The sequence below is a fragment of the Notothenia rossii genome (assembly GCF_949606895.1).
Source record: "Notothenia rossii genome assembly, chromosome: 10".
Taxonomy (NCBI): Eukaryota; Metazoa; Chordata; class Actinopteri; order Perciformes; family Nototheniidae; genus Notothenia; species Notothenia rossii.
Window position 1 is genome coordinate 54,373,084 of NC_136908.1, and position 72,089 is coordinate 54,445,172.

The 72,089-nt window shown below is 40.2% G+C and overlaps 1 protein-coding gene across 2 annotated transcripts; it reads right to left on the reverse strand.

The window, feature by feature from the left end:
• Positions 1–788: 788 nt before the first annotated feature.
• arhgef39 (Rho guanine nucleotide exchange factor (GEF) 39) lies at positions 789–47,368 on the reverse strand. 2 transcript variants are annotated; one of them, XM_079656376.1, is made up of 12 exons: positions 47,241–47,368; positions 44,249–44,420; positions 42,515–42,609; positions 36,342–36,462; positions 34,003–34,121; positions 25,148–25,218; positions 20,090–20,218; positions 11,332–11,561; positions 6,402–6,490; positions 3,128–3,263; positions 2,342–2,439; positions 789–2,170 (listed from the first exon to the last, which is right to left on the reverse strand). In XM_079656376.1, the coding sequence occupies exons 2-12, from the start codon at positions 44,396–44,398 to the stop codon at positions 2,134–2,136; spliced, it is 1,275 nt and encodes a 424-aa protein (XP_079512502.1). In that variant the 5' UTR covers positions 44,399–44,420; positions 47,241–47,368; the 3' UTR covers positions 789–2,133. The 2 variants fall into 2 exon arrangements, with proteins under 2 accessions (XP_079512502.1, XP_079512501.1); XM_079656375.1 differs by having other exon boundaries at positions 789–2,173.
• Positions 47,369–72,089: the final 24,721 nt, after the last annotated feature.

A 72,089-nucleotide genomic window follows, 5' to 3' on the forward strand; every position in this document is an offset into this window, starting at 1 on the left:
TATGTTTTAGTTTGTCTGTCTCTTGTTTCATTTTGAAAAGTGTTCCCCGTCTTGTCTGTTACTGGTGATTGTGGCCACCTGGTGCCCTGTGTTGTCTCCTCCCCCCTCACCTGTGTCTTAGTCTGTGTGTATTTAGGTTATGTTTGCTTGTTAGTGTGCGTGTGCGCGCGTGTGCGTGCGTGTGTGTGTGTGTGATCCTTGTGGCTGCTGACTGTGTTCAGGTGGACAGCAATATTGAGTCTGTGAATCATGTGTCAATGATGAATAAATGCCCACACCGGGTCGTATTTGGACGTTCTACCTCCTTGCTTGGTCGGGCCGCTCAATTGTCAGCTTCACAGGGAAAAACAAAAGAAGGGAATTTATTGTTAATAAACCATTGATTTGATTAATTCAACCTGAAGAACACTGATAGTTATTTTGGCCCAGGTATTGACTGCTTCACTTTTGTTGTTGGATATAAACAGGGGAATTATTACAGCTAATAGAAAACTGTATTAGTAGTTATTGGTATCTATTGTTTAGGGATTGACTCAAAGTGTACAAATACCTTTTTATCACTTAATTTCTGATGAAGTTCTAGGAACCAAGTTGTCATACTTAGCAGGAAAAGATGACTTGCAATGTTGGTTGTCCTTTGGGTCTGTCAATAAGACGTACAGGTTGGAAAAACGTGTAGCAAAATGTTAAATAAAACACCCTTAAGAACCAGTCAAATGAATAATGTTGCTGTTCTTTGTCGCCATCTAGTGGTTATTTGGTCAATCCAAGAGACAAAAACAATATGACTTGTTTTAGAGTTTTATTGGGAAGTTCAAATGATTTCTTCATTCATGATTTGTAACCAGTGTAACAGCTTTTAAAAGTGTGAATAAAATATATGAAGAACTTTGTAGTAGAGATGCAAATATATGTTGATTCGTTTATAAAGGATGTGATAAAATAAAAATATATAAAAGGATAAATGTAAATAAAGGACATCATGATAGTAGCATATAGAATCTGTAAGCTAGGTTTTCTCGCCTGCACAGACACATAAATCAGTCATCTTTAGAAAACAGTGGAGCTGATTAAAGGCACTGATTCCATTTGAAAATAATTACAATAATCCCCGCATGCAAACAAACAATCAAAAAAGACACCAGTGATTCTACATTTGAACCGATGATCAGATCATTAATCATTTAGGATCTGTATTAAGATGGACAAAAACATTCCCAGTCTTAATCCTGGATGTCATATGACGCTATTAAATAAAAGAGATTAAGACAATATAAAAAAATGTACACTAAATTAAAAGAGTGAATCACATATTATTGGGAATTTTTATATTATCAGAATCTTTGGTATCTTATTTTTTTTTACAGTTTTACCTTTTCCAAATATCTAATTTTTCTAATTTTCTCACCAACAATTTCTAACTCAAAGGTGAGAGGGCATTGAATATATTATATTAAAACTATCCTGACAAGAGACATGATATGTAAGAGTAACAATAAAAAGGAAAATAAAATTATATGTGAGAAACAAAAATGGATTAATTGTTTATCTTTAAAAAAGTTGGTCATCCATTTTACTTGATTGATTTTATAATGTTTGTATTCATTTTTTTATATTGTCAGTTTCCCACGTACGAACTGTTTATTTGTTCCTCAATCTAAATCAAATCAAATAATAAATACACATTTTCATCCTAAAGTCTGTATCTAGTGTAAAATGCAAACAGACTGAGATAAAGACTGGGGGAGTGGTGCATTCAGGGACTGCCCGGAAACATGACATCCAGAAGAGAAATCATGACTAGTTATCTGCAGTGTGGTTTTTGACATTGTACGTTTAGACAAGCAGCAGCAACACAACGCTCCCAGTTAAACATTCATGATATTTGGTCTTTAAAGCAGCTTAGGATTGATATAATAAGTATATCATAAAAAGTGTATATTGCACAGGATGAGCAGAAGCGGACGCTGCTGTTAGTAATAATCAGAATTTCCTGACCTGCACAGTTTAAACATAATGTTAACAACACAGACATATAGCTTTGTGTGCGTTATGTTTGGCATTAAATCAGTCTGCAGTGAAACTCTCAGACAGCCTGAGTGGGACCCACCCTCATCTGAGACTGAAGACCCCTCAGAGGATCACACAGCTGGAAGGGGACGCCTCTTCACTGCTGGACACAGAATAACATGTTTCAAATCCTATTTACTCAAACCATTTCAATGTCAGACAGTCACCATTTTGAAATGTAATAGTTCAATATCTGCTCATATGTCTCATTTAAGTCTTAAGTCTCATTTAGCAGGAACCATGGATCAAAAGACAACTGAAAACCCCCCACCTGTGCTCTGGAGTGTCAGCCGGCTTCAGCCTCTTGGGGGCGCTGCCCTCAGACTCAGACGGGGGTCTCTGACTCTGCTCACTGGTCTCAGAGCCCACCTGAGGAGAGGGACAGAGGTAAACCTCAATATGATGGAAACTGCCTGGGAATTAAAATCTCAGAAAACTTGGTTTTAAATCTAAATATTTCTCTGGAAAATTAAAAATATTTATGACTGAATAAGAAGACACAAAAAGTTGAAAATCACTCTGTTTAGTTATTGATTAAGAGTCAAACACACAAAAAACGAATTTATATCAAGACTATAAAAGCCCAAATAGGCAAATAAGGGTGTTTGCTGTTGTAATACATGTGTGGACCACAAGAGGCTGAAACACACCACTACCCAATGTTCTAAATGTGGCATTCATGTTTTACATTCTCCATGTACTCTGATAACAGAAACATATTTTCAGTTTTTTAACATGTGGTAGTACTGTGATGTTTTTATTATACTTATGTACTCTTATATACCTACAGGGGCCATTTTTGGACGAGGTATCTGTGTCATTCTGTGTGTAGGTGACAACATTTAGAAACATGGATGTTATCAGAGCAAGTGCTGGAACTAAGGATGTAGGCTGGATTTGGTGTGATCCCATTGCAAAAAGGTCTCTAGCTTTAATCTGTACTGTATTTACCTGTAAAACAGACATCTTTGCATGTGTTTCAATCTTTTTGTGTGTGTGTGTGTGTGTGTGTGTGTGTGTGTGTGTGTGTGTGTGTGTGTGTGTGTGTGACACCCACCATGTTTCTCTTCCTGCCGGGAGTGCTGCTGCTGCTGCTGCTGCTCGGCGTGTTGTGGCTGTCGGTGGCTGATCGGAGGGGTCTCCGGCACAACTCATCCCTCTGATGGACCACTGTCTCCTTAGACTGCAGCTTCCTGTACAGAGAATACATTCAATTTATCAGTTTCGACAAAACTACTAATGAAACATACATTTCAAGGGAAAAACATATTTATACGTGTGCGGTAAGGCTTCTAAATGACCTCAAATATACAGTAACATATCTCTCCTGACAGGCCTTGTTGCAACTACTCTTTTTTGCCATCTATCTACTTATCGGTCTTACACCTGCATTCTTCCAAATGGCCAGCAGGGGTCGGCTCAACTGCTTGTAAAAAGAAGTCATAATGTATAGAAGTCTATGAGAAAATTACCCAACTTCTCGCTTAATCACTCACTTAATTTCCTCAGTAAATTTGTTCCTAGTGATTTTATGTTCTTATTTGCTAGATTCTTCAACACAACATGACGTTCATTTAGTAAACAATGGACAATTTAGGGTCAAATAGACAATAAAGCAGGGTAGAGTTAGGGGCGTGGCTACCCTGTGATTGACAAATAGCTACAGTACAGTAGCAACCTTTCAGAGGCGTATCAATCTGTATCCATTGAAATGGGTACATATTAATGGGTACAAGCTTGTTTTTGGGTGCTTTGGTTTGTCATCTTTGAACTTAACCCGTTCACACTTTTTTTAAGTTCATAAAATACTTTTTGGTTGGACTGAGAGACACACGGAGATGGTGCTTATATTTGCAAGCCAAAGTAAGCATGCCAACAAATATCCCCTAAAAAATACTCATCCTAAAAACAGAGGAACAAATATAGACGTCCTATTGCTGTTATGATTATATAAATGTAATCCATGATGTTGTTAGTTACTAGCTGCTAGACACCCTGTGACACAAATACCAATAATATACTTAGTTTGAGATTGTGTTAAAGGTTTCCTCGCTTGATCTGTGATTCACTATCGCCCATAACATAAACTCCAAAATAAAGAAAGTTCTTCAACACAATTTCCAGAATCAATTCACATACACCTGAACATGTTCCACATCTGACCAGAGGACACATTTGTTTCCAGGACTTCTCAAGAAACAATAACTTTAGCATCAGAATACCTAATGAACGACACTGGCTTCAACATGAACCTTTTTAAAACTCTAACATGATCTCGATGCATTTCCACTTAGTTAATAATGATAATATGTAAATGATTTCCAGCCATATATCATAAATGTATCTCGTAATGTCAGCTTGAGAAGGGGAGGGGGTCAGAGTTGTGCAGATCAACTGTCTTTAGCCTCCATGCATCCCTCGTGGACAGCCCCCAGCCTCACCTACTGTCACCGAGCATCGATCTGCACGCTAATTAAGTCCCTTGGCTATGATGACCTTTTTTTAGTGTGTCAATAACATTTTATTAACAAAAGGAAAAACTCTGCACTAACTAAAATCCGTGTCAAACTTTCTTTGGCTAACTGCAGTTTTGTGAAGAAGAGAAAACAATGTCTACCAATGTGATATGAGTCCAGCACAGATGATAATAAATGTTTTATAATCATTGAGAGCAACATTCGATAGATTCAGAGATGTCAGTCCAGGCAGTGTGTAGTCAAATCAATAATTTAGCGATGTATAGACCCCCCCCCCCCCTCTCAACCCTGCTCCCCTCCCCAGTGGTGTGAGCGCTGCTGACCCCCGGTCCTCTCGGCCTGTCCTCTCTTCAGTCCTAATTACGCTCCCTGGAGTTTAGAGCCGTCAGCCTGCAGCCACGGCCCCCCCCGTCTGCTGGGTGGTCCGAGCTCTTTGACAGCCCCCTCTGACAAAGTGATAAACTAATTAGCCTGGCCGGGCATTCTGGGGTCGGGGCCTTCAGCATAGCTGCCCCCCCCCCCCCCTCCACAACGCAGGGGCCTGACCCGGACTCTCCTTAGGGGAACCTGGGGCCAGGCGGGCTGGGGAGGGGAGGGGGGGAGACACTGAAGTCTGGCTGATCAATGATGAGAGGCTGCCTGAGAGACAGGCCCGAGGTGCAGCTCCAGCCTCCGTCAACGTTTTACTGAGAGACAACCACTGTCCACAAACTGCACACTGAGACCCCCACCATTATTTATGGAACTTCTGAGCTGCATGCTCTTCATCATGCTCTACAACCACGTACACACACCCTGCACTTTCAAAATACTCCTAAGGGCAACAAAGTGGATTAATCCGCACCTGAAAATAGTCCCTAACAGATGCACCTTTCCTACTGTTTGACTTACTTTTGTTAAAAACTACAATGCCTAAATCAGGGGTGTCCAGACTTTTTTCACAGAGGGCCGCATACAGAAAAATATACAAAGGTCTCGGCCACTAGAGGTGAGGTATATTGCCTCATAAGTTAAGTTATAAGTGATCAAAATCAATCAAATGTAGGTCAATTATGCTTGATACTTGAATATGCTTTAAGAAAACAAAGTGCCTACATCACAGCTCTCCATAGGGTTTCATTCTTTTAGTTACTAAAAGTGTTGGCAGCTCATTCCTTAAAACAGAAGCCTCAGATTGCTTATAATAAGGGGAAATATAAAGGGTTAAGGGTAAATGGGCTGCAGTTGGCCCCCGGGCTGTCATTTGGACCACCCCCATGGCCATAACAAAATACAGGTTTTTGTGAATGTAAATTGTCTGCAAAGGCTAACATCGTAAAGTTCCCTCCAGAAGGAGTTTCTCTCCCACACACTCCCATTGTTTAGAGGGGATTTAGGCATTTCAATTATTGTTCTAAACTTTGGGGAAATCACTGATACAAAAAAAAGAGGGCATGGCTGAAAGGTATATCTGTCATATGGTATATTATCTTTGTTGCACTGAATTGAGGTTTTAAACTGAATTTTTTTGTTTTATTTTGATTTTTTATTCAAGTGCAATGTCTTTTTTACATGCTGCTGCTAAAGTGCCCAATTCATTCAAGTATATCTAATTTAATGATTACATTTTACAGACTCAGAGTCATGATGAGGGTGACTTTTAGACCTTAGGAGTGAGCTTTAGGGTTGGGCTTATAGTTCAATTATAGGTGTGATGGTTAGGATTTAGGTCATTCATTCAAGAGGGTGCTTACCAATATTAAAGTGTGAGAGTGTGAGTGTGAGTGTGAGTGTGTGTGTGTGTGTGTGTGTGTGTGTGTGTGTGTGTGTGTGTGTGTGTGTGTGTGTGTGTGTGTGTGTGTGGTAGGAACATACCTGATGGCTGAGCTCAGGCTTTGGTACCAGTCATTGAGATCCTCCTGGTCGCAGGACATCAGCAGAAGACTGGCTTTAGGGAAGGTTAACTGGAAGAAGAGGAGGAACAGGATGTTTGTTGGCAGTACAGGTGTGAATGATGAGGTGTTATGGTTTCATGGTGGGTGTTCGGGTACAGTGTAATGTCAGCTTTTGGTTTTATTTTAGCAGAAACACCAAGTCATCCAAGGTCTCTCTACAGGAGTGCTTAAAACTGCAGTAACATAGTAAAAACAGAAGAGGGCAGAACAAATCAAGCAAAAACCTTCTTCCTGCCAACCAAGAGCTGCTTTTCACAAGCTTTAATCACCTTTAAACACTGACATCTGTAGGTAAAGAAAAAAGGGACAAAGTCTAGTACAGTAACAGAATCTGCCACATTTATAATGTCTACTCCATTGTGTCCTGCAGGCAGCTGGACAGAGACATATTCTCAGGTTTACAGAGAGACAGGGTCTTCTTCCTTTGAGTCAACAGTAATTACCAACTTGCCTCAGATTGTACAAGTCAAACAAACCAAAAGGAGTTGTCTGAAGCCCAGACAAAAGGGGCTTTTAGCCACGCGTAATTACACTGAGAAAGCTATTAAATACAGGGGATCAAAATCAGGCCTTCACCATATTAAATGACCTTTCACATTTACCTGCAGCTGCCGCCTGTAGACAGGAAGCTAGCTTGTTGAGAAGTGACATATCGATCATATGCGTTTGTATTTGGACAGAACTCGGTATAGACCATCAAACATAATGATGATTTCTATACAGGGAGGGGGGAGGGGAGCCTCTCATTATACATTAAATAGATTAAGATTTCAAATGTAATATCATCAGAAGTATTATCTAATTACGGAGTTCAGTGAATGGGGCCGAAATGAGTGCCGCATGACATTAGGCACTCGCCACTTGGGGGGACTGCGGTTTGATTTATGCACAAATAGATTCCACTTCTATTGCGATGCGGTAATTAGGGATTTGTCAGGAAATGTGACCCTGTTAGGTAGAAATTACTTTGTATAATAAGAACGGCGGAGCCTCATCGGCGCACATAATTTAGCTTGATTATTTATACATCAAAGAGAATGTGTCAGGGATGTGGGAAAAATATTCAAGCGGCAAGGGGATATTAGCGGGAGGAAGACGGCAGACGGGGAGAGAGGCGAGGAAGAGGAGGAAGGTCAACAGATGGAGAACGTAAAGAGGGAAACGTGGGGCGAGACAAATAAAAAGGTAGCTCTCTGCAAACAATGTGTGACCAAGAGAAATACAAAAAAAAAAAAACTGGAAATTTTAATAAAAGCTATTTTTTTCCACCCAAACTTTGCATATAGATTGCCATGGCATTTACAGCTGTCAAATTTAATTTGGCTTTAATTCTTCATGGCCCTGGATGAGGAGGGCCCTGGAGTGCTGACAGCCCTTTTCTTTGAGCTCAGGTAGGGGCCCGGGATCAATAATGTGTCCTTATGAGAAATTACGTGTAATGCTATTGAGTATGCATTTGGGCCTCGGTGGGATAAGGGGCTAATGAAATGCCATTTCAGCCATTAGATAACGTGTAGCGGGGGGCCGGCGGAGAGCGGCGACAGGCTTGAGGAAGATGTATTTACTGGAGGGCCGGAAGAGATGGATCTGCAGCCTAATCTGATCCAGCAACTGAGAGATTCTGTTACAGCAGGCAGCCATCTCACACACACACACACACACACACACACACACACACACACACACACACACACACACACACACACACACACACACACACACACACACACACACACACACACACACACACACACACACACACACACACACACACACACACACACACACACACACACACACACACACACACACACACACACACACACACACACACACACACACACACACACACACACACACACAATAATACAGCTCTGACTAATCTCCCCCATCTGCAGCCTTTTCATTAGTCCCTTAAAGGATGCTTTTAATTCACACTGCCTTCAACAAATGAAGTGACACAAGCTGGACGGACACTCTTATGGGGATAACTGGAATTCAACCTCTCGTGTGTGTTTTATGCAACACATTATCAAATACATTCTGTACTTAAACACATTTTAAATCAAGGCCTTTTTCGCTGCTTTGTTGAATGAAATAAATAACTCTTAATATCTTACATTCTGCTTTATTCTAGGATTTAATACCGGTGTTATTCCTTATTAGCTTGTTTTTAATCTTTTTGAATCAAATGTTATAATGTGTTTCTTTTGCTTGTCTTAATGTTTTTTTTTGAATTGCCTCGTAGTGGAGATGTGCTATAAATATAACTAGCCTTACCTCACTGTATGGTTGTCGATCCCAACGATTGATTGATCTGGCAGTTAAAACGGCTAACTAGCTCAGAGCTGTAGCACTGAACGCTGTCAATCATCAGAAACTGGCCTTTAATGTCTGATCCGATGTTAAAACTATATTTTATTAAGAGCTTAAACTGTGTGTCGATTAAGTGGTTAGTCAATCAAGAATGAAAAAATAAAATAACGTATCAATCCAAAATGTAATGCTTGCATAAACCTAGGCAAAATGTGAATGAAGACATTAAACTGTTGGTTTGAAAATAAATATTTGTCATGTTTTATACACAGAACGGTTCATGATGGTGGATTAAAACTGATTAATCAATAAATAATCATTCACACCTGAAATTAATTACACTTAAATGTTACTACTGCCTGTTTCCAGACAGTATTTACAATCAAATAATGTTGGGGTCTTGTTTTAAATGCATTTAGATTATTTCTTTACATATTTCTCAAATTATTGTACATTTCATTTAGACTGACATTACGATGATCTCCATGTTAAGTGAAATACAGAAGGTGAATTGTGATGCCATCAATTCTTAAGGGATTGAGATAACAAACCAGTGCCAAAAAACAATTTATGGATGTAACAATAGTTTGTTTACGTTATCTAATTATTATTATTTTAAAACCACTTAGATTCACACAACTTATCACATCTGTATTTAATTAATTATTTGGATGATTGCCAGAAAATTAATGGGGTTTAATTTGTTAATTAATACAGTTGTCAAACTAATTTGTCAAATATCTAGTCTTATCTCAAACGTGAGGATTTGCAGCTTTTCTCTGTTTTAAACTGAATAAATGTAGGTTAGACAAAACACAAAATGGTGTAGATGTCAAACTGAGGTTGGATGGATATTTTCCATTTTTGACATTTGATAGACTTAATGATTTTCAAGTTATTAATAAGGACATAATCATTTAGTGCAGTCATATTTGAAATGACTAACAGCTTAAACAACCATACAATATGAAAACGTTTCTGGTTACAGGTTCTTTAATGTGCTACAATTCATTATTTGGTATCCCTAATGTCCATGTCTTCTTGCTTATTACATAAAAAAAAAATCAGCTATTGGATGATTTATTAGTTCATTTCAGACCTACTGCACTTGTGCTATGTGAATCAAGCTTTAATGTCAAAAAGCATCAACATGCTGCCATTATTTTGGGCAGACAGCAGTGTGAACAGACAGTAGAGTAATGAAACCTCTGCATAGCCACTGTGCATCACAGGAAAACACATTAGCAGCACAACATAAAGAGCTCTTTGAGCGAGAGTGTATCTGCCGAAATGAATATTGATACCACGCAGCATTGGCACTAAACACTCGACTGCATAAACGCTTTCGTTACTCACTCAATGACGCGTGACTCCTTCCTTTGAATGTTTCATGACAGCAACTACATCATTTAGACACAATTTGTCAGCCGGCAGCTGTACTGAGACCTGGTACGCTGATCAGACTGAGAGGACAGGCGCCTTAAAAGTTCAGCTTCTGGGATACTTTAACAACAACCGTTTGAGGTGATTAGGAAGAAGAGGAGGCGAGGGGACACAAGTCTTCTCTGACATGCACAACTAAATGACATTTGTATTTAATAAGGCTGGAAAACACTCCTCGGTTTGGCAGATTGTAGAACAGCTACTGTCATGGCCATAACTAAGACAAATCAGAGCATCACAAGTGGAAATTAAATAATGCTTCTGTTAAGGACTCACTCATGTGTATATATTCATATCAATGAACAGATGTCTTCCCACCTGCTGCCCAACACTCACTGAGAATATTCAACTTTTCAACATTTTTATGTTTACACAGGAAATCCAAAATCCTCCATCGACTATTGTTAATGGTCTTAGTGGGGGAAACATTCGAAGAGTAGGATCTTTACAAAGAACTTTGGGATATATATTGGGAACATGTACAAAAGGCTCAGTGATAGCCAATGACTTTGCATCTGTGGCATGGTAATCTGAATCTAAATAAAACATGCATTTTGAGTATAAAGGGAAATACCTGATGAACTAACAGCACTAACATATCCTTGTAGATTTAACTACTGATTTTCTTTTTTATTGGATAGTCTTTATAGTTCGGAGACTTAACGATTTTTTGGCTTGTGTAACCATAAGCCAATAACCAACCCCCCCCCCCCCTTATCACCTGAATCTCCTCCTTGAGCACCATTGTGTTCTTTTTAACCAAATATCTCTCAGAAGGGCGTGGGGAGTGGCTCCTTATTTTCATCTAAAGTAACAGACAGAGAATCAGCACTTCTGAACCAGGGCTGAAACAGAGGGGATTATGGGATGCTACAATGCCTGATCTGTTTGGTGTTTGGAGCCAAACACTTCAGAGACATGTTTTGTACACATCTGAGAACTATAATATATTGATGAAAAACAGCATAATAGGGGACCTTTAAGTTAGAAATTGCTTCCTGATTTGTACAGTTTTAGGTTCTTCAGTCTCAACTAAATCTGCTACAATGCTCTAGAATCTCCCTGATATGTCTGGAAACATGAATACTCACGCTGAGCAGGCCTCCCTGGCTTCTGGTGTGGCCGAACACCTTCTCCACGATGCACTCCTGCAGGGGGAAGGCGTGCTTGCCGGCGAACTTGTCCCTGTTGGCGAGTTGCATCGGGCCGCAGCGAGTGGCCTGCAGCAGCATGTCGGAGAACAGGAAGAACATCTTGGGCTTGGCGACCGCACCTTTCCGAGGAACCACCTTCAGCCAGCCCTCACGGATGAACCACCTCCCTGTGAGAGAGGAAGAAACGGAAAGAGTCTGAGACACTGTGGTTTATGTCCATTGGCCTAAGAGTTTCCAAACCACCTTCTAGGGTTAGGATTCATTGTGTCAAACCAATCACAGAAGCTGTTGTTGCCTTGCTAACTTCCTTCTTACTACACTTCCTTAGTAGATAGTGCAAGCAAGAAACATTAAAAAAGGCAAGGAAAAATTGTTGAACATGTTGGCTTGTTTTACATTTAGTCCATCCCTTTATTTTCTTTTACCTTACCTTAGCACAATTGTTTTTGTTTTGCCAATCATAACGTTGTGTCGAAATCCATTGCCACAGTCGTATATCTACCAAGCATCCAACAACTTCTATGTCCATCCATCCATCTATTCATCGTCAATATCAACAATGCTATCCATCCAACTTATCCATATACCGTACAAAAACACTAATTCAAGATTGCCCCTTTTAACAACGTTTGTATGTTAGTTTGAGACCATTGGTTGTTTTGTCATTTGACATTACTAAGCGTTTCATAGCATTACTAGAACAGACATGCATTGGAACTGAACTAGTACTTCCTTTCCACAAACGGTATTAGAGGTATCAATGGTGCAGCACAATCCTATTCTCAAGGCTGAAACCCCGCTGCCTTTTGTAGAGTGCAAAGGGCATTATGTTACAATAGTCATTCTTTGCCACTGTCATATAGGAAACCCTTGTACGACAAGCTCCAGTGAACAAGCTGAAAAGCGACATTTGACCCATTCATTGAAGCCTGTTGTCACACAAGTTAATCCCTGCTCTCCACCTCTCACACACTGCAGACTACAGCTGTATATCCACACACACAATATGGTTCCTACCACAAAACGGCATTGTATTAACTATATAGCTCTTTCAGTTCCAATTCTCTTATATGGTGCGTCTTGAGTAGTTTGTTAAAGCTATTAAAATTCAATACCATAAAATATGTGACCCTCCTAAATACAAATTATTTATCCGATATCTGATTAGGTCAAAAAAAATGAAGGACCAATAATGCTTTGGGTTGGAGTTGGGTTCAGCATGTAAAATGCTATAGAACCCTACAAATAGCCAAAGGTCCCTTATTACAGTGGTTCCCAACCTGGGGGGGGGGGGGGGGGCGCGCCAAAGATCGCAGGGGGGGGTGCCAGGCCTCAGATGATTTGAGGCCAAATATCATATTTAGACTTTTTTTCTTTTCTTTTTTTTTGTATATAATTGTAACGCAATACATGATTGTCACTAAAAGCCATGTCTCTACATTACAATAACATATACAAAATAATTGATTAATTTGAATAAAAATTCAAGTTAGTAGCTATTAAAGGCATAAAAAGACAGCAATGTATAATTCTTTCTTTAATAGAAATGTTTCTTCTGCCCGTAAAGTTTCCAAACCAAGCTTGTCTGGATAAGTGCATTTTTAAAACATAGTCATTGTCCATGCCGGTTTCAGTTGGATTATTTCTCACAGTTGCTCTGATCAGATTGGTCTCCTCCATTTTGTAGATTTTTCACGACTTTTGAATCCACATAAACAAATCGGCAAAATCCGGCTTACTTTGAGCATGTGTTTTAAACAGTTTAATCCCTTCGTGAATTATTTCCACTTCCGCGCCGTCCTTTCATTTCTTTATACAGCGGAAATCCAAATGAATGAGTCCTGAGTCCAATAACCATCAAAGTCACTCCAATAGTGCTCCTTAATTAAGCTCTTATCCTCCTTTAACAAAATACTTCACATTCATCCAATTTGTGACAGTAGTTGTAGCATTTTTGAGACTTTGACACTTTAATTACCGCTCGATCCTTAAGAGTACTGTGTTACGGAGCCTTCTCTTCAATATTGTTTCCACATAACGAGCATGTTGCGCTGCTCTTTTCCAATGTGGAAGCAGAACGTGTGAAAGCATACAGCAGATGCAGGATGTGTCTCTAGACATCTTTAGACTCACTGGAATAGCGGGGTCCAGTACGTGAACTCGTCTCGCAGGTGCACACGCCAGGATAGAGGACATCAGACTCCAGAGAAAATTTGCTCGAGTCCGAGTCCAAGTCGGAGCGTCAACGTACAAGTCGAGTCCAAGTCATCATGCGCGAGAAATCACGAGTCCAAGTCCGAGTCGCGTCAATCAGTGCGCGAGTCCGAGTCGAGTCCGACTCCATCTCTGTAACAAGCAGTAGCGCTAGGGTGACCAGGTCCCAACAAACCAAATGTGGGACAAGGAGTATGTTTGTGTGGGACAATGTGGGACACCCTCAACAGCAGCCCCCCCCCCCCCGGGAAAAAAATCCAATAAACAATGACAGAAAGTGAAGTCAAAATGCAGTAACAATTTAGTATCTTAATAAAGAAAAGTAAAATAAGACTAACAAAGGCAGCATGCATTATTCACTTCAAGTGTTTAGAAATGCATCTTCCTAATTCAACTAGTGTATTGCCTGTGAAAGTAGGCAAGTACAAATCCAAACTGGCCAGGAGGGAACAAAAACATAATAATAAATTAAATAAAATAGCTTTCAGTCTTGTCCATCACAGCAACAACAGGTGGGCCCCCCCACAGTGTGTGGGCTATTTTGTCACCTAGAACCACTGGTGTCTTTAACTCTGTCAAACAAGTCTCCACAGAGGCAGGGGCAAGCACATCTGTTATTATGGACGCTGCTTTTGTACGACCACATGACTTTTTATTTACTATATCAGAGTCTGGAACAATGGTCGGCGCCAGCTTGTTACCACAGTCACTGTGGTAACAAGCTGGTTATTTCTGCTGCTGTTACCTTGTCTGAGTGGCCATCATTTTTTGGTTTGAGTAGGAATGTCTCCATAGAGTGGGATGTCTCTTTTTGAGCGACAGTTTTCTTGTGAGAATTGCATTCTCTGTGTCTTTTGACGTCGTATTCACCGCCATGTGAAATTGAAAAATTACTCTTGCAAAGATTTCAAAAGATTCTCTCTGAGAGTCGCCCTGCACTGGCTTCACCCACGGGTAATTGTCTTCCCAGTCTTTGTTGTATGTGCATCTTCTTAGCTGTAGTTTCAGTTTCCTCCATTTTCCATAACCTGCTGCGTGGCCTGCGTTATTGACTGACTTTCGTTGTTGTTGTTTGGCGGGTACGCGGGGGGGTGTGTGTGAGTGAGTTACTCTCATTGGTTAACACCGCTGGTTAACACTTGACCAGCACCCGCCGTGTGTTACAGTTTGATTGACAGCAAACACACCCCCGTGATGATAGCCTTCCCTGCTTTCTCAACAGCCATTGAATAAATCTGATTTTAGAAAAGCGTTTTAGCCTATCAAAATGAAATATGCAGTACATCGTCTCAATTTGCGGGACGCACAAAAAGTCGTGAAAATGTTGTGCAGTCCAGCGCAAAGCGGGACATCTGGTCACCCTAAGTAGCGCTGACAAGTGACTAGAACGCAACCAGACACTTATTTTAAAAAACACACTTTATAAAGTCAGGAAACACTAACCAGGCTTCTTGTGATTCTGTTTTTGCACCTTACTTTGACCATCCGTTGTCATTGATAATTGTGGAGAGCAGGCAGACGTTTTGTTTTGTATTATAGCATCGGATGGAATCAATACATGGGCTGCACAGGTTGTCGTGTCCGACTATCCCAACTAGAATCATAATGAAAAATACGCCGGTAAAATGTGCCGGCTTATGCCACAATAGGATAGCAACAAGTAGTCAAGAGTCAGTTTAGCTTCGGTTGCTATGCTAACTTCACCCATTGTATACCAGAGAAACATTCATAACAGCGCTGTGATGTCAAACAGGGGGCAGCACTGCAGCGGTCGGTAAATGCCGCTGAAACACATTAATAAACAATGAACCACGGCACTCGGGAGAGAAGTACAAGTAGTTATTTAATTTAATCTGGCTTCATATGATTAAAAGCAACACGATCATCGACCCGACACCATTGGGGAGAAAATAAGCGACGTAAACGGTGACGTCATGACGCAGCAGCACCAGTTGGGCTCTGGGCGGTGTGAACAAAACGGGGGCTGAAAAGAAAAAACAGTTCCGAACCAGAAAAGCTCTAGAACGGGAACCGCGTTGGTGTGAAAGGGGCATGAGAGATGTTTGGTTAAAAAGAACACAATGGTGCTCTAGAAGGAGATTCAGGTGATAAGGTGGGGGGGGTTACCTTGGTTGGTTATTGGCTAATGGTTACACAACCCAAAAAAATCGTTATGACATCATAAAGTGGCCAAAATCTGATCAGCTCATTTTCAGACAGGTTTTTATATAAATGGATCAGGACAAAAAGAGAGGGGGTCTTTTTTCCTGAAACTTTCAGAATCTCTTTACACAGAGGGGACACATGTTGATGTATAAAAGACATGGAAAAGTGGATTTTGCTAAATAGGTGACCTTTAAACCAACATCTGTCAATGTAACAACTACAACAACTAAGAATACAAATAATTAGACTAACTAAGCCATGCTGTATTTAAAAGATAAATGAGAAAGAAATATAATCTAAGGAGTACTAAGTAGTAGGTAGACATGTTGGGGTGTGGTTTGCGAGGAAGGCTCTCATCTCTCTCACCATGATTGGCAGCAGAATGATGATAGCTAATAAGTAAGAGGCTGACATTTGGATAGATAAGATGGAAATTCAGCCTGGGTCCAAGGTGTTTTTGTAATTGCCCCAGCCAGTAGCCTGTGATTGCAGCTAGCCTGAGTGGTCGGAGCTGTGCCTCTGGGGCTCAGAGAGGACATTTTCAGCTACAGACGAGCCCACTGAGATTAAGTGCCGGGGCCAGACGGGGGTCAAATTGCTTTTAAAATGCCATGGGTCTCAAACGGAACAGTCAAGAAACACGCCATGACTCTCTCAGGTGTTAAGCGGAGATTGGAGAAGTGGTTGTGATCGTTATATTAATTGTATAACTAAAATCCTGCTTGAGATTTATACAAGCCTTTCAAGAAACATGTAGGGAAGTAGGGATTTAAATGTGTCTTAAAGGAACCACCACTGGATAAAAGACGACTGTAGTAAGAAGTTTCCTGAGGAAACAGATCCTTTGCACCCTAACTGACCTGTTACTGGAGATGCCCGTGTAACAAATATGTGTTCTGGCCATGTTACTGCATAAAAATGCGCCCTATTGCGCTTTTCGGGGGTTTTCCCTTTCTTGTAGTGTTTTATATCGTTTTTTGTGAATGGTCTGCAAAAGCTAAAATCTCGGAGTTCACCTCAGGGGGTGCTTATCTTCTACACAATCCCCCCCCCCCCAAAATAAAGCACTTTTTGAACATTGATAGATGTAAATATGTCACAGTAGAGGCACACATACAAGTATGAACCTAAACATGAACAGAATAGGGCCCCTTTAATATAATACAATGCTTTAAGATTGCAGGTGCCTGGAAAAGGACTCTAATTGTATGCCATTGCATGACATTCTACATCTGAGAAGCTAATTAACATGCAAACTGTACTTTTCCCCAGTTAATGTTTGTGTGGTTCGAAAAGCAAAAGTGCAGGACGGGTTAGATGTGTTCACTGTTTCTAAGTTAGATAGAGAGTACAATTTATGTGTTTGTGTTTTAAAGTGTTTTACAGAGCAGGTAGAGTAACATACATAGAATCATTCTGTGATAGCAGAACACCACATTTAATTCATGCATGGGCAGTAATGTGTTACGTGTTTGCTCGAGCAACATATTGCTGCCAGTGTCCAGTGTTCTGAGACGGATTGTCAGTACACATCAAGTATAGCGATTTAATAAACATGCTTGGTTCTCCCTCTGCTACCATTACTTTTAAAACTATATCCGACTAGGAAACAAGTTCTTAAAGTTTTCACCTAGATAGCCAGTCATGTGTTTTCGGTTTAGGGGGTGAGTTTTGTACTATAGGAGAAACAATAACTAAGTGTAGAAACAACAGAAGTGAAGATGAATGAACGAACTTACAGGCTTGTTTTTAACAGATGAATACAAACCAAATTCAGCACAATCTGTTCCCTAACCTTTAAAGTCGTATCAGATATTCCCTATCAGACCCCCTAAGAGACGAAGTTGACAGTCATGTTGGAAATGCTCTTTGGTGGACCAGGTTCTCTTCAGACCCCCTGCTCACATCTGACCATCCGCAGAGCTTTGAGGCTGCAGCAGGTTCAAAGAGCAGGAAGTGCCAACACTCCTCTGTATGTCCAGGCCTTTCAGCTTCCCTTGTCAAAGAGCACCTCTGCTCTACTACAAGGACTTTGGGGTTGGCCCAGGTGCGGGGGCAGGAAATACAAAAAAAGATCTACAAAGGGTGCTGTTCCTCCTGGTGTGTCCGAGGCCAGAGGATGAACAGAGGCAAGCGCTGCGGCAGAATGATGGTCAGGTTGGGCATCGCTGAGTTTGGAGAGTCAACAGGCTTCTTTCACTTTGTTGGTGACTGCACTATACTGGAGGCAGGGACGAGGTGCAGTGGAAATGAGACTTTTTAGGGTATTGATGATTCAAACGAACAGGGGAACTCAGGAGTAGAGAATCAGACAAAAGCAGCAACAAATGATTATTTTAATTTTCTATCAAACCATCTATTGTAAGGGTGTTAAAATGACCTAACTTAGCATTGAGACAGACAAAGGCCATATACAACCCAAACTGAATTTAGCTAAATGTATGTTGCCTTGCCAATTCACACGTTCCTATTTATTAAACTTGTACCCACATTAAGAAACTAATTAAGAAATATCAGCCTGACATTTATAATGCATTTGCAGTCAGTTGAACGGGAAGCAGTATCATAAAATGTTCTGGCCAAAGAGTGAGCAAAATGTATATTAGTTCCATCTTTTTTGTATTAATTGATAAAAGCTGAAACTGAATCACCGATGTTCAAAAGTTTAACATTTAAATAGAATTTGTGCAGTTTTTGAAATATATTGCAATTCAGATATGATTTCCTTTATTACAGGGAATGATCATTTTGGAAATCTTATTCATAATTTAAAAGTTTTTAAATGATCTGTATCAAAAAAGGATTGATTAATAAGTCTGTAGAATACAGATTGTAGGTTGGGACTTCACCGCAGCTCTGACACACATCTCACATTTTGCCTTTAAAAAATATTGCGCTTACATTATTTGGATACAACACTAGTTCAAATTGTGATTTAGATATAATGAAGTATCGATCAAGTTTAAAAATATAACAATGATGATCATAGAAATCAAGACATCAAATATCATAACTTTAGGTCGAACAGTCAGGAACGTAAAGAGACAAATCGGGGGGAAAACCCATGTACAACAAGATAGAAAATGTGAGACGTCTTTGTTTTAAATTGAGGGAACAGGCAGGCAGACACAAATCTGCGGCCTCCCAGGGAAACAGGCTGACTGTCTGCTGTATCGATGTCCCATTGATTCAGGCTTTGTGTCTCACAATCGCCCCCCCCCTCATCTCCTACAGAGCTACTTAATATGTTTGAGGGGCTCCGGCGCTTCTCATCTGTAAAAGGCAGAGCGCTTTTTCTTTTACCCACATTAAAGGTGGTGTTGGGGGGGGGAAGGAGATTGGGTCGGTGTGGGGCGGGGTGGTGCTGCTCTGAAGTCTGCCTGGTGGGACCGGAGCTTTATTAGCTGGAAAGGAAGCCGGCGGAGTTGCGACGGGCCTGAGAACTTGGATGAGAGGAAGCTTTTGAAACTTCCCATATCGGCATTAGAGAGATGAGCTGCTATTCAGCGCTCGCTCCCAGCCGGCACGTCCGGAAGTACACACTTTGAAAAAAAAAAAAAACTTGAATATCCAAGTAAGAAAACACACACACACACTGGTGGATTTGCGTGCACATGCATTCGTGCATATATCACACACACACACACACACACACACACACACACACACACACACACACACACACACACACACACACACACACACACACACACACACACACACACACACACACACACACACACACACACACACACACACACACACACACACACACACACACACACACACACACACACACACACACACACACACACACACACACACACACACACACACACACACCCTTTTTATGTGCTGGTCGGCAAGATGAGGCTGGGCTCTAATTGGTCCTAGGGGAGATTGGCAGGGCGAGCGGAGCAACGAGGAGGCCAGACAAACAACGGGAGGGGGAGTGGCAGGAAGAAGAAGGGCCACCGCTCCACAAGTAGAGAGGGAACCACAATGAGGGGGGATATAAATGAGCAGGGAAGTAGGCAGGATGAAGGAGGAAAGCACATTTACTCGCTTACAGTTAGCAGTAATGCGCTTTTAATAAAGTGGTGGGATGCGCTACATACTTTAGTTTCCTGCAGGAAGTCGGATTGAGTAAATTGATTAAACACAATGTCTCAATACTTAGCTAATTTCCCTTTAGTTGATTTCTCCCTTCCCCATCCACCCCTGTGAGTCCCAAAGGACATAGAACAATAGATGCAGAAGGAGGGGAGATGGAGGTGTAGGGGGATGAAAGGAATACGTGATCAGAGGCTCTAACCTGCAGCCAACACCTTGGTCTTGCGCCCCTTCAGCAGCTTCTGCACCCGGCAGAGCTGCAGGTGGTTCTCATGGCGTCGGGTGTTGTCCTGGATGCGCTGGGACACGTCGCATATCGCAGTCACAGCACCTAGAGGAAGCACAAACACTTCTATTACCATACAAGTGGGGACATTCATCTGAGTCAGAATATAATATCTCTCTCCAAATACAGATATTCCTGTCTGCTTACATTTAAACTATTGAAATACATATTCTGGAAAACTAAGTGTATCACAATAGTTTTTCATACGGCAAGTAAGAAAAAAAGTTTAAAGAAAGATGTATGTCTTCCCCAAGAAAAAAACTGCCACCATTTATTCACGCTGGACAGCCATTGTTTAGATACTGGCTTTTATATTAAAAAAATATAGTCATTTGAGTCCTACATTTACTTAAAGGGGCATTATTCTGCTTTTTGTGTTTTACCTTCTCTGAAATGTGTTACAAAGGTTTTTAGTGCATGTAAATGGTCTGTAAAGGCCAAAATCCTAAACGTCACCCCAGAGGGGGTTTCTCTCTGACACTCTCCCCCTCTGCCTCAATTGGACTTCTTTGTTTACTTCTGTAACATAGTGACATCACTTTGTAACACTTGCCCTACACATTGTACGTGATAAGCTAAGGGGCGGGACTCTTAGCAGTTGACCAATCCCAACAGAGCCTGCCAGCTAACCAATCAGAGCAGACTGGGTTCTGGTTTCAGACAGAGGGTGAGAAGAGGTGCTGCAGCACAGGCAGTATGAGAAAAATAAAGAGCTTGTTGAACATTAGAGCATGTTGAGAAGTTACAGAGGCAGAAAATATGAACCTTAAAATGAGCATAATATGTCCTCTTTAATTTACTAAGAAATATATGTCAATACACCAAAGTATAAAGCCTCCCACTAAATGCTACAGACACACACATCTGTCAACCAGTTGAAATCTTTGTTGTAGGGACTCTTTCAGCATGGCCGCCTGTTTGATTTCATCTGCAAGAAATTAAAGAGAATGTAGCTGTGCATATTAAAACATTCAAACAGTGCTGATTGGGCCTCATGGTGCCGAGGGGCTCCGGCGGGGTCATGCACTGTGTTTAAATGTGTGCATAGGGGACGCCTAACCCTGGTCATATTCATTAAGAGGGATGCTGGTCTCCACCACAGCGGCCCTTGTATCCCATAATCCATTGCTTCTTCGCAAATCAGCTGAGCTGTCAGAATGTAATTGTTGGCAAACAACAAGCAGCCCCACATTAGCACAGCACATTTGGTTGAATAAACCTATTCCTACAAAGTGTTTACCACAACATCGAACCATTCCCACTCCTGTACAACATTGCTCAGAGCACGTTTCCACAAACCACATTTTGTTTAACATTGAACAGAAGCCAATGCACCTTGGTGTAATGTACTTAGCTTCCTCCTGGTTTTCAATACTGAATTTGTTCTTAATTTTAATACAACTGTTAATGGAATAAGAGTCTAGTCTCAAACTTTTTTTTGCACAAAGCTTTAAAATCTAACAAGAACAAATAAGCAAATCAGCAGAATAGACAGACGCATCCAATTACTGTGTGCCAGCCATAATAATGGCTGTAAACATTTAGAACTACATCATTAACGCTTCCAAAATAACAACAAACAGATGGATTCTAATTTCAGGCTCAACTTTTCCTCCTTTTGTTTCCGAGCAATGAAACTCAGCGGATGAACTTGATCCTCAGGGTGACTTGTCTACACTAGAATAATCACGGCCTAATTGGCTCGCTTAACTTCACAACAATTACAATGTAAACCAAACAAGGCATCCGTGTAGACTTTTTTCCCTTTGTTGTACGTGTTTGGAATACTTTCCATTGCCTGCTTTAGAAAAACAACAACTCCTAATTACAGCATTGTTGGGCTGAGTTCTGGCCGAGGCATTAATAATACATCTGGCGCATTAGACATTCTGAAGTCTCCTTCTCTCGGCACTTTATTCACTATTTAGACAATGTTTGACCACTGCAGGAGGACGGTTAACTTTTACCGTTAAAGAGAGTTTACGAGTTGCATCAAGTCGTGGTGGAGAGTATTAAAGCGAGGCTGATGAAAAACTCCTGAAGCAATGCAATTACAACAATTAAATCCAGCCTGAATGCACCGTGGGCTTGGGAAAAAAAAAAAAAAAGGAAACAAAGAGGAAGAGCAAACTGACACAGAGCAGCACAACAATAGAAAAGAACAACAACAAAGCCTCTTGTGATTCTATCTGCTAGTTTGCTTAATCATATACAATGTGATTTGTCGGGAATTTCTTTTTTTAAATAATTCCCTTTACAATACAACCGGGCTGAGTATAGGACACACACACACACACACACACACACACACACACACACACACACACACACACACACACACACACACACACACACACACACACACACACACACACACACACACACACACACACACACACACACACACACACACACACACACACACACACACACACACACACACACACACACACACACACACACACACACACACACACACACACACACACACACACACACACACACGTTATCAGCAGAGTTTAAAAAAAGAAGGATCTCTAATGAGAAGAGGAAGAGGCGATGTTGGAGCACATTTGGATATGTACCTTCATCTTAGAGTCAGGGGCTGTTTTAATTTGTAAGCAAAGGCAGCACACCAGCAATGAGATTTTAATTGATACACATAAATAATTCCTTGTGTACATTCGCACTTGAGTCAGATTCGCTGTTTATTTGACGATTGAAATTAGTCATTACCGGGCTCCGTGTTGATGCTGGAGATTTTATTTATTAATATAGCTCCCGCTTAATATCCTCTGATCCGCTCCCAATTAATTATGTCAAAATCCACATCAAAACTAGAACTTACACGCATATTGAGCTCTGCCTCGCTTTCATTCCTCTGCTAGCCAAGCGCTGCTGTAACAATAACAACAAGTGAGGAATGAAAGGGAAAGACAGCACTTGTTCTTTGTTCCTCAAATGAAGATAATGAGGGCTGTCTCTCCCTGTGACGGAGTCTGACTGCTGAGATGAAAGTCGCCGCAGGTTGGGTTTGTTTTCCAGCTGTTGGAGGAATGGCCTTACATTCTATAATTGTGCAGCTTTACTTAACTCCAAATGGTTTGTCACAGGCAGGAAGAGATTGCACTGTGAGTGAGCCCGAAGGCTTTGTGGCTACTGATGCAAAACACATCCCCCCACACTCATCACTTGTTGTTAGGTAACAAACCCCAACAATCCTGACAGATTGCAAGAGGAAGAGGTGACAACAACATCAACCGCATCTTCTCTTGTGTGCAAATGTGAGGAAGGAGTCTATTTGCTCCCGTCTTGAGGTGCATTCACTGCATCCCGTGATTGTGCCTCTACCGTGACATGTTTCCAAGCTTTAATGTTCAAAAAGCTCTTCATTGTTCTCATACTGCCTGTGCTGCAGACCCTCTTTTCGCCCTCTGTCTGAAACCAGAGCCCAGTCAGCTGGGATTGGCATCTCTGTTGCGGTTTGTCAACAGCAAAGAGATGTCCCGCCCCTCAGCCTATTATGTACAGTGTGTTGGAGTGCTAGCCAAAAGAAACGTGAGTGTTACGCAGTGATGTCACTATGTTACGGAGAAAAGGGACTCCGATGGAGGTGAGTCAGGAAGGGTGGGAAGGGTGGGAAACCTACATTACACACTACAGGAAAGGGGGAATCCCAAATAGCATAGTATGGCCACTTTAAGTTTTAAGGTAAGGTTCAAGGCTTTTAACCTGTTCGACCCCATCCCTGTTTTTCAGGTCTCAGGCTCGAAAATGACATTTCCAGAGCAAATGGCCATAACTAGACTTCTAAAAGGGGAAAATTAATAATCTTTTTTCTCAAAGTAATGATAAACCTGTGAGTTGGGTGTAGAAAAGTCAGAATCGATATAGATGTTTTTTATTTTAAAGAAAATTCAGATTGAACACAGTAAAAAACTGTAAATTATAGTGTCCGTCCAAAAATAATGTTTTACTTATAGTGAAAACCACCCTTGAATGATGGGATGCTAGACTAAAAGCTTTAAGAATCCAAAGTACAACATATAATAAGTACTCTGTAACAAGATTGATGCAAAACAAGTGACATTTGACCTTTTTAGAGAGGTTTAGCAAAAAAAACTCCACCTCTGGGGTGATTTGGGTGGAAATGGGCGTTTTTGCCGTTTCTCTGGAACCCATTGGTCGATTTTGGTGATTGACATCTCTTTTTAACCGTTAGAGCCAATAGAATCGAAGAGGAAATTCCACATACACGTTACCAAAAAAAAGTGGGGGCTTCGCGCATGCAGTTTTGCCCAAAGCGAACCTGTCTCACGCTCTGAAATCTGAAAACGGAAAAGTAGGGTTTATTGCTTATGGATTATCAGAAATCATTTCAAAGGGACACAGACACATTGGATTAACCTATGGATTGACCTTCAGCAGCGATTTTATTGTTTTAATGCCATTGAAGACAACTTTTGATCAGACAGAGGTAAGACCTATTGCCCTTTTGGCTACCTAGCGCCACGTGCTTTGATGTCTGTTTTTGTTAATATTGTCGCAAGTTCTTATCATGGAGTGATGATATATATATACCCATCGATTCTGTGTCTTCTCACGATGCTAATCGATGGGTTGGATGTGCAGTTACGATAAGTAATAAGGGTTTTATGAGTGAGTTTCTTTGCAAAAAAAAAGGAAAGTTTTGTTTCTATAGCTACGTTTGCTTCTAGCTTGCGGCACTTCATACAGCTGTCCTCTGATTGGTTGTTTGTCAAAATGTCAGCGCTAAAACAGGTCAAAGTTGAAATAATTTGAACGTCAATAGTAGCTCCCTCCATAGAAACACAACGGCAATGTCAGCACGAAGCCGTTTGTCATGTGAATGCAGCTTTGAAGCATGAATCTGCAGATAATTTTTCCTTGAAATACAAAAGAATTATAATGGCATCAGCAGAAGATGCAAGGTCAGAAGAAGAGGAAACCTACTTGAAAGCTGCTGAAACTCCGGGTTGTCTGGACTTGTGTTTGCAGTCAGGTCCTGTAGGAAGTGTTTATACCTGTTCGAAAAATAGAAAACAAAAATGGTCACTGTACGCTCAACAGCTACACATATCACTGGAAAAAAAGGTGAGCGAGACGTGCTCGTGTATATGGATGCAGGAGAATAAATGTGGTGCTTGTGAAAAACACACGGGCTGATTTAAATTCCTGAGTGATACAGATGGAGAGAGCAGGTTTTGCTTTGCAGAAGTGTTGATGCTGACAACATCTGACAGAAACAGCTGTAACACATCTGCAGTGGATTTACTTGAGCCCTCCTCAGACACATTGCTTCGAAGAGAACTAAAGTAACACAACAGATTTTTTGCATCTGGAGTAACAGTTTAAGCTTCCTTAGAAATCTTTACCCTTTTAACCAGGATGATGTGACCTTGAAGTGCATTGACAATCGCCATTGATTTCCACTGTGTCTGTCTGCCTGTGCAGCACCTCTCTCTGTGCAGTCTGGGCTTGTTTGAGAGACATAGTGGTGCCACTGAGAGAGGCTATTAGTGATACTGAAAGACTGTACACCACAGCTACTGGTCCATGTGGTGGCATGAGACATGTTGGAGAGTGTGATATGGAGTGTGTGTAGAGAATATAACAAGACAATGACCATTTTTTAAGCTGCACTCGGACATGTTCTTGCTTGACTGAATGCTTATGATTTCACTGCTTAGTAATTGTGTCTGTAACTCAGCCGATTTCTTAGTTTTCGGATAATCAACTTCCCAGGACACTGGGACTCAACACCATTATTTCAATTTCATTAGGTCATAAAAGTTTCAATGAGATAAATCCAGAGTTGTCCCTTCATTTGATTGAGCCTAATCGGACGTGACACTGCTGTGATGCAGCAGCTATGAGGCATGGTTTTTAGGAAAAAGCAAATGAGCATGCTTTCGGCCCAATGATGAACCAGGGAGCATCTCAGGCTATTTTGGCTTTATGTGCCACCAAGCAAGGAATGAATGGAGTCGCCTCCACTGTGTATCCTTTAAAACATCAATGCTCCAGACCAATAGATACAAGAGGTGGTTGGTCAGAAACCCAACCCGACTTTAAAAAAAAAAAACCTCTACAGAAGCCAGTTTTCTAAATCTGTCTGTCCATAGACCAAGATATCTGTGGTTCAAACCTTGCAACAGGAGCTGCCCTGAGTGGAAGACTGAAGTGGTTTTTAACATCACTAAAACAACAGGACGATTCAATTCAGAAACAGACAACAGCAGCTGCTTGTGAACACCAAAATCATTTACTGCATATCAACTTGGAAGAGGTCAAAGGTCAGCGAGTTAAGGGCAGCCAGACACAGATCAAGGAGGAAATTCATATCCGACACCTGAGATGACAAAGTGGCTATTCCCCCCCACCTTTACACGAGGCAGAGGTTTCATATTTTGCTCCTTTGAAATTAACTAACCCAGTAGCTCCTTGAAAACTGAGAAACACCATCCACTCAAGATATTCTTGGGGTATCACTAAAAACTTGAACTGAAGCTAACCTGGTCAGGTGGGCTTGTGAAGCACTACCAATCATTTATAGAGCGGAAGTACAGAACGGCAGGTTAGCAGAGCGGTGGGTCTGTGGGAGGAGGAGGAGGAGGAGGAGGAGGGCTTGTAGTCGATTACTCATTGGAAAGAAAACGAAAGCCAAACAAGATCCAATTAAGCCTCCTCCAATTAAGAGACGCTTAAAGAGAGAAATAATTTCACTCCTTTCCCTTCTTGTCTCCTCTTGTACTAACAAATACATTACAGGCATTATTAGCGATGGATGCCCTCGTTCTTATTAAGGAGTGGAGACGAACATCTAATTAAAGCAACTGCGCAACAAAAAGGGAACACTCTAATGAGCATTATCACAGCACATTTCAAATAATGTAAACGGAACTCTCTCATTTAGCTGCCCTGTCCCGCTCATTAGCAGCAAAGCAAAGAGAAGATAATGAGACAATAGCGTAATCTGAAGCATATTTATGACAGTTCAGATATTCTAATGAAGAATGCAGCTTTAGAGAAGCATGCGCTGGTGGAGGGATGTGTTTGCGGCTGCTAATTCCTTTATAATATGCAGATGATATGCAAGGCTTTTCTCTCACTCTCCTGGCACACACGTCAGGTCATCTGGGCATTTACACACACGTCAGTAAAGGAAAAGAGACGGAGGAAATATCTGTCTAATTATTTGTACTTACCATACGTGCATTAAGGATTCAAATGTGTAATTAAGAGACAAGATGCACTGGCAGGCTTCTGCATGGGTTACTGAACATGGCGGCATGGGCTTGTGGGTAATTACTCAACTTTAATAGCTTAAAAGGAAAGGAATGCACATCCGTGGTAAATGCAGGAGACTAGAGATACTCCACTGTCCAAAATTGAGCAATTAAAATGTAATATGAAGTGATTGTTGAGAGCGTCCTATCTTTCACTGTACGGAATTTACTCAAAGAGAAAAGGAAGTAGACATTAGGAAACACTTTTCAGTCGAACTTCAGAAGGACAAGAGCTTTTATTACCCATTGCTGCTGCATAAGTCAAGCTAAATCGGTGAGAAAATTAGAGTCGGGCAGTTTTAAGTTAATACAAGCCGGGAAATAATTAGGGCTGCCTCATGAACTTTGATGATTACTATCATCAGTAAAGAATCCTGTCAGTCGAGGCATCAGACTTGTTTTTCTTCACTTTATCATTAGTCGCTTTTCAGCTAAATGTCCCTTCCAAAATATGCCTCCCACCCTTTTCTTACACTGAACCAACGCAGGACTACTTTTCACAAACACAGTCTTGACTAAAATCTGGTTTTTGGTAAGTGGGCTGAGTGATATTCTCTGTTGGGAAATGTACAGCGGTTTTTTTTTTTAAAAGGCTCAAACCTATGACTCAGTGTCATCCTTTTGAAATCAGTCTTTCAATAGTGCTCTATGGACTCTGTGAATAAGACAAAGGAAGCATCTTTGAACACAGTATCTACTTCGTATGTAATCTACTTTAAGTGTATTTTGTGTAAGTATGCTGCTTTCACATGACAGGTAATTAAAAGGTACCAACACAAACTGGTATATTTGACATGTTTTAACTTAAAACAGAGTTGGCAGACAAAGCAATTATTCAATGAATTAATTGCATTTCAACTTTCAAACACTGGAACAATTTGACATGCTTTTATTTTTAGTTTTTTTTTCTTTGATTAGGGAAAGTAGCATGGAACAAAGTTGGTGAGTGAGACTGATGCCTATTAAGTTGATCTGTTCTCCGCTTGTCATCATAACTTTATAAGAGCCAACGTTTATATTTAAATTTGTTCTAGGTAGTTCAATATTCGGACAAAAAACAAATACTGTACCAGACTGATTGTGATAGAGCATGTCAAACCCAGGGGTTTTTCTAGAAAAATATAGTATGAGGACGCTAATGTCACCTCCGGACTGACGGCCCCGCCCACTTCCCGGTGAAGAAAATGCATAGAGCGCAGCAGAAAATTATAGTTTCTTCAGGTCTTGAAGCGGCTGAGTCATATATTGCACCTCAAACAACAAATAAATCCAGAGTAACCGTTTCTTCACTTCCTCTACAGAAAAAAGGAAGAAACTATCTACCGTAATTTTCGGACTATAAGCCGCACCTGAATATAAGCCGCAGCAGCTAAATTGAATGATGTGTACATATATAAGCCGCACTGGACTATAAGCTGCAGGTGTTTTAATGTTTAATTACCATATGTAAGGGTTCGTGCACAGAGGGGATTGTCGGGAAAGAGATGGCTGTTTGAGGAAGCTCCCATTTATTAACATTTCAACAAACAAGTTGCATATTTGCATAACGTATTCAAGTGTTAGCATTTAGTGCAATAGTAGCTACAGAACATGTACTGTGCTGTGTAAACTGTACTGTATCACATAGCGTTTCAGACTCACAAAATTTTCAACTTTCAAACTTAAACGGTGCGCTCCCAGCGCACGTACCGGCAGTGATCGACAGCAGTGGTTTTCAACCAGTGGTACGGGGACAAACTGTCTCGCTCTCGTAATGTCTGTCTGTCTTGCTCTTGTTCTGTCTCTCGTACCACTCTCGGTTCCACTTTTACTTTTGCGCGCTACCTGTCTCTCACTCTTTTCCGGCCTCCAGCTTTTCCTGCTGGAGCCCGCCGCTTAAAGGTGGGGGTCCGCGGACCGGCCATAGAGCCCATAGAGTTAAAGGTGGTGGACTGTAACCTGTAAAATCCATAGATTTAGGAGGTCCCCTAGTGGCCGTTAGCTGTAAAAATCAATAGATTAGCCGCACCGTTATATAAGCCGCAGCGTCGAAAAATGGGAAAAAAGGCGCGGCTTATAGTCCGAAAATTACGGTACTTCAGAAATCACATTTTTGGAGTAATTATACAGTCTTTGACGAACATAAATATTGTTTTCTGGCATCACTTTAACATTTTTGCCTAGATAATCGGCGTTTTGGTATGAGGGCGCAGCGCTCCTGTTACCCGGTTTAGACAAAACCCTGATAATCCCAATATTAAACCTTATCTTGAGCTATGAAATACTGTTTCTACATTCAGGGTGATTTAAATCAATGGATGATTCACAACAGAACAATGTGTCACACCATAATTGAGACACAGCTTCTTTGCAAGCCTCACTTCAAACTTGGCAATGAACTACTGGGCGAATTAACAGACAAAGTAACGCAATTATTGAAAAGGAAACACAACCTGAAGATGAACCATTGAGAGGAACTACTCAAGAAAAAAAACTCCATGCTATATTCAGAGTTCTTTCAAAAGAAATTAATCAATGCTCTGACCTTGTGTAGGAGAACCTCATTGTGTTCAGCTGTTTGGAGGGGATGGAACTACCCGAGCACATAAAGTAGTCAATTTTAAATCCCATCTTGACAATTGAAAGACAAAATCAAGCATGGCTAGCGCAGCTCCACAACGCTCAGCAAGTATGACAATGACCCCGAGACCTTTACATAGAGCCTGCTCACTCTCTACAGTGAGACGACCATTGGGCCGTTCCCTTGTTATACTAAATGGTGCTCAGCTTAGAGCAAATACATCCCAAGGCCTCCAAGTGCTGCCATCTTTATGAGAGCTGAATCTCTATTATCGACACAACACGGCCAACACAGGCGTTAAGAGCTGCTATTCACCGCAACAATCAACTCGAGACCCCATCGCTGTCATAATTGTGATCTCAGCGGGGAGGAGGCCGATCACTGCTCCAGCCGGCTCTAGTGAATGCCACTTAATAAAAGGCAATGATTTTATTCCTCCCCCAGCAGCAACATAAGTATCCACACTCTGGGCTCCTGCTCGCCATCCATCATCCTTGAATGGCGATAAGTGACAACAATTTCCTGCTATTCCCGTCCACGGAGCCGGAGCAAGGTGAGGCGCCAGACGCAGATGATTATCTAGCCTTGCCACTTAAAATCATCCGACAATTAGACACTTCCCTCGAGTCTCCTGAGTTTCACCGAGAACGACAGACAAATCAATGATGATGATGGGTAGTGCAGGGAGGAAAAGGCGGAGGGAGAGAAGAGCAGGAGAGAATGAGGCCGAGTGATTATGTGTCAGAGTCAAATACAACAGTGGTCAGCATACTCATTGGAGAGTACTGTCATTTCCCCTATTGGTAACAAGCAAACAGGCCTCCCACACTGGTAGAGAAAATATTGAAAGATATTTTCAAAGGCATTAAGACTTGTATATAGCAGACGTAGGGCCGTCAACAAATTTGATAATCATGACAAAAATACATAGGATAACAATATTACGATATTATCGCGATGGGGCCGACACCGTACAAATTTAAGTACTCTTCAAATTGGGCTACGGGTGATTTTTGTTTGTTAAGGAAATTGTGCAATCCAAATGTGTTCAACATTGCTAACCTTAGTTTCTCTGATTAGGTAATCTCTCTGGGAGTGAACCTTAAATGTATGTGTGGTCAACAGACGTGTTTAGGGGGTGAGGTTTTGCACACTGTGTCTGAGGGGTATCTGTATATCCCACTGTCTTGTAGGGTGTGATGGTTTTGCATACAGTGCCAGAAGGGGTATCCGCTGGCCTCCCAGAATGATGTTGTAATGTAAATTTGCTTTGATGTCTCTCTTATAAATAGAGCCTGTTTTACTCAGAACAGGACGTCCTCCGTTGGAGGGGACGTCATGCTTGCAAGTATAAAGTTCCTTATTGCTTTTAATATGAATATTGTGTTGCTGTACGTTTGTTACCTTACTGATGATTCTCTCTAGACCACAGCTGATTTTAAAGCTGCTACGGCATGTTAAAGGGACATTATGAGTCCTGTATATACCAGCTAAGGGAAATACTGATACATAGGTAATCTTTGGTTATTTTCCTTTGAAATATAATATGGTTGACAATATAGTTCCTTTATTGTTTCTTTCAAATTGTACTGTTCTATATTTTAAAATCGATTTTAATTCAAAATATTTGACTTACTTATCCCCAATGGAGATTAATTTTGCCTTGGGGATTAATAAAGGGTCATCTTTTTCTTCTTCATTTGTGTGTAGTATAGAGGGGGCTAAAACTGTGTTTCATTGCATAAACTCTGTCAGTATTGGACAAAATGTCTCAGAAATGTCTCAGAATACTCGACTGATTTAAATGTGGCATAGTGGCCATCACGCTGATGGCAAATCATTTGTATATCATCAGCATGGAGAGTTTCATTCATCAGGACACACATCACTGTGTCTAAAATTTATGTGCACCAAGGCTCCAGTAAAAACACATTTTTATCACATGTGCTTCCAGGATCAGCACATTGTAGCGAACAGGAAGTCTAATCCTGGCATCTCTGATCCTATCACTGTTACAGAGACACATTAATTGCCTAATGTTGCTCTGTTTCCAGTTGCAGCCCTTCACAACTAACAGTGGTCTGATCAAATTACCCAAAAAGGAACAGTGGAGTTGATAAAGTTAAAATACCAGCCAGCAGTTTTAGTTGACCAATGATTTGACAACACAACTGAAGTGTACAATTACATAAAATTCCTTCTGATAATGGTTTAAAGAAAAACAGAGGACTGGTATTGGGTTAGTTCTCCATATTGGCGACACTATTTGTTTTGTAACATGGGATAAAGGTTTGATTGGTTCTAGGGCTGCTCGATTATGGCAAAAATCATAATCTTGATTATTTGGGTCAATAATTGATATCACAATTATCAAAAACGATTATCCATTTACTTTGAAAACTGTTTAATACCCTGAACTTTAAGTATAATTCCAAAAAAAAAAAAAAAATAATAATAATAATAATTCGATTACTTGTTTTCGTAATTGTTGTAAGCCATAATCGTAAATGCGATTAAAATACAATTAATTGCGCAGCCCTAATTGGTTCATCCCTATAACATTTTATAAGGACTGGAATCAAGCATTCCATAGTCCCTCATTCTCCCAGAAGCGTGGGAGCAGTGAGAAAAGGAATGGACGGTGATTGATTGTCGGGGAGAAAGTAAACGTAAATTAAATACATAGCTAAGTGTCCAGTTGTTAAAGTGAAGGGGGATCTCAGGAAAAACTTCCCTCTTGCAAGATGGATGGATGTAACATTTAGAGTGCTCAACTGTACATCTGTAGAGATGTGAACACGAGAAGAGCCTAATTAAGATAAAAACAAACAGCTTGACAATCCATTGTCAGATATCCGCTGCATTGGTACGCACGTTTCAGCCCATTTCTCCCCGTTCCACTAATTAACAAGCGAAATCAAGACCGCATGAAATTACAGCCAACAGAAACTTATGCTTAACAAAAGAGATTTTTGACAGTTTGTGAACAGTTGGAGTACTTAAATGGCTGCTACATCAAATAATAATAATTGCGTCTGTCACAAAGACTATAGATTGTGCGGTGCGGCGGGTGACTAGTGATAGGAAAACATGTAGCAGAAGTCAAGCATGGAATCTGTGAGCCATCTCCTCCACGGTGGAACAACAACACGATAACTCCTCCGCAAACACTTAAATAGTGTTTAAGTAAAACAAAGAGATATTTTATATCACTTCAGCTGAGATAATTGAAAACGTGCAGTAAACATTTCCCTTTAGCTATTATATATATATATAGATCATCAAGTTGTTGATTTAAAAGACATTACACCATGGGAACACTGATGAATATGATGTTATATTCATGTATCATAACATAGGAGGCTAGGATAGAATTCGCCCACACTTTGTTTTATGGGGTTTTATATTATATGTTATATATTGTTGCATCGACTCAGTTGTCTTGTGTCTTATCTGTCAGAGAGAAACCATTAATTATTTTATTTTTATTATCCTACATTTTACCTCCTTATGTCTATTAGCCTGATAACTTTTTATATTTTGCTACCTGTAAAGTTCTTAACAAATAATCTGAGGGGAATTTCTTGTTGGTTGTTTTTAACTTGTGATGTGTCATTTTGTAAAGCACTTTGAGTGTGTCGTCTGAAAAGTGCTATATAAATAAAGCTTTATTATTATACTTATTTCTTATACTGACGTGTGTGCGTGTGCGTGTGCGTGTGTGTGGCAACATCAGTCATGTTGAAGTGGTTGATAACATGAATCTTTAAAGGGGCCCTGTTATGATTTTTGAGGTTTTCCCTTTCCCATGTGTTGTATAGGTTTTAGTGCATGTAAATGGTCTGCAAAGGCTAAAATCCCAAAGTTCAAATTTCTCTCCCACACACTCTGCCTGAAACGCCTCCATTGGACTACTTCATTCGGGTCGTCTAATTCAAAGAAAAAACCAAAAATCTTACTGATCAATCCTCAGAACCGGAAGTTGAAGCAACTCCTCCAGTGTTTGGTTTCTGAACTCTTCTCGGGCTTCCTGCAGTTTCTTAAAGCGTCTGAAGGCCTTGTTTTTCTTCAGCTGGATCTAAAACAAAAAAAAGTTGTGAAGTTATTCTCCGATAGGTACAAAGTAGTGACATTTTCTAGGGATTTCTTGAGCTGTTCCATATTTTTGGATTTCTGATTAGCACATATCAATAAAACAACCATTCCTATCCAAGATAAATCACATCTAAACAAAGGCTCTCAAAGGTCACTTATTATGCAAAATCTACTTTTTCAAGTCTTTTCTACATCAACATGTGTCCCCTCTGTGTTAAGAGATTCTGAAAGTTTCAGGAAAAAAGATTCTCTCTCTTTTTGTCCTGATCCATTTATATAAAAACCTGTCTGAAATGAGCTGATCAGATTTTGGCCACTTTATGATGTCATAACGATTTTTTTGGCTTATGTAACCATTAGCCAATCACCAGCACCATTGTGTTCTTTTTAACCAAATACCAAAACCAATGCATGATCTGTTTGGCATTTCGAACAAAACACTTCACAGACATGTTTGTATATATCTGAGACCTATAATATATTGATGAAAAACTGCATAATAGGGGACCTTTAAAATAACATTTGTAAGATTGCACTTCATGTAACTACACCTTTTTTATGAGACTGTGCCTAGCATTTAATCAAAAACACAGAATCTCATCTGTACTTTCTGCATGTTTTTGGCTCACAGCATCTGCATGCAGCTTGCTGACGAGTAATGTCACATGTCACAACCAGTGACGACCCCTGAATCTCATGTCACTTTGTGGATGCGTTCTCTCCCTGACAAGACCCCACAATCGTCTCGTTGTCACTCAATATTCTAGATTTCCAGCTGAGGAATGAGGAGGTGAAGGGGAAGGGGAAGGGAGGCTGTGGGCATTATTAAATATGCATTTATACATCATGTCAGCACGAGTGTATGTCAACATTTGCACGACAAAAGCCTTATCTTGTCATCCCCGTAAATCATCAAAATAAACATGGCTGCTGAATTTAAATAGACCAGAGGATAGCTAATTCATAACTCGGGAAACATCAGTGTATGCCACTTGACTTTAGATGCCATCTGTGGTATGCAGACAGGTGGTGTGTAGCTAGAGTGATGTGGACAATGTGAGAGGAATCCCTTATTAGGTTGAGGAGGTGTAGTAGTGACAGAGGGAAGTCAGGGTGTAAATCTGTTTGAATTTAGTGTTGAAGGTTTCCAACTTTGACTATAAAAACAAATGTTACAGCACTGCATTAGACACACACAGCATCAATCACATTAGATTTCTTTAGCCCATTATTTTATTACAGGCCTAACATGATCAGACTGATGTGGGTCATAGATTAATTTTCTTAAGACACTGAGTGGTTTCTACTAGAAGCTTGCTCATTGGTCACCTGAGTAAACGAGCACACCTGTCACTACAACACGCTTCCCTGTTCAGTCAATTACAATGGATGTCGATCTGCAGAAGGATCAATGCAAACTTACAGGGCTTGGTACGTAATCGATGCAATTAGTCAACGTTCCGCTGACACATCTCGTCTCATAATTAAGACAATATTATCTTTTCAGCTTTGATGCGAAGCTAGCAAGACGTCGGCATGGCTAATCCACAAACAAAGCAGAAAGTTGTAAATGTGCTGGGGTAAAGTTTAAAGGAATATTACAACAGTTTGGGAAATATGCTCGTTTGTTTTCTTCGGAGATTAAGATGTGTGACATCAATCAATCGTGTCTTGTGACAAGTATGTAGATCGAGTCAGGACGTGCTTGCATAAGAACTGGAAGCCCGGGAAACTTTGTATGGAGTTTAAAAGTACACCTACTGACACCTTGTAAGCTCACTGACAATGAATTCAGCAGGCGTTACATGCGGAAACGATTTCTCGACAAACAACAAATGCATCCGCCCATTACTTCTAAAGTAAAGTCCATAAAGACTAAAGTTACTACACCCATAAGTTGTTCACCAAGAAATAGTTCCAGCATGCAATTTCTAGTAAAACTATTTAGAGTTCATAATAGAACCATATAACCAATTTATTTGGAAAGTGGATTGCAAACTAGTTCAGCAATGCTATACATGAAAGTGTTGCCATTGCATCAGCTATGGAGTTGATTGTCAGCAACAAAGAATCAAGTGAACGCTGTGAATTTGAAATATTAACTAAGAATCATTGGTCAGTATGCCAACAGAGATACATCGAATCTAATGTAATGTGTGGGAGAGCAGTGTGACACTCTGAAGTGTGTTTACTGTGTTCCTACCGTGAGCGCTTTTCTGGCTTTGTAGATGTTGTCCGCATACGTGTTGTATTGGGAAAGGTGGGGACAGAATTGTTCGAAACCTCGACCAAAGTAGCTGTTCTCCAAATGGACCAGCAGAGATCTGAAAAAAACCGAATAACAGTTTACACATAATCAAATACAAAATAATCATACTAGGGCTGAATGACTGCAAAATAAGGGAAATAAATAGCTGAGATTATATTATAAATCGGTCAAGTGCTTCTGGAGATAAAAGGTTTACACCAGCTATTGAAGCATCTGGAAACATAGCATCTACTTCATAAAGGAACCACAAGTCCTATAGTTTATTTTACCAAAAGTGTTGCCAGCATTGGTCAGAAACATTAGATTTCTTTACTCCTCAAAGTCCAATAGGATTAAATAAAAAACGTTATACATTTGTACAACATGCTGACCATGGCATGCAAACAGGCAGCCCTCATTACTGAATCAGAAAACACACCTATGACATGGCGGAGGTAAGTATCTCAATATGTGCGGCATATTTTTGTGCATCACAGATCTTTGCCGCGTTCATTTTCAAAGTGCCCCCCAGTGAGCACTTAGCCTGCAGTCAAACCGCATTGGACTTTGAGTTAGTGCACATTACTGCCTGACAATGTACTGCTGCTCCGCATCAGTGGGAAAAAGGGAGCTCAAATAAGGCGAGATCATATCTGAGGCGTCGTTTTTCGGCGAAGACACACTTGTTTAGAAAGAGTGCGGAGGTTGAGCAAAGTTCAGAGGATTGCTTCCCCGTTAATGGGAGGTTTAGCGGGCGAGGCTCCGCGGTTTTCATTTGAAGGCCTCTCCCTGTGGGTGTCGTATTTACTTGGGACCAAGACGGTGGGTCTACCTTCAGGGCCACTTTGTAGTGAGAACACGCCACGCTGAACTCAGGAACAAAACAACTGGATCAAGGCGGAGGCATGGCAGTCGTTCAGCCTGTCAGGCACATTACAGTAACACGGACGCAATTGGTTGGGGGTGTTGACACTTGTGAAGGAGCTTGTTATCCAAACTTAGAGGAAGTACCACACACACAAACACAATCCTACCCTCTAATGATGTTCCCAGAGACTTCCATTCGTACATACAGAAAGAAGGAGCACTTTGCCGTTGAAGTTGATTTAAATAGATTTTAATGAAGTTGTGCACCAAGGTAGCCTCTGTTCATAATCAGGAGATGCAGGAGCAGCCGAGAGAGTTCTAACGAGGGCAAAGGGCGGGAAAAACTGTATTTCCGTTTTTTTTTCTCCCTCTCACTGCCAGAGGCTATTACGATGAATATGAAATTATGGATTACATTTTTTATGCTTTTTTTCTGCAGCAATTAAATTGTCTGGCCATCAGCAGCAGGATGGAGATAGCATTAGCATTCTGCGCGTGTCGCTTTAATCCACATTAATTCCGAGCGGTGGCGACATCTGGGGCGGATGCAACCTCGACCAAACAATTCAGGACAAGGCGCCTTGGTTTTGGGGGATGTCTTCAACAGAGGAATACTAATTGTTAGGACACAGTGTCACATCAACGGCTACTTAATGAAATAACGGTTGCCATGTGACACTGAGAAGAAACAAAGCAGTATAAAAGCGTTTTGTTGCTTCGCTTTAAATGTAAGATGAGATTCTTGAGACATATTGACACATGTCACTCTTATGTCGTCTCAACACGACCCTATTTTCATTGCCCCCCCCCCCCCCCCTCCTCCCCTTTTCACATTTATTGCCGATTGTTTTTCCTCCTTACTGGATCCACTGACAGCTATTTCAAGTAGCTGACTCCTGTATGTCCTGTTAGTAGCTGGGGATAATTGGATTGCTCTCCATAAACAGTCAGAAGCAGAATGAATGGCGTGGCATATCAATATATTCACAGCTCCTTTTTTCTTATGAAACTCAACAAAGCTTAATGAAGGCAGAATTCATTACTACGATTCCCACCGCACGCCAAATGGAGTTAAGTAAATAAAGAGAGGAACATCCGATGAATACACCTCCACTGTGCGCACACTGACACACTTGTGTTCCTATCAGAGAACCATTAGGCTGTGCAGGGCTGACGCTCTCACTCTGCCATTCCAGTGGTTTCTTGCTGCTGAGGATCAACAGCTCACCTGAGGAATCAGTGCCCAGCTGCTGAAATCATCTTGTGAATATATTTCTCTCAGGGAGATGTCGATTCCCTTCACATCCGCAATATATTTCCCATTCAGCTGGAGTTTAAAGTGAGCTCCAACATAATGTGACCTGCTTGTTAAGCTTTCTGTTGGTTCTGATAACATTTCTTAGGGTTTTGATTTGTTTTACAACAGAATTAAGTTGTAAGAGAGTAGGTCATCGTAGCTGTATGTTTTATTTGTCTTTCCTGTACCATCCAACGTAAAATAAAAATAAATGACATCTAACAGGGCTTTGATTACTGGGTTTATGTGTTTAAACAAACTCATTTTGTTGTCACACAAGCCATAGAAAAAAGGTCGAAGTTAAACGGCATTTGAAACACGAGCGGTTAAACAAGAATGATTCGGAACAAATAAAATATTCAAATAAGAAACTGTTAAAACAATATAAAAATGGTTTCCAACCAGACAATACTTTTTTTGGCACATTTGGGTACACACAAGAATATATGTTGGTAGCAGGGCTGCAACATTTGGAAGAAATACGATTATTTTTGACTGATATTGCAATATGATCCAAAATATTAGAGGGATAGATCAGTTTTCATTATTCTCATTTGTATCTTGTCATCTTGTAGGTAGGGATGTCTCTGCAGCACCACAAGGTTAATATTTCAAAATAATATGAACACAAATATTACGCCTACTGTGATTAGAATACTGCACTAACCCATTTTGTGATAACATGTCAGTGAATTGTGTTGCCTAGTTGTACGGTTTGATTCCCAGCCCTTTGTTTTAAAGAGACAGTGCGCTTCCTGGCTGACACGATAGCAACATGCTACTTGGATACTGTTTATTGCATTAAGATGTACTTACTTGACGTGTCATGTTTTGACAGAGGATTGAGGAAGTCCCCCACATCCATCCATCTTTGATAACTAATTATCACCACGGTTATTATTCCTGGCTCTACCCTAAATATATTCAATGTATACTAAATGTCACAGTGAAGGAAGTGGGAGAATATGGGAAAATCCATAATCAATCACTGAGCAGTGGTAAATCAGTCTAGCACTAACACACTGTCTCTCCATGGACCGCTTTTTAAATGGGTGCTTGCCATTATGTTTCAACCATTGATTCAATAAGGGGCTCATAATGAAGATGTATGGGAACTGCAGAACCATTTATCCAATACATCAGACTGTGTAATGTATGCTTCAATCTTCATTGTAGCACTCTCAACAAGAAAGCCTGTCAGTCTGCAGAGGATGGGAGCCTGAGGGAACGGCACCGCTCATTATTTAGTCTGGAAATGGAACTCCCAATCAAAGGTATCCCAACCACTCGCTCCACTGTTTGTTAAACTGTGTATTTCTGATAGGGAATTGCATGTTTGTCAGTTAAGCTGTTCTCAGACAATAGAAGGCAAATACGGTGGGTTCCTCAAATTTAGAGGCCGACTGACCGTAATTGTGAAGCCTGGTACCAGCAGCAGCCCAATAGGGGTGATTATTAAAGGGGCCCTTTTATGCTTTTAGGGGTTTCAGTGTTTCCCCTAGGTTTACTGCCTTGGCAGGGTGCTGCTCGAAAAACTTTTCCGGCCACCCGAATTTTTTTTATCTTCTGGAGCAGAGAGAGGTGCTGTGGATTATTGTTATTGATATCGTATAGTAACAAAGTATCTGTACATTAAAAAGTAATAAAGTACAGTGTTACACTGTAGTGTACTTTTATTAAAACTGTATTCCCTTCTTATCATGTAGCCTACACTTCTTCCTTTCATTGATACATTTAAATCACCTGACTACAGCATAACATACCTGCTGCAACCCTGTGCTGCTGCTTCTTCTCTCTGCCTCATCCTCTATTGCTGGAGGCAGCTCCACCTCATCTGATCTCTCTGATATGAAAGCAATCGTGTCATGATCATATTGAGCTATTGGTGTGAGTCTAACATTAAACAAGCAGTCTGCTTGTCATACATTGCTGAAGATAAATTTTTAGAGGCAATTTGTTGAGTCACTGCCGCTAAATGCAGGTAGCATCAAGCTAGCAAGTCCTGCATTAGCCTCACATCAACAGGTGTAGACAGAACATCCAATCATCCTGAGCTAATTTACTGAATAAACCAACTCACATCTCAATACTGTAGTTCAAAACCGCGGAACCTGGTCACCATCTGTGAGCTATTTTTAGAATGCGCACGCTACGTTCGTTGTCGCGTTCGCGTGCGTCCACCTGGGAAAGCTGCGTGTGTCCTTCTCCCGTGACGATAACGGCTTGCGGTTAAAAAATAATAATAAACAAATTTGAACCTGGGGGGGGACACAAACGAGGAGACAGCAGAGCTCGGGGCAATAAAGCAGATTTGTTTGACTTTTTTACACTTTGTTGTTCTCCTCCTTTCCTCCGCTCTTGTCTCTGATTGTGAGTGTGTGCATTCATGTGTGTGTGTGTGTGGGGGGGGGGAGCGGTGCCCCGCCCTTCAGAAACAGTGCGAAGGGAGAATGTGAATACGCAAAGCAGTGGACACTGAAACATGCACACATTGGATAAATAACATGGCGTTTAGTTTATTTAATAAAAGAGCACATGTTCAATGTGAAAAGTGACCGTAGATAGATTACTTCAGTTGAAATTTGGTGCTATATATATTTCTTTTTTAAAAAAAAAAAAAATTTAAAAACCTTGAATTTCAGGCAGGGCGCGGGGCTCCGTTGGCAGGGCGCAGTGCCCCGCCAAGACAATGGTAGGGGAAACACTGGGTTTACAACTTCCTGTAATGTGATGTGTTTTTGTGCATGTAAATGGTCTGCAAAGGCTAAATCCCAAAGTGCCATCTGGAGGGAGTTTCTCCAATAAATTGTGTGTATCCATTCGTAAAATGCCTCAGAATCTTTTTTGGGAGATGGCAAGACTAAAATCCAACAAATATAATAAATATTTTTTTAAAAAGTAACACATTGAAAGAAAATAATTCAGTTTTGCAATCAGCTTTCAAAATCCCCAAATTGTTCTACTTCATTGATTTATATATAACATAGCCGAGTGCCCTAGTACAAACACATGTACTAACTTCAAACATAAACCTTTTATTTGTATATCCAAGTCTTTCAAGTGTTCTCGGAGATCTCTTTTTTACTGCACCTTGAGAGAAAGATCAATGTAAATTATGTGAGGTCATTTTAACAATTCAAACATTAGACTTTATACATATTTTGATATAAATAGCACTTTTTTCTCTGATGAACCGCTTTGAAGTCTGTCCGTCCTGGGAGAGGGGATCCCTCCTCTGTTGCTCTCCCTGAGGTTTCTCTCATGTTCCCCTTTAAACTGTGGGGTTTCCCTGGAAGTTTTTCCTTGTACGATGTGAGGGTCAAAGGACAGAGGGTGTCGTATTGTCATACTGATATTCTGTACACACTGTGAAGACCACTGAGACAAATGTAACATTTGTGATATTGGGCTGAATAAATAAACATTGATTGATTGATTGATTGATTGATTGATTGGAATGTAGACAAGCGGCAAATGTGTTTAAGACCAGTCTAAGAGTTTGATCGATGGTACTTTACTGAAATTGTTACATTTAAGTTTTCTTTTCAATCAACCTTCAGTATTGAAAGGCAGGTCTCTTTGTGTTTTCCAGTATTATTTCTCCAAAAATAACTTCAATGTAAAGAGATGGGCTTCTCTCAGTTCTGTCTACTTGCTCTCTGAGACGTTCATAAGCAGATCAGGTAGGCAACGAGAAGCCATGAACTGTCTATAAGAACAATAAAGCTCTTCACTTGTGATAGCACCTGGAGTGATTATACCTGATATGCATTTAATGCATCCACCGGGGAAAGAGAACATCTCAGCGCTGCAACACAATATCATTGACTCCACTAATGGCGAAGATAAGGAATATGCTTTGGTAAACTAAGAGCTTATCTAGATGGCGTTTCTTAAGAAAGAATGGCTAATCCTCGTGCCAATATCCCACAGATATTGTGTAAATTATTCAGAAGATACTTACTGGTTTACAGAATGAATGGCTTTAATTGAACTGAAGATGCTTTCTCTAATGTCCTGCCTCAGGGTTCCTTTGGCCTTCAAGATCTCCACAAAGAACTGTGGAAAAAAACAAGAGAGCAGAGATACACTTATGTTATTTATCTGAGTGAATATGCCTTTGATTCTTTTTTTTAATGAGGTGCAGACATCTCACTCTCCAAACTAAGCCAACAGATGAACAAAACACATACTAACTTAGAGGTTGGTTTGCCTTAAAGCTAAATCCATTATATGTTACCATTACACAGGACTCATCTGCATGGCTCATATGAAACACAGTACAGAGGGATATTGTTGTACATTAAGGCTCACAACACAGTGACAGCTGTGCCGGTCTCAAGTCATTTGAAGTGAAAATGGGATTAGCAAATTGAATGTGCATTAGGCCTAAAATGACTCCTAATTGGAGTGAACGGGTGGAGGGTGAGTAATTGTGTAGAAATGAGGTCGCAGTGGTGGGTGGGGAAGTCTGTTCTCTCCACAGGGAGGACCACTTCCACCACCTTTACTCTGTTAATGTGTTGTACAGAAAGTGCACTTCACGTGTTTAATGTTGCGGTGGCCTCTGAGAATGTTAAGAATTTCGTTTTTGGCTTTATTCGCTGTATTTACTTTACTGTATATTTCAGGGTTCATACACTTTTTCACAAATGATTTTCAATGACTTTTCCATGACCTTTACCTCATTTTTCAGTGACCAAAAATATTACTCTTTTTCAGCGGTACCACTGAAAATTGTTTATTTTAACATGGAACAGGAAAATAAGGTCTGCATATGAAACATGTCGTGCCTATCCAAAACAAATCAAATAGGCTTACTAGCTTCTAGTATTACTATTTCGGCGATTAGAAAAATATAAATTATATTTGATGCAACTTTGGTTACATTTCCATGACTTTTCCAAAACTTTGGGAAAAATATTGTTTTCCATAACTTTTCCAGGGCCTGGAATTTTCTGCCATGGCGAGAGTGCTCAGGGCTGTAAAAATGACATATATTCAAATGTAAAAACTATTTATTAAATAGTCCTTTTACGTCATTATTGGTAGTTGCTTTGGTTAAATGTAAATAGCAAGGAAAAACCTCCCTATCCTCAAACCCTGCTTAGTCTGCTGCCAACACATTCCTGCCCGCGATAAGGGGCAGAACATAGTTGGATAAAAGGGAGATAAGAGGTCATTTGGCTAAACTGGCCTTTTAGAGGAGGTAAACCTTGGTCAGATGTAACAGCAGTCATAGCATGCTAATATATTTCTACATTTTAGAAAATAAGGAGTCATAGATTAATAGTAAGACTGCAGTGAGGAGATTTGTTTTATGATGCTTTGTCTGCCTCCATAACAACATGTCCAAAAGAGTGTTGATGCAGATGTTACTTCACAGAGATTTGATCTCAGACTTCCTAAACTCAACTAGGTACCTTTTTGTAGCCATCATAAATGTGATTTGTTTATCTTATAACATAGAAGGTAATGGAAATATTATGTGGAAGAGGACAGGAGATCTAAGGGAGGGACAGAGGAGGAAAAAGAAGAGAGGATCCAAGGAGAGAAGAGGTCAGGCAAACTCAGGAAGGAATAGGACCTAATCATTTATAAATCAAACTTAAATAAACCCATCATCATTGCAAAAGGAGATGTTGGGTTTCTGTCACTGATACTTTAGATCAGGTGGCTCTGAGTGATCAGTACGTACGGTGGTGACCAGCTCCAGCTGCTGGCAGTAGCGTTGTTCCGTCTGCACCAACTCTTTGGCTGTTCGGCTGCGTTTGCGCTCCCAGCGGTCCCTCTGCTCCTGGATATCTGTTCCCCCGGGGGGGGCGACTGGATCAGGGGAGAAACTCATGCTGGTAGTGACGAGGAGGAAACTGTAAAGACAGAGACAGGGCTGAACGATTAATCGATTTTAAATTGAAATCGCAATTTTAAATAATGCGATTATCAAATCGCAAAGCCTGCGATTTTTTTAAACTTTATTTATTTTTTCTTCTTCTTGTGTGTCAGTCATCCACACCAATCAGAAGTGCTGTGCTCCACATGTACCAGCCATTGTTAACCAATCAGAAGTGGCCCATGATAGAAGGTGATAGACAGATTGATCCAATCACCTGCCAAGTCTTTTTGAAAGTGCCTGCCCTTTCCCAAATGGCTTCCAATGGAGCTCTCCTAGATGGTTTGGTGAAACAAACCATCTGAGTCAGGTTAGTAATGCTCCATCACATGTTTCTATTACAGGGTGAATCTTAAACTGAAGCTTGACTTTAAAGCAACCCAACGGAAGTTTCATGTAAGTTTAGCTCTTTCACTCGTAGCTCGGGCTGCAGGGGTGCTAGAGACGGGAGCATGTTGATACGACCTTCCTAGCCGGAGATATGGCCGCATTTTACAATAAACTTCCGTTGGGTCGCTTAAAAACAAATATCGCAAATCGAATCGCAATATCTGTCAGAAAAATCGCAATTCGATTATTCACCAAATCGTGCTGCCCTAGACAGAAACACATTGATTTTCTCACAAGTAGTCAGTTTACAGATGATAGCCAATCGGTTTAGAGACTGCATTACGGCCAATGTGTTCCCCTTCCTTTGCCCGCTGATACCTGTAGTCAAACAAAGTACGCTCGAACATGATCCTCAATACTATTTGGACCAAACAAACTCAAAGTAGAGCGCTTTTAATACCAACATCATGTCCCTTCATATTGACACAAGAACAGGGGAGAGTAACAGTTCAAAATGAAAACCTTTTGTTATTTATTCAAATCCACACCCTAACCAGCAGGTAACTTATAGATATGATCATTTGGACATTTAAACTGTTTTTCTTTTCTCCTATTTGATGCTGTGACACTGCACACTAGCTGACTAAGCCAAACAATGTATGCCCTGCTTTACAAAAACAACTCACGTAAACAAATGTTGTCTGTGATACATTATAATTATGGCATAACAGTAGAAGTGAGAATAGATAGAGAGATACTTTATTGATCCCAAATTGGGAAATGCTTGAATTCTTGAATCATTAACATAGAAAAAATGGATGACTTGATAAAACAAAGAAACATAAATGAGTCTGTTCATTTTAACCAGCTGTGGTGTAACCCCCCCCCAGCCGACTTACAGCAGTGTAGAAGCTTCTACCCCCGCCCCCCCTCCCATCCCCTCATTAGTGTCATCTCCTCTGTATTAGCAGAGCGAGGTGTGGGCAGAGAGCAGAGCTTTAACAGCAATTACCCCTGTTCTGTCCCTGAGGAGGATACACTGTAAACAAGAGGGCCTGATCAATGCTACCCAGGGTGCACCTGACCCACAGGGAGACACTCACATGGTGAGCCTCGCTGTGACTGGAGGACGAGCGAAACTACAGAGCCATCCAACAACACGTCTCTCCAGTTAACTATGCAGCTGTAGCCAGAGTCCAGAAATCATGTCCTCACTGTGACCCCATAGACTGACACAAGGACACTCAGCAGACACATCCTTATAAATGTGCATTTCAGCATTAAGAGCTTGTTAATAGTAATGCAGCACTGTATATATTGTGATGTGTGTTATATATTGATATATATACACATTTTTACTTATTTTCTTATGTGTTTATTATTCATGTTTTATTTTCTTTGCTTTTGAATGTTTCTAATGTGTTTTATGCTATTAATGTCTTTTATTTTTGTAAAGTACTTTGAATTGCCTTGTGTTGAAAAGTGCTATATAAATAAACTTGCCTTGCCTTGGATAACTTTATTTCATTTTATTATCTTTTTATTGCACATTTTTACTTTAACTGCTTATGTTTATATACATATTTTGTATCTATTTTATGTTATCTTATTGGACATTTTCCTGCAGCTTCTTTGTTAATATTAACAAAATTCATTGCAGCTTTTAGCTACATCTTCTTATGTTTACAATATGAATATTTGTATTCCTATTTTATTTTTATCTCATATTTTATTAACTGTTTCTTTTTTTCACTTTAAAATCCCGCAAATGTCCCAAAATGTCCCAATTCCCCCCCAGGATAAATAAAGTATCATGTTCTGGTTGATTTCAATGAATCCTCCTTTGATTGTTATTTTTATTTCGCACTGCTAAGACATCTTATACACTTTCTATTTTAACTTTTGTTGTTGTTTTGTTTTTGTAATTAACCTTGCTTGGATTAGGGATTCTTTGCATAACTGTGGATCAATGTAATTGCTTTTCCCTTCAAAGTTTAATTAAATCTAGCCAATAGACTTCACATTCAGGTGAGAAGATCAACATGTTTTAAATGGATTATATGCGTTGTGTTGTCTTTTGTCGTAGCCTTTTTTAATAACATTACTTCCGGAAAATCACCCCACAAATAAAATAGGCTACTTAAACAAATACTAGAAAGTTATTCTACTACCACGTGTTGGCAGTTATTGCATCTTTAAAGAGGAATATACGGCTTGACATATGCAAAGTAAAAAGATACAACACATGTTTCCTTTTTTGCAACGTCGATATCACTTTTTGACGAAAGTATGTTATCGCTTGAAACTGGGAAGAAGCATTATGAGCAACCAATGTATCACGTAAAACAAAACAATAACGTTATTTGTTACACTGACGCTGCTTCGTGTTAGGAACACGCTTCTGTATATAACATTAAATGTCTTTACATGGTTTATATATACCGTATGTTAAAAAGTATGGCCTTACCTTGAGGTAACGTCTACACTTTCAACCAAGGCGCTCTTTTTGGTTCGAGCTTCCCTCTTCCGGGTTGCGATGTTGACGTGAGCTCTGATTGGCTGCTCCACATCGGGACAATGACAGGAAATACCTCCCAGCAGCTTCACTCTGAACTTCCTTTCCTTTTTTTATTCAAGACAAATATGAACTTCACATCAGGAGAACACGTATACAGACGAAGTAACAAGAAAAAGCAAAGAAAGAAAGTTTCAGATACAAATATTTGTCAAATAAATTCACATTTAGTTTTTATTTACTTCTTATTTTTATTTTATAGTGGCGCCATAGTGCTGTAGTTAATTAAATGTGTCTAAAACTTAAAAAACCAAGCTCCACTATAACATTCTGACATATGAGTAATGGTAAATCAATTTTTTAACAAGAATTCAAAGATTTTTGGATAAAAAAATATAGAAGTTTTTGTGTAGAAGTAGTCAATGTAAGGTACAATTAAAAAAACGTATCTTTACGTCTTTCAAACATAAAAACATAAATAAATGCTTTAAGAATAATTACAAATGGTATATTATACCGGAAAATAGCATTTTGAGTCGTAACTAAACATAGCTTAAAAGTATTAAGTAATTTAATAGCTTTTTGTATACTTAAGAGTGGAACTGTTTGGTTTTATCTGTTTTTCTTCACCCTTCTCAGGACAAATTATTCTCAAACTTTCATTGGATTTCCCTTTGTAAGTGTGTACAGTTATCTTTCTATTTAAAGATACATGTGAACTGGCAACAAGTGGTGCTACTGTAGATGGTGTATTGGCTGATATGAGAGTGGCTCGTGAAGAAAGCGCAGCTCAGCAGTTTGCTGCTCATTATGAGATAAAAGTGATGCCCTCAGTAATCAGGTCATGACGCAGGAGGCTATAGAATGAAATCCATGAGGAGGACTTTCAAGGGAGAGAAATAGGATGCATTTTCCTCGAGCTGTAGTTCATATTGCCTGCAGTTCCACAGAGCAGCGAGAACACTGACATCTAGTGCCGGTAGAGGCCAAGTCCTGCTGTAAGTCAGTGGATATCCTGGTATGTCAGGAGTTGTACGTTGTTTCCACCTACGTATTGCACGTACAACAATATTGTTAAACCAGTTGATCAGTACATTTTAAAGTAGCTGGTAACTTAATTAAATTCACATCTAGTTTTAGTTTGACTGGTTATTACAAAAACATCTGTCTCTTTTTGTCTGGCTAAGGAATAATCAGGGGTTTACCTTTGTTACATTACATTATATTACATGTCACTTGTTAGACACTTCTATCCAAAGCCACTTACATACTCAATACTGAGGACAATCCCCACAGGAGCAATTTGGGGTGAACTGTCTTTCCCAGGGACACAACGACATGCTGACTGCAGTGGGGTTTGAACCTGTGACCTCCTGATCCGAACACCAAACGCACAACCCACTGCACCACACGCCTTATATAACGTCTACTTTTCAAAGTTTTTTATAAATGTGTTTCTTCTCTTTAACTTATTATAAGACTAGTACAAAGTGTAAAGCACGACACAAATACATGATCCAAATATCCACAAATAGCCTGCTACTGTACTTAAGTACGATTGTATCTTTTTTCTATTTTCAGCAACCTTACTACTCCAGCACTATTCAGAATAAACCATTTTACAATTTCCACTAATACAATTCTGGTTACTATACAAATTATAATTAACAAACAAATGAAGCAATAAGTAAATAATTTAAATCATCCTCACATTCATACGATTTAAGATTCAAGGCTTTATTGTCGGGTGCACATTAGCACAAGTGTAGATATGACAATGAAAAACTTAAGTCACAGGCTCCTCCAACAGTGCAACATGAATATAATAGGACATAAAACAAATGAAACAGATAAAATATCATTTTTAACCGTGCATAATGAACACTTTTTAGTTTTGACAATTCATTTTGATGCTTAAACCTCCATAATTTATTTCCGGACTTTCTGGGACCCAGGATTTCCCATGTAAAAATGCATTTGATCCGCCTTTCATCTTCATTCAGATGCGAGTATGTTGAGTCATGTCATGACTTATGATTGTAGTTTTTATTTGTTGTAATGTGAAAAAGCACTTCCCTTTCAGGTGTTGCTCTTGCTCAGGTGATTTTTTTCCACATGTGCCTTTTCTGTAAAGCAGAAGTGAAGTCCTCCCTGCAGCGCTCTGCACAACAGGAACAGGACGTCCATGTTCTGCAGGTAATGTGGCCGAATGTAAAGAGAGTAAGGCAAAACTCTGCAAATTGCTGAACAGATAAAATGCATTTTTAATGAGGATTATTAAAATGCATGATATCGGTAGGCTCACTCTTTATTGTTTTCAATTTGATTGTGTTTCCAGTACATTTGGTATTATAATAATTGGCCCCAAAACAGACCGGTGCAAATTAGGTCTCTTTTGCCTTCAGGCTATGAAGGCATGAACGTTACAGGAGACCACAGACAAAGGGTCCATTTTTTTTAAAACCTGAGGATAGAAAGAAAAAAAAGTAAAAGCGTCAATAATCTACACAAGTGGAGGATCTCTCCCAAGGTTCTGGAGCCCTTCGGTGTATTATTCATACGAGCTATTGCCAGAGGACTCATAATTGACCTCTGCACTTTGTAGAAAAAACTTCACGAGATGAAAGAATGTGATGTTTTGTAATTCAACTTTTGAGTCCCCCTTTCCCCAATCCAATTTTATTGAATTGCAACTCATGAATTATTCAACGCATGGAAGGCAAGGCTACCTTTGCTGGAAGATGTTATATGAAACAAGGTTGCAAGACCAAGAGATTTCAAATGAGTCGGCTCTCAAAGAAAAATAAAACCCAACAACAAATAAAACTTACGTCAAAATAAATAGGAGCACTGTTGGACAGAAATCTCTTAAGTGAATACAGGGAAAATATTACTGTCAGATAACATTTTTTTCGCAGTATGCTGGCACTTGATGTGAAAAAATCTCTTAAGTGTTTATTGATGTGGAATCCCATTATCTACCTCTGCTGAAGGGGGGCAAAGGCTTCATTTATGTTGTAATGCTTTAGTGCCAGCTCTTCACTTAACTGCAGAGTTGTAATTAACAATGTTTTTGTCAAATGGTAATCATTGCATCAAGTGTTGATACTTGAGCAATTCTTCTGAGTTTCTGACAAGTACATCATTGTATCAGTTGGTCTTAAGTAATACAAACTAGTATCGGGGGATTTTCTGCAATTGTTCAAGAACTCTTTAAGTGTCAGTTGTCATGAGAAGACTCAGAAAGTATATCTGTAAAGTCTTATCTCCCACAAACCACTTAGAGATTTAATTGACCCATTTGTGAATCTGGTGTTAAAGAATAGATAAAGCATTCTTTTTGAACACACAAACATATGTAATGGGAAACAATATAAAGTAAATGTTCTTTTGGCGTTGTTCATAAGCAATTAGCAGTAATTGCCTATTGTCTACCATTGGTTAACACTCTCAATCAGCCTCTAGAACTTTGCACTCCACACCCCACTGCTGCTTTGTGTTTTGTACAATGGTGAGCTCATTAAAGGAAAATGACCATTTGGCCTTGGGAGAGGGGGAAAAAGAAAATCACATGGAAACAAACAGCTGTACAAAATTGAGTGACACTCGAGAAGTGGAGGGCCATCAAAACAGCCATGTGTTTTCAAAACCCAGCGGTTTTCATAGATAATGATAAACTGTCATGCCAATTACTGAAAGCACTGGATGGCAGGATTTTTTTATGTGTGTCAATGAGGTCTGCTTATAATTGACGGTCAGGGACGCTAACTCACTCAAAAGCTCTCGCTCAAGCATCAAACGGTAAAATGGGCCTGTATTGAATTGTTAGACAGACAAGGTCTAGGGGCTAGGGAAAAGGCTCCAGGATATCACAGCACTCTATTGGGCCATGTTTTACTCTGTTCCTTTTAAATCAGTATCAAAAAACTGCACCAAAGTGCTGAAATGTGGTCCAAGAGCTGAAAAAAAACATCAACAGATTCTGAAAGACCTTACAGGATGTTACATAGCTGCAACCTACTAATGTCTTACAATTGTATTGCATTGAACTAAGACTAATAGACTCAATATATAAACTCTGTCATATAATATCAACCAATTCTTGTCTAACTATATATATTTACTCTCAGAAATGTTCTCATGTTGTCCTACTGTATGTCGTATGCAGCAACACTATCCATACTGTAGCAAGCTAGATAACATTCAACGGGACAGTCATCTTGGAATTTGACTTTTCCGACTTTTGCTAATGCGAGCAACAGTTAGCATGTAGCGGTTATCAGTAGCAATGATGAACGCTTTCTAAATAAAGCCTGAACTTCTGGTGCAAAATTCTGCCCGCTCCAGAAAGTTACAGTGTATATCTTATTAAATACATTTAAAGGGGCACTCTACTGGTTTTACATATGAAGGTCAGTTTACTTGTCATAAGTGAAAACACACAATGCCTTTCTGTGGCTAAGGAGGAGCTTTCCAAAGTCAAAGATCTGAAAAGAATAATCATGATTTAAAAAGACTTAAAAAGCCATTAAGATTAATAAGCTTAGGCGTGGAGACTTCAGGGGTCATTATCATAAAGTGTCTTATCTTACCACTAGGAATCATAACTGATACTAAAGGATCCTACCATGGTTTCCTCTTAAGAGCTATTCAAAGAGCTGCCGAGAGACACTTTACCTGAAGGAGTGAGAGAACTCCTAAGCCAATAAAATGGGCAGCGCTGAATTGTTTTGTGCTATGGTGGACATCAATGTTCAAAATGAATAAACTCTATTAAGACACAAGAAAATTCCCTGAAACGATCTCACCCTTATGGTGAGTTTACACCGGACGCAAAACGTCGCCCAACTTTACTCGTGCCATTCTTACTGCATCATCATTGGTCGAACAGTGGCCTGGATTCTCTGGATAAACCATATAATTCACACAAACAGTTTTCAGTGGAACTAAGTTCTGATAAATAAATGGTTTATTTGTAAACTGCTGAAATCACAGCTACACATGTAATGTTATGAATGTGTTTTTGGGGTGTTTTGCTTCAATCCGCTCAACATAAGCTCTTGCTAATGTTTCATACGTGTGGTGCCAAGACCAAATTCAGAGCGATTATCATTTTTGTAGAGTTTCAGCAAAACGTCATGTACACAAATGTTGCAAATCTGACCTTAAACCACACTTATTTACAGTAATGCAAGCTTGCCACATGAAATGAAAAGGAATCCAAACTGCGTTGTCAAGGAATCTTGTCAGGTCACCGCTGGCTGCTTGTTTGCATCATGAAGCGCACCTCTCCCACCCCTTGCCTAATGATTTCTCTCAGCCTCAGAGTATCTCCCCGAAGCGTAATCCCCCAACTGGCACATTGCTTTTAAACTCAGCAGAAAACCTATTTACCCGCAAATTAAAGCACTGCACTGGTGTGGCGCAGGAATCTGCACTCGCTGAAAAAACAGGGCAATTACTTGGAAAGAGTGAGTCGGGGGAATAGGCCTCATCCAGAGAGAAGGTGCGGTGTGTACTCAAACTCCGTCTTTAAATACCAGCGGGGAGGGGAGACGTTTTATAAGGAGAGGGGTGGGGCACACTCTAAAAACTAAAAACTTCTTCTCTGAAACTAAATCAAAAGTGCAGCTAACACAAAAAAAAAACGGTCCTAGAGTGAGAAGAGAAAAAGCCTTGCAGGTTCATTACATCATGGAGAATATTTGTGTGTGTGTGTGTGTGTGTGTGTGTGTGTGTGTGTGGGGGGGTGTGTGTGTGTGTGTGTGTGTGTGTGTGTGTGTGTGTGTGTGTGTGTGAGAGGAAACAGGAGATAGTCTGAGAGATGGCCGCTCTCTAGTGGGGATTGCTTTGTTGTCTTTGTTTCGTGTGTAGATCGACAGACTCATGGGAGAAAAAAGGGGGTTTGACTGGGTGTTTGTGTCTGCTAGCTGCTAGTGTGTGTCTGTAAGTTAGAAGAAGTGCTCACTAGGAAGTTTTTTCAGTACAGCCCCAAACCCCAACCGCACCTATCCTCCTTTCGTCGTTGCACCTTTTCAAGGAAGCTTCCAAGAGACAGGATGCACGAAACTGCTTCCGATGTGTCTTCCCTTTGGAGCTGTTTGCCCGTGGGGAACTCTCAAACATGGAGTCGTCAACATGGGATACCCGTCGCTGAGGGAATGGCAGAACCCGCTGTACTGGCTGCTTGAAAGAAGAAGCTGCGTTTGATAATGTTACTTTGGGTGTGTGCATGCATAGCTTCAGGGCCATATTAGTCAATGAAAAGGCAATGAGGAGCCTGGATGTACCTCGCTGGAAGTATCTGTAAATACAGGTAGCCTATACCTTGTATTACATGTAGTTACATTTATGAGATCCGGCAAAAAGCTATCCTCAGTAAATCTGGTTGACTTCAACCTCTCCTGTCAGAAAACAACTATTTTCTTATTGTGTCTTACGCAAAACTACGAATGTCCTACAAAAGGTATTGGTGCACCTTCGCAACCAACAAAACTGTGTTTGTTACATAGTTACGTCAACATGCACCATTGGTTCCAAACGGGATGCAAACAAGAGTCCTTGAGTAAAGTACTGTTTTAGGTTGACCCAGCCGGACCTTTGTCCTTGGCACTTTTTATACAGTGTATCCTGACTTCCTTAAAGGCCTCACTGCAATTACATGAATTATATTGCATTACTTTACGTTGGTACAAACGGTGAATGAGAAAAGCTTGTTTGAAGACAGGCAATGATAGAAGGAGACACCTCTACAGTTTAGATAAGGCATAGTTTTTACAAGAAAATAGTATAACAAACAACCTCAACATTTCTTAAAAGAGTTCAAGTTGTTGTCAACAATTTTTTTTGTTTCTATAGTGTTCATTTGCTAAGCCGTGGTGAAGGTATACTTTCTAGTAGTTTTTAGGCACTGACGAAAAACCCTAACAGACAGCAATTTCCATTTTGTTGCGTAACTAAGACTGTTGGACCCAAATATTTGCAAATGTTCCAATGAGAAACCATCTTACATGTATACATTTCTTAAGGTGATGTGTAGATGGAGAATTCATGTTTCTCTAATGCCTTCCCTTGATTACAGACAATTTTTTCGCTTAAAGCTAGCTGTGGCCATGCCCAGCTAGACATTTTTGGTTCTAAAAACATTCTGAGAATGTTACATTCATTGTTCTAGGAATATTTTCAGCGGGAAGTCTTCTTTTGGTTCCCAGAACGTTCTTCTGAAAGGTAGGGTAACGTTCTCTAAAAACATTCTTAAAATGTTTGGTGATAACCTTCTTAAAATGTTTGGTGATAACATTGTTAGAACATTATGCCCTCCTATTCTTTTGGTTCCCAGAATGTTCTTCTGAAAGGTAGGATAACGTTCTCTAAAAATATTCTTAAAATGTTTGGTGATAACCTTCTTAAAATGTTTTTGATAACATTGTTAGAACATTATGCCCTACTATTCTTAAAACGTTTTCAGCAGAAGCTTTTATTTTGATTCCCAGAATGTTCTTCGGAAAGGTAGGATAACGTTCTCTATAACATTCTTAAAATGTTTTTGATAACATTGTTAGAACATTATGCCCTACTGTTCTTAAAATATTTTCAGCTGCAAGTTAGATTTGTTTATGTTGCCAGAATGTTATTATTTTAGAGAAGGATAACATGCTTTATGTTTAAAACATTATGCAAATGTTCTGTCATAACAATTTACTAAAATATGTTTACATTATTAGAACATAAAGACATAATTTTCCTGTAATTGTTCAACTCAAAATTCCTGGGTAAGTGGACTGATCACTGTTGTCATTAGGATGATTATGATAGTTTACTTAACTATTGGAATTTGACTATTAACACATGAAAAAAGGATGACTCGGAATCAGCTGGTGAAAGTAACATTTGTTTTTTAGAAAAGGGGAGCTGGGAGTGGACGTTGGTTATGGCAGCAGTGGAAAACAGTTGTTCCAGGGTGGAGAGGCCTGGCTGGTCTTGGGAGTGTGGAAGGCCTTGGATTCCTCCTGGGAGAGACATACAAATGAGTGTGAGGCAAAAGCAGGCAAAGTTGTCAAAGAATATGCTGGTAAAAACCGTTCACGGCAACAATCCGGCAGGGAATGAGTGCAGGCTGGAGGCTTTCATAGTGTGGTTGATGAGCAGGTTGCAGGTGTGGTTGATTGGAGATTGCTCCCAGCCGTGTAGAGCAGACCAGCAGGCAGAGAGAGAGACACACAGTAGAAACAAACACATACAAACACTAACAGGGGTTTCAGGGACGGGCAGGGACAATCGGTCCGTTCCTCTATATGTCTGTCGGTCTCAAATCTAAAGGGTGCAATAACGATTTTATCCAATATGCATAAACAGCGGACACTGTTTATACGCAGCCCTCACAAACCACAAACGGCCAGATAGCTTATCCAACAGTTAGAACCTACATACGAGACACAACCTTTATAGTCAGAAAAAGTTTGATTATTTTCGGATATTTTACAAATATGATATTATGAATACTGTGGGCCTACATACCTTAGTGTGATTATAAGTGCATGTGAGTGAATATTGTCATGCATAAATTCATTTTTATACGTCGTATTCATTGTCTCAATGCGCTCATACATCTTAAGAAAGTTATCACCAACATTTTTAAGAATATTTTTAAAGAACGTTATCCTACCTTTCAGAAGAACATTCTGGAAACCAAAATAAAACTTCCCGCTGAAAATGTTTTAAGAACAGTAGGGCATAATGTTCTAACAATGTTATCAAAAACATCTTAAGAAGGTTATCACCAAACATTTCAAGAATGTTTTTAAAGAACGTTATCCTACCTTTCAGAAGAAAATTCTGGGAACCAAAATAAAACATCCCGCTGAAGACATTCCTAGAACAACGAATGGTAACAAACATTTCTAGCTGGGAACTCACACGTGCCACCGCAAACATGCAATATCTGCTTACAGCTTATCATGAATTACGTGCTTGTTTGTTTTTTCAAAAGGAAAATATGGTGACATCAGATTTTTTTAAAACATCCTTTTCAAACAAATGCAACAAGTTTGTTTTTTAATGCGCTCTAGAAATAAGTCTGATGTTGACCATGACCGTGTTAATATTTGCCATAACAGGAACGTTTTATAAAAAAATAATAACATCCTGAAAACATTTTCAGAATGTTTCTTGGAGAATGTTCTTCATTTGTTATCATGTAACATTGAGGGAACGTTTTATGAAGAACATCTTTAATGTGTTACCCAACAACGTCCAAAAAACATCCTTAGAATGTTGCAGGCAAAACGTTCCACCTTTGTTAACATATCACATTAAAGGAACATTTTATAAAACACTTTCTGTCATCTCAGGCCTCAATAACATCCTGAAAACATTTTCAGAATGTTGCTTGGAGAATGTTCTTCATTTGTTATCATGTAACATTGAGGGAACGTTTCATAAAAAACATCTTTAATGTGTTACCCAACAACGTCCAAAAAACATCCTTAGAATGTTGCAGGCAAAACGTTCCATCTTTGTTAACATATCACATTAAAGGAACGTTTTATAAACAAACTTTTAAAACCTTATTAGAACCAATAGGTAACATTAGCCAAAGTTGTGAGAACGTTCCCCGCTAGCTGGGATACTGATTATTTACTCCTAAAACAAGCACCTCTCTACATAGATCCTTGCCTAGACACAAGTGAACTCCTCACAGTGCAGCGCTAAAAGCCTCCAGAGCACTTTGTGTTCTTGTCATCTTACTAATCTCCATGTTCACTCACTGTTGTATTCAGTAACATAAAGAAGGATGAACTGCTTGCATCACTGGCCTTTCCTTCCCAATCACTGCTTTTGCATGGACTGAAATTACATATCTGCTAACCTGACTGCCCCCTTTCACGCAGCTTTTGACTGTAATAAATTGCCTCCTGAATTGCAGCTTCATAAATGGCTCTTAAAACGAGATCAGGTGTTAGTCTGATGATGGTTTAATTGTAACTTGCAGAATGTATTAGCCGTGACCTACAGGCTTTTTGTGGCAGCTTCTATTCAATATGTATGTGCGTTCAGGCACCTTGGGTTTAGAAAGGTTAATTAACCTCTGGTGGTAGACCTTTCCTTTGCACTTAACTTGGTCTACGTCCTGATAGTGCCATTAACCCGTGCCCTAGCCTCTTAACCTCCTCTATCATTACCCACATAAAACCTATTAAAACTTCCTATTGATTTTGTTTCATATACAACTTCTACATTTTATGTACGGCTTTGAAATATTTCCCTAAACATTAGCATTATATAAGGAAGTAGCTTAAAAAATATAAATAAGTGTGCGTGTGTCATCATGGCAAGTTGTTTTCCTGGAGGCACCTGCAGTAGTAACTAACACAGAAGATGTTTTGAATACTTTGCCAGGTGCTTGTATGTGTATAATGAAACTTTACAGGTGTGGATCTTTTGTGATCACAAAATGGTCTAGTTTTTTCTTTGTTTTTAAAAATAAATACACACAATAAGTGTTATTCATTGAGCCCCACAATGCAGGGGTTTTGATTAGATTAGCCTTCAGAAGTATATTTTTCCTATTGTCAGTGCAAAATGACAAGTTATCACCAACCCCAAAAAATATATGTGACTGACACATTTGTTATTCATTAATGTGAAAATGATCTTTGCCACTCTAAACTCCACGGCAGGTAGCTGGACACTAAACAGTGTTGTATTTCTCTTTCCAATTTGCCTTCCCGTCTCTCTTTTTGCATATGTCAGAAACAATGGAGCACAATTAACAGGGACTCTGCTGTTTGCTCGGTTGCCACAGCAACAGCATTGATTAACACTTCAGCAGTCGCCAAATTAATGAAGTAAAAGCTCCCATAAACAGCTACTTAGAGCAGCAGTGCATCACTGGTCATGTGCAGGTGTTAAAGCAGGAACGGTATCCTGAGATCAGCCTCTTCACAGGTAGATTGGGTCACAATGGCTGGTGTTGACTAACTTTCCTGACTATAATGATTGACAAAAACCCATGCACGCTTTTAATTTGACATAATGGTACAAATAGTACGCTGATTAAGGATAATTTCTGCTTTCTTCAATGGTAGCATATTCCCCATTGACATACTCTTGTCTCTCTGTCAGTAAACATTTCCATAGATGCAGTCTTGAAGCTCCACCAATCAATGTTTGCATTTACACTGAAAGGAGTCCCCTGTAGAGACAAACTAAAAGAGAATTCTACTACATGGAGCTTTTTAGCCTCTTATCAACCAAGATTCCTGCTGCTTTAAGTGAAAAAGCCAGTGAACATATATATGGAGGAGCACTTCACAGCTAAAGACGCATAATGCAGCTGTAATGACCCAGTTACTCAATATGATAATGTGTTAAAAGCTTCCAAGCAACAAGGCTGTGCAACAGATTTAAGTCAAAGTCAAACAGGCAGTGCAGCTGAGTCAGAACATTTCATTTCCTTGAGGCCTGAAAAGTTCTAACTATGATGGTAGTATATTTTTATCCAGAATGTTTTCAGGTTAGTTTGGACCCAATATCACGCAGTACATCTAAATACGAAATACATTCATTGCACTACAGCCATATGACTGGTTGCTCGTCATTGACACTTTGCCTCATCATAGCACAAGTGCAACTAATTATTGTTAGCCAGTGCCATGACCTACACCTTGGGATAGTGATCAAAACTTGTCTAATGCCCCTCAAATGTTGTCGGTCGAGTCAACATCAGTTAAGTCTGGAGATTACAAGTTTTAAAATGAAAACCTGGGGTTTGGGGTTAGAATTTAATGATTTCACCCCTGTAGTCTCCGCTTGAAGTCAAATACTATAGCAGGAACAGGAAGTGTGTAGGATTTGGCATCATTTCAGTGTGATTCCAACCAACCTAATAACCATCGGCTTAGTCCTCCCTTTACAAGCCTGTGGTCACAAGGCCACTGATTGCATAACCTCGGTATCGTCTAAGAAAACATTCAGAAACTTCACCTCTCTCAGAGGTCATCCTAACCATAAAACTTTTAGCGAAGTTTTACAATTGTGTCGGAGAACTATGGCCAGCTTTTGGTAACGTAAAAACACGATCTATTGCCAGTGTTTGGTTTGTGTGTTCTGAACTGCTGTCGAAACATGGTTGGTATAGGTATTGAAAACACTACTTGCAGCTGATACACTTGAGAAACATGAATATCATACTCCGTTTTTGCTAAATACTACATTGGCCCTTTAAATAAAAGTACAAAAGGCTCATTAAAATTTTACTGGAGAACATTTAAAAGATTTGATACCACCACCGACAGATTGTCCTTCGAATTACCGACTAAAACAGTGTTTCTCAAAGTGGGGGGCGCTCCCCCCCTGGGGGGCGCAGAGGCATGACAGGCGCGAGAGACCAGGAGGAAAAATGGTTTTAAAAAAAATAAAAAATGATACAGTACGGTGCAAGTACGTCTGGGTCTCTGTGTGTCATTCAAACTCGGCTCAGTGTGTGGAAAACGAGCCATTTTGTGTGCGCGAGAGAGAGAGAGAGAGAGAGAGAGAGAGAGAGTGCACCGGTACCGGAGATCGTTGTTGTTAGCTTCTGGTGCTAGCGAGCTAGTGGTCGGTTCTCAAACGTATTGGTCACGATTAATGTAAACAATTATTTCCGAGGCACACGTTTATATGATCATTATAGTTATAACAAAATAAGAGAATAAATGAAAAACAGGTATGAAATACTATATGACAGTAAAACAAGAATACAGTTTAAAAGGAGAGTGATTTGTAAAATATCCATAAAGAAATAGTAAATCTGTTTACAGTTCTGTTTCAAATAGGTGTTGAGAGATGTATCCATAGAACTCTTCATTTTGCTCTCAAAGTGCACCAGATTGATGCTTTCAACTTCCTCTATGTCAGGTCCACTCCCCACTTATAAAAATAGCACTTTGCCCCTGCTTACAACTATATGCCGTGAGCTGATTATCGAGCCTTCATTGTAACAGTCGCGGGTACACTGTGTATGTGTGTGTGGGGAGTGTTGCAGTAGAAACTTCCACTGTAGCGCCCGGTACATTAATGGGAAACCCTAAATGTTTGAGCACCCTCTATGAAACGTCAAGCTACTGTACCCCACAGCACTCCCAAAAGAAATCTCTGGCGCCGCCACTGGACCTGCAACCCCGTTTTGAAGAAATGTGCAGTGCAAAACAGGCTCATTGCAGCCACCAATGCTGCGATAAGACACACTTTTTTGCCACATATCAGCATTTTCTTTATTTTCATTTTTTTTGCACAGATTGCAAAGTGGCAAAGTATTTTAACTTATTGTTCAAAGGGATTGCACAATTGTATTTTTTTTTTACCACACAGACTTATGGAGCATTGTTTTATTATCACTGTTCTAGCAAAGGAATGGTCACGTTCACATTGATGTATTTTAATAAATGTTAACTTGGCCCATTACGTGTCTTTGGGGGGGGGGGCCTGACTCTTTTTTTTCTCCAAAGGGGGGGCCTGACAGAAAAAGTTTGAGAACCACTGGACTAGAGAATGAAACTTTTTGTGGTTACAAGTCAATTTTACTTTATCCACACTGAAGCAAACAAGAGGCCATGTTTGGTATTTTCTCTTCTCTAATCCCAATTAAAATCCTCGAGGAGGGGAGGAACATATCAAAAGAAAAGCTGTCCCGGAGATGGGTGTATAGGCCGAGGGGAGGAGAGGGGGTGGGGGGGAAGCACAGTGAGGAGGGAGGAGGGGGTAATTATTTTGAAGGGTATTAAGTCATCAGATTTACTTTTATCTTGATTGCATTGTGGAAGTCGTGCATAATTAATGGAGGGAGCTTATTAGGAAAAGATGATTAGGCAAATTACACAGGTGTCTGATGCATTTTTCATGATGAATTTTGCCAGGACAATCCTAGATTTCCATCTGTTCTGCTCCTATCAGAATGTCACTTCAGGGGAAATTAATACGACACAATAAAAACGCAAATTGCTGGCTGGCAAAAAGAGAAAATAAAAATAAGACTTAAGGGCGTGTGCTGAAATAAATATAAACAGGGAATAGTAATTTTTAAAGACATTTTCATCCTCAGCAAGCTTTTTTGCATTTGGGACATAATAAGCTGGTTCATTTTAATGGACACTGGGAATTTCATTTTACGATAAAAAAAAGACTTTGTCCTTCACCATTATGTGTGCAAGCTCATTCATTCACCACTATATGTAGGCCATTACTGCAGCTATAATTAAGACTCACCTTTCATTGGTACCTTAATAGTGGAAGGTTTAAAAAGCTCAGTATTATTCCCCCTGCATGGTTTATCACTCCCTAAGCATAGTCTCTGCTCTCTTTCTATTTCTATTAAATGCAGATACTGATGCTTAGACTTTCACTTCAACTGAGTCGTCTTTCAAATATCTTTCTTAAAAGCAGCCATAAAACGAATGGCTCTGACCTAAAGTTCAGCTTTTAATTACACTTTGACACGTTCCGAGTCGTTTTTTCGACATTTTCATAAACAAGATTTTGTTGCAACGAGGCAAATTAGACATTTAGCAAAGCACTTTCTCTGGAAGCAAGTTTAATCACTTCAATCATGTTTCTAATTAAACTGTACGTGGTGATCATGGCAACCAGAGAAAAGTGAGAAACTTATAACACAGAGCGACTCTGCAGGCAAACAGCGTTCTTCCTTTCCAATGATCATCAGCTCCTGCATTATTGAAAGGAAAACTCGTCTTGGCTCAGTGTGACCGCCATGTTTCCTCTTGGTGTGGTCCTCTCGCCTTTATTGGGGCTCCCCAAGGACTACTTCAAGGCCCCCTCAGATCATTAGGCTCTCAGGCGGTTGGGTTTTCACCTCTCACACCTGTGAACCTCCTTCATAAATTCCCTTTTCCGACAAGCAGATCAGCTATGCTGTTTGTGTTGCTTTCATCTCAGCCTTTCCTCTTGCTGTTGGTTGTTGAGATGCTCATTTTTATTATGACTGAACAGAACACAGTTAGTTTTATTTCCCCTAATGTTGGTGAGGTCTCCAACCAAATGTAACGCACATTCAAACCAACTTTCCATTACCACCATGTGATTATTAGTAACTGGTTTGTCAAGGTGTAAGTTGACAGGTTGACATTCTATATATATTTGTTCTGATCTTTTTAATAGGTTTTCTGCAGACATACTGAATTCAACACAGCAGTAACAGTATAAGGCAAGTTGTCTGTAGTTGAGGAAAAATAATAAATACAAATATTTACCCTCCCGTCCCCCAATGTTGGTCCTGGTCACAATATTCAATGAAAGCAAATAACTCCCCGAAACAACTATAATATACTAAATACAAATAGAATTGTAATGGACAATACGCATGTTAATGGTACATAGAGAAGGAAAAGGCAATATATTCATTTTTTTTAAATCAGGGTAACATGCCTGTCGCTCACACAGATTTTGTATTCAATTAGTTGAATTATAGATGTGGAATATTATACAATACATTCAATTGTAGATGACTAGTCTCACACACATGCATTTCATTGAGCTGAATTTGTATTCAACAAGAAACATGCAGGTATATTTGCTTAAAATAAGACAAACCATTGTAAGTTATCATGCATTACGGTAGTTTCAAATGGGTTAAACCTGTTTTTTGTCCAATGTTTAATGGCCAAGGTACAATACAATGTATTATGGACCGCACACAGTTTAGAAAGAGGGAATTAGGCTTTGGATGACTGTCACTTACAGTCTCACCTCCTTGTATTCCTTCAGTTCAGGTAGTGTATTAGAATATCATGGTCTCAGTTTAGTTGTGTTAGTTGGGATTATTGAAGCATCTGGAAGAGGCGGCGACCAACTGTCAGGACTCTTTGGCCTGCCAGGTGGCTTTCTGGTCGTCCTGGATTTCCCCCGAGTCACATTGGATAATGTTGCAGTGAGGGTGATGATGAGGAGGCCGACGGATCAAGAGAAGTTTGAAGGATGGCTGAGTGGACAGACGTGTGACCTGAGAGGAGAAATTGGATTTGGCTCCTGTCTCTTGGCGCTGGCAGAGGGTGGCGACAAGCTCGGTAAACTACCCCCTCTTACACACACACACACATACACTCACTCACACACACATTCACGCGCCTCCCCTCCACGCCATTTCCATTTCATTTTCCGCAAAGCATGAAATTAAAGCTATTTATAACCTGGCTGATAATTACATTATACTTATTCCATCACGATTAGGTTTCTGGTTTTTATGATACAATGTCACAGTTTTAATTAAACCGTCTCTGGCAGCCTGCTTGGCCAGCCACGCTGTTTATTCACTTCTCACGTGCTCTGAAAGCAACTCCGGACAGACATGTCCACCTGATGACACCCTTTACTGTAGCCGCTGATTGACAGCACCGTCGCCAGCGCGCCGCTTGTGATTACACTGGTAATCTGAACAATTTGGCTTGGACATATCCCTATTTGATTGTGAGCCTTAAGGGTGGGAATGATGAAGTTTGACATGGATGGATCATGTCACCTTTAAAAATGTCTCAGTGTCTGTTTAATGGCTAATTACATTATCAAAGCAAAACCCAGACTGGTGGAAGTCCTCCGTCACCTTGGAGGAATTAATGATTGAATTATGAATAAAAAAAATCCCCCGAGGGGAGTAAAAGAAAGTTGAGATCTAATGTTAAGAGTGATACTTTGGAAAGAAAATGAATGTGAAAGTGTACCCTGTAGGTATTGTGCACAGAGACCTAAGTTACGGGTAAGAAAGGAGAAGTTGGTGAATTATTTACCAGTTTTATACACTCAATAATAAATAGCCGATAAATAAAATATACAAGCTTGTCTTGATTAATGTGTGTGTATACCCCTCCCCTGACACAGACAGGCCTTTGATTCACATATCTGTGTTTGTGCAGTCCTCCTTCCTCCTCATATTCAACATTTCCATTTTGTGTAACACACTTGAAAAGGCATTGGCTCTTGGCTGGAGGGATGTTGTATAGAAAGGAGCCAGAGGAACGCCTTGCCTATGGCATCGATGCAGGGCATAGTTAGAAGCCAGGACCACCCTGGATGCTCATTCATGTTTCATTGTGAAGGGAGAGACTATGAGTGTAAATGTGTCCCACTTGAGTGGATTGTGGTTTTGGCAACAGAAAATCGTGGAGACCATTAATTAATACCTTGTGGATATTTTTTCTTTTTTTCCCTCTGTTGATCGATTAAATCATGCAAAACACTCCTAATTATAAGACTCCCAACAGGATGATTTGTGTCTCGGCGCTGACTGCAAATGTCATGGAAGAGTGTTTGTGGCACCAGCATTGACTCTTAACTCTGCTGGAGACAGATGGGATTGAACTTTGTATTCAGCTCCTCTTCTAAGTAAGCCGCCAGCCCGGCCATCTAAACTCGTGTTGGCCCATTTATAAGTGTGCTGATATTGGCCTTTCAATAAAACTCATGTAGTGGACAGTCAGTGTGGCCAAATGGAAATGATATGATAGCGGATAGGACATGACTTCAGAGGTGTCAGTCTTTAAAAGCTGTAATAAAACACGCTTCACTGTTAATTTGAGAACACAAATCAACAGTGAGCTAAAAGCATCGTTTGGAGGTTTTGCTGTTTTGGAGCAAACACTGAAGCAACCCTGTCCCCTTGCAGTTCTGTTTATAATGCTTACTACAAACGTGTGCACTTCTGATGAAATGCAAGCCAGATTACATGTTTCATCAACTTAATTGTGGGAGACAAGTTTGCTAGGAGATGCTAAACCTAACCCTAACCCTAAATCCTGCAACTTTAAAACCAAATAGGAAATACAATTCATTTATAACAAAATCTAATTATTGTATTTATAGAAAATGGTTGTTAACTGTTTTAAGAGACTATTTTAGTTTGGATTTAGATTTTTGTTAGTAACCATAGGGTCGAAAGGCAGGTTATGAGATACTTATTCACTTAAACTGAATATTTCTTCCAGAAATCAGCCAGATAGGTCAAGAAGGTTTACATGACCTAACCCTGATTCAAATAATATGAAAGTTGAAGTATAGGCATACATTAACAGTAACCATGGTTGAGCAACCCTGACATTCTTCATAGTCAGGATGGTTTTCTTCTTGTCGTCAGCCTTGCCTTTCCTCTGGTCCATGGGTTCATACAGTACCAAACTTTAGTCTCATTGCCTTTCGTCATCATTGCCACATTTTTCTTCAATAACTTTGAAAGAAAAGCCACGTAGTCTTTTCTGTAAAACGCCTACAAAGAAGTGTTTAGAAAAACCTAGAAAACCTGCTAATCTTTACAATCTCGAGGGAGTTGTGTGATTTTCTTGCAGCAATATAGCCGGTCAATCACTAAAATGTGCACGTCAAAGTGTCCTTTGGAAAGATACAGAAACCCACATTGTCATGGCAATCAGAGTTTATGTGTGTGTGTGAATAAGTACATGTATTTTATCTGACCGTCCATTCAGTTAATTCCAGGACTGATTTATCAATAAATGCGGTTTTCATTTATCCCATTTTTCTTTATGTTTGCCAGAATTATTTTAACCAAAACCCCCATTTGAAATGGGACAGCAAGAAATAAGTCAACGAAAAGCAGTGATCATGCAGTTTGAGTGGGACAAGATGTTGCCTCCTGTACTTTCAAAGTGTATCTAAAGTCCTTTGTTCTTGAACTTCAGGATGCTTTCATGCCCTCAGCTGTTATATATAGAGAGTCTGCATCTGCTCATAAATATGCTGGTCACACCTCCAGTTAAGGAGACAGCAAACTAAAGGGTAAATGTAAAGTGTAAATAGTACACATGGCCTTTAAAACATGGTAAGGTGAGAGCGGTGGTGCTCCTCAAGACCAGGACACTAAAGGTTGCACACCTCTCTGTTGGCAGAGCCCTCATAGTTCTGACAGTCCCTCAACACGCCACTCTCCCAGTGGCAAAGCAAAACACCACAAACAGTTTTGGGAAGTGCTACGTCTGACCTTTTCTTATCCGTTTATATACGTGTGTGTGTGTTGGTGATGTTGATTGTTGACTGTGGGTCATAAGTACAACTTTAAGGGGTGAATGGCCCTCTGAGGTGAGGCTTTGTTGGCAATGTTTTCTTGTGTAGACACTGGGGGTTAATTACCAACAATAGCTGCCTGACCTTCTCAAGAGTCTTCACGTGTGGAATGCTGGAGATGTTTGCAAAGCACCAGGCAGGACTGTGGGTGGTAGATCCATGTCTCATCACCTGCAGCCAGTATAGACTCGGTTGTTATGATCCATACCCCCTGCCATAGCGGGGAGCACTGAAAACATGTGGCATTATTTGCCTCCTGCTTTATTTAGTTTTTTGCTGACAGCTGTCTATATGACCCTTGGTCTGAATGAATTACTCAAACCGCGTGAATGACGCAAACTAGTGTCACTCACATTGCCAGGTGTGAATAGAATCAATATGCGTCTTGCATTTAATTTATATGTAATTCATGAGCTGTCAAATGTGTATCCAGCTTTCGTGAAAAACAAAAGTCATTATGCTAATGCCCTTGCACTGACAATGCTTAGATGTTGATATTAAGCATATATAATGGTAATAGAGCCAAGTTTGCTCTGATTGGTTAGCTCTTTTGTGATTGGGCAACCGCTTAAAGATGTCCCGCCCCCTTCTCAAATCACCAAATGTGTTGGAGCGCTAGCTAATAGAAGTGTGTGCTCCGAAGCAAAGGAGTACAATTGAGGTGTTAGAGGGTGAATAGGTGAACATTCTGACCAGTGGTGCTAGAGTTAAAATCAGGGAATCAATAAGATTCATCCTCTGCGCATGAATACATGTTTGGAATGTCATGGCAATCTGTCCAATAGTTGTTGAGGTATTTTAATCTGAGCCAAAGTGGCCACCATTGCCATCCCTATAGCCCTGTTGCTTCTCATTATATATTTTTACCTGCTGTTAAATAAAACAGCACATCCAATCACTAGGGTCTAATAGCTCAATCTAAGAACTGCCAGCGCTCCTATTTCTAAAGGCTGCACCTATACTTTCATTAGAGCATATACAGCCAACTTTTGCCACTGTGGCCCTCTAATGTACTCTATGCCATTCACCTTTTTTCTTTTTTCATTTGGAGCCCACGCTCCATAGGAGACAATAGACCTATTCTGCGGCAGGAACAGGTAATCTTTATGGAAGGAAACAATGGGAACCAGGGGGAGTTCACATTGTAATAGGTGGAATTAACTCTGTTGTAATCCCATTGAGTTCAATCAAAGCGAGCAAGTAGCACTTTTAGAATAAAGGGAAAAATAAGGAGCCAAAGGAAGTGAATGACTTTTAGTGCGGAAACTGTAGAAATGGATGCAAGGGACAGCTTCAACAAATGAACCATTTCAGGCACTCAGGAGGCATTTGAACCTGGGTGAAATGCTCACAGAGAAGAGGGAATTTAATCAGCCTGGCTCCCTTAAGGTCTCTCGTCATATAACAGTGTGACTTGAAGATTTTGCATCGAGAAAATTAAACCAGACTGGAAAAGAGAAATGTCAGGGTTTTGTGGAACCACTTCTTTATAAATCCTTGCTGGTTTTAAAGTGATCTATGAAAGTATCTATTCTAAAAGACAGCCAATAAATATTTTATTTGCTCTCCAAATCCAAAAGCCACAGAAATGTTTAATCAATGAGGAAAGCTTTCATATTTCCTGAAAATTGGTTGGAACTGTTTTCATATGAGCGGGTAACAAGTCTGTCTAGATAGAACAAGCTTTCTACAACATCATTAAAGCGTCATATGAGACAGTCTTATTCTGAGGTTCTCAGTTTTCCAAGAGCTGCAGAAATCCAAATCCAGTTATGGATTTAGTGTTTATTAAAATTAGATGTTTCCAGGATATTTGAATATGTGACCAGACTCTCAGTCATATAAAGCATTCCCATAAGGAGAGGGGTCAATAGACAATCGTTGTACAGGGAAATACAATGTAACATGTGATATTGACTGGAGGGTCTGCTGTTGGAAATTTGGAGACATGAATATAATGAAAAATCAAAGTGTTACAACAGCATTTGTTTTCTTTGAGGGCAGAATGATCCCAAAATCAATACAATCCAAAGGACTGATCAGAGGGTTGTTTTAGAAACTAATATATTGAGGATGTATCAACTACATTGGTTTGGATATTAAACTAGTCAGGAACGTTGAATTATAATGGGAGTTTTTGACCTTGTTCCTCTTTTTTTCGGCAAGCTTCTGAATATCTTTATTTTTTTTAAATCAGAACTTATAACAAAGCATATCATTTATTGTCAACCACGATCCTGTCCAACTGAATATTAGCTTCAATACTACTGCTAACATTACAAATTGTTCTTACTTATTTAACTACACATGTGCCGTTGCTCTGATTATTAAAGGGGCCCTATTATATAGAAACTTTTGGTATTTTAGCCTTTGCAGACCATTTGCATGCACCAAACCCTATATAACACACAACAGGAAATGAAAAAAAAATACAGAAAAACGTAATAGGACCCCTTTAAAAGGCTGTTTTCTGGCAATATGACATTAGATATTGGTTCAAGTTCAATAATTTTAGGGCAAAATAAAAAAAACAAGTTGTAGTCGTTTACCAGGAACCAAGAAACAGTTACTATACAGCTAAGAGCATTTATTTAAAACAGTGATATACAGTAGATGCCACAAAGAGATGCACTAATCAGAGTTTGAAGCTCTATAGCCATGCTATAATATAAGTTATCTTGGATATTGATCAGATGATATAATGCTGGTTCATCAAAAGTTATGGCTTGTAGCAGAGTGTCCCCAGTGTTTCCAGTAAGAGCAGCTAAACGCTGGAGAAGGACAGAGACTGTAGAACAAGGTTACAAGGCCATGGGCGACAGCATTGCAGCAGGGACACAGAGCAGATAGTATTGATAATATGGGAAATGTGATCGCCTTTAGTCTGCGCTTTTTAATGTGGGGAAGAGAGGACGAGGGAGATAGAGAAATAAGAGGTAAGACAAGTGGAGTGTGTAAGGGATCCTCTTAGCGTCTCGCTGTATTCTCCTACAGTCTGCTTTTGTAATCAGTGAAGCAGCGACAGCCATCCTGTCTTACTGCTGCTTGGCTGCCACTCCACAGCCTATTGATGGGGATATGGGACGGCCCAGACCAGCATCTGCCACTGGAGTCAGGCCGTCTGTCCGGTGCACATCCAAAAATTGGACACTCGAATATGCGAAGAGGAACTGGGGGAGAGGCCTTAGTTTGAGTATCATATGATAGAAGTATTTTACTTTAAGTGAAGTACTGGAAAGTTGAACCAGGTTTGAAGACAGACAGATCAATGGCCCTTATATCAGAGCACAGATGTATTGGGACAAATAATGTATACTCTACTGGTCTGCCTGAAACTAATGGAGTCAGTAGCCTTCATTTCTCATGGGACAATGTGTCTCTACAAAACTACCATAGCTGCAATATTTGTTGAGATACTTGAGATGCCATTTTTATAGCAATTATGCTAGCATGGCTAAACACATGAAAGATGCATGCATGCATGCATGCATGATCTGGGGCTGTACTTAGAGGACAAAAGTACCTTCTTTCTTTCAGACACTTTTGTTTTTTCACTTAGTAATTCACTTGAGCGACAAAACTATCTTAGTCTGGGTAATACCTACGTTTCTGACTACAGTGTATCTGTTAATGTTGATATTCGAGCGTCAATATGTGACGCGCAGGAACATTTGTGTCCTTACATTTTGGGATTTTGGATGTTCGTGGTAAGTGTCTATTTCAAAAAGTAAAAATAAATGAATAAAAAACATTAATTGCCTTTGACAAACATAGATACGCCATACTTTCAAAAAGTATAGCATGCTTTGTCATGTCCATTGCGGGACCCCTGGTTCCCCACGCCCAGTTAGTTTGTGTTTCAACATGGCTGCACTAAAGCTTAAGTAATGAGGCCCAATTTGACTCAATTAGGTGGTGTTTGTGTTGATGGTTATTGAGTGTGTGTGTCGTTCGACTCGCTGGTCATTCCACTGGGACTCCCTGAGGCCACAGTGTGGATAATTAGAGTTCATCTGAGAGAGTTAACCCACCTCAGTGGGCGCAAGAGAGCAAGACAGCTCGCTGCTGCACCTCGCTTTTGATGTCTGGCCAGCTTTCTCCCCACTATCTACCTGAATGTCAACCAATTGGGACAGTGCAAGGGCTTGACATTATGTCTGCGGGTTATCATTATATGTATGTTTTTTCACCTGATCGATTGGCTCTGGTCTGCAGTGGTGCTTCTGGGGGTAACTGTCACTGCTAGTTAGGGATTGACCAGTGGGTATCATTAAGAGCAAGAGTGCCTGCTTGGGGGAGGCTTTGTTGTGGGTAGGGGTTGTGAAGAAGCCAAGCCTTTCTCTTTTAGCCTCCTGGACTTAGTTGACCTTTCACTTAGGGAGCAGCTGGAGCTGAGAGATATTTAATTGAATGGAGTCTTCAGATGTGTTTTGGAGGGAGCAGAGGAGATACCGCCTTCTCAAGACCAAGCAAAAGTGGGGAGACGGAGAGCGCGGGGAGGGAGAGTTTGCTTGACCTTCAAAGCCTAATTGATAGGCTTTTCATAGACCTTGTTTGAGATGTGCGTGGTCCCTGTTGTTCAGCAGACCCTTACAACTCCTGCAGAAGTACAAAGTCAACCGCAGGTAGGGAGCCCCCAGTGGCCTGCTGCAATCAATAGCCGCCAGCTCGGCTAACGAGAGCTGCAGTCACTCTCCAGCTTTCACAGGCCCCATTAACAAGCAGCGCCAAGCCTAATTCCACAGCCTGCACTCATTAATGTGGAGAAACACTGGGCAAAAACAAAATTATGAAACAGCCTGGAGAAGAACTGATGCTCGCATTCGCACAAGTCAGAAAAGAACAGCAAAATTATGCATTTGGTGCTTGATTGAATAGGAGAATGTTGAGTTAACAAACAAGGGGATACATCAAAAACAAACGCAGCCTTGCAGTGCTCACTGCTTCACCCAGTATTTCTCCCTCCATGTCTTTCTTTCTCTCCGTCTCCCTGCTTATTTTCGCTCGCTGAATTTTTATAAAACGGGGTGAAGGGCAACACAGGAGGCTAAAACAGATTCATAACAATTCAATTTCCTTCACGCCACGGAGCTGTAGGTAAAAGGCTGAAGCTTAATGTTTGCTGGTGACAGGGGCAGTGCAGGAAGAGGAGGAAGCTCTGGCCTTATTGTCTTTGAAAAGTGATTTAATTAGAGCTCCTTCCACCCTCTTCCTCCATCACCCCCCTCTCTGTGTGGAGCCGGCAGAAGCACGAGGCTCCGGCGGAGGCAGCGGCCTTGGATGCGCGGAAAGATTTCTGAGGGATCATGTACGGAGATCAACTGATAAGCAGCTAATTTTGTGTACTTATGGGAGCAAACGATCGCGCAGCCGCCCCCCAATTCCCCCTCCCCTCCCGGAATTCCTCTAGCTGAGAGGATGAAAGCAGGGAGCGGAGCCAAGATCTGAGGCTGTTTCGACCATTAATGCTGATCTCCAAAATTAAAGATTTATACCACTTGATAGAGCTCAGTAGCAGCAGCACACACACAGGATAAAGAAGGGGGGGGGGGGGGGGGGGGGGGGGGCGGGGAGCACTCTCCTTTAAGGCTTTCTTTAAAGTATTTGAATGTGAAACGGGGCCGGGCGGGGGAACACAATCATGAAGAACCACTTTTCAGCTAATTGGAATCTCTTGAATAAGTTACTAGTGAAAGATGTTTAATTTGGGAAATGAGTGATCTTCCCGACATTTTGATGGGA

What these genes read in the sequence shown, in the direction of transcription:
- arhgef39 (XM_079656375.1), bottom strand. Translation starts at nt 44,398, where the DNA reads ATGAGTTTCTCCCCTGATCCAGTCGCCCCCCCCGGGGGAACAGATATC. An exon ending in AAGCCAGAAAAGCGCTCACG is followed by an intron (nt 34,122 to 36,341) that starts GTAGGAACACAG and finishes TTTTTGTTTTAG; the next exon opens with ATCCAGCTGAAGAAAAACAA. An exon ending in CCGGCAGGAAGAGAAACATG is followed by an intron (nt 2,440 to 3,127) that starts GTGGGTGTCACA and finishes CCCTCTCCTCAG; the next exon opens with GTGGGCTCTGAGACCAGTGA.